General features: G+C 62.6%; 3 protein-coding genes across 4 annotated transcripts; 1 reads left to right on the top strand and 2 right to left on the bottom strand.

Moving 5' to 3' along the window:
• The first annotated feature begins 6,733 nt into the window (after positions 1-6,733).
• Positions 6,734-23,312, top strand: RNF121 (ring finger protein 121). 2 transcript variants are annotated; one of them, XM_068169671.1, is made up of 9 exons: positions 6,734-6,792; positions 12,085-12,122; positions 12,578-12,719; positions 14,285-14,439; positions 15,754-15,861; positions 16,914-17,034; positions 17,923-18,056; positions 20,608-20,709; positions 22,710-23,312. In XM_068169671.1, exons 1-9 carry the CDS (start codon positions 6,736-6,738, stop codon positions 22,828-22,830), a joined length of 978 nt encoding a protein of 325 aa, XP_068025772.1. In that variant the 5' UTR covers positions 6,734-6,735; the 3' UTR covers positions 22,831-23,312. The 2 variants fall into 2 exon arrangements, with proteins under 2 accessions (XP_068025772.1, XP_068025773.1); XM_068169672.1 differs by having other exon boundaries at positions 22,699-23,312.
• Positions 23,313-25,856: 2,544 nt separating this feature from the next.
• On the bottom strand, positions 25,857-29,247 carry LOC137457919 (erythroblast NAD(P)(+)--arginine ADP-ribosyltransferase-like). The gene is made up of 3 exons (XM_068169670.1): positions 28,205-29,247; positions 26,760-26,798; positions 25,857-26,646 (listed from the first exon to the last, which is right to left on the bottom strand). The coding sequence occupies exons 1-3, from the start codon at positions 29,211-29,213 to the stop codon at positions 26,561-26,563; spliced, it is 1,134 nt and encodes a 377-aa protein (XP_068025771.1). The 5' UTR covers positions 29,214-29,247; the 3' UTR covers positions 25,857-26,560.
• A 9,068-nt stretch (positions 29,248-38,315) lies between these two features.
• LOC137457916 (nuclear mitotic apparatus protein 1-like) lies at positions 38,316-65,126 on the bottom strand. Its single transcript, XM_068169666.1, has 25 exons — positions 65,020-65,126; positions 63,750-63,838; positions 60,300-60,382; positions 59,477-59,559; positions 58,481-58,561; positions 58,247-58,331; positions 57,151-57,280; positions 55,356-55,513; positions 54,032-54,149; positions 52,515-52,632; positions 52,062-52,202; positions 50,937-51,059; positions 48,575-50,770; positions 47,286-47,327; positions 46,969-47,037; positions 46,239-46,349; positions 45,911-46,108; positions 44,973-45,130; positions 43,788-44,022; positions 42,644-42,893; positions 41,289-41,425; positions 40,421-40,687; positions 39,576-39,659; positions 39,180-39,392; positions 38,316-38,554 (listed from the first exon to the last, which is right to left on the bottom strand). The coding sequence occupies exons 1-25, from the start codon at positions 65,059-65,061 to the stop codon at positions 38,519-38,521; spliced, it is 5,247 nt and encodes a 1,748-aa protein (XP_068025767.1). The 5' UTR covers positions 65,062-65,126; the 3' UTR covers positions 38,316-38,518.
• Positions 65,127-65,916: the final 790 nt, after the last annotated feature.

Here is a 65,916-nt window from a genome sequence, read left to right as displayed (position 1 = left end):
AGTGGCACCTGGGGAGGGGGGCACAAGGAATGCTCCTGCCCTCGGGCCAGAGCCTGCCAGGGGCAGGGGACAGCTGGCAGTGGCATGGGCAGCAGGACATCTGCCTGGCACCAAGCAACCAGCCCCAGCCCCAGCTGGGGGCAGCAGACTCCTGCAGCCAGGGGATGGCTCGCAAGAGACCCTGGAGATGCTGCTGGCCGACCCAGCACCCCCCCAGCACCACCAAGCTGTGGCCCTCAGCACCACAGCTCCAGGGCTTGGAGACCCCCCCAGGCCTGGAGCCTTCCCGGGCTGCTTCTGAGCCCAGGGCAGGTCCCAAGGCTTGAGCTGGCTGCCCCTTGGGGAGCAAACCTCACAGGAGGCTTGGTGGGGAGCAAACCTCACAGGAGGCTTGGTGGGGAGCCCTCCTTGCACCTCAGCATGGCCTCCAGCTGCCTCCCCTGCTTCTGTGGCACCTCCTGGCTCCTCAGCTGACTCACTCCAGGGGCCTGTGCCAGGCTGGGGCCTCCGTGCCCAGCTGCGTGCCGCCGGCAGCAGCAGCCGAGAAGGCCTCCAGCTGCCTGCTTCCAGCTGCTGCAGGAGGTTCTTCAGCTGCTCCTCCTCCAGGGAGCTCCTGCAGACAGGGATCCTCAGCTGCACATCAACCAAGCCCATGGGGATCAACCAAGCCCCTGGGGAGATGAGCCCGTGGGCACCTCAGCAGCCCCCCAGGGAAGCTCAAGCAGGCAGCCAGGGACTTGGGGACACCACCTGGAGCTGTCTGCAGGCCTGCAGACGGAGCCCAGCAGCCTACTCACCAGTGTGCTTCTGGAGCAGGCAGGGCTGGAGCTCCAGGGCTTCTCCATGGGCTTCACATCCTCCCGTGGGGCAGGGCAAGCTCAAGGAGAAGACAGCCCAGGACTCCGTGCCCCCAGCCACGGCCACGGCCCCCTGGGGGCTCTGCATGGGGCAGAGGAGAAGCCACAGCAGCTGTGGGGAGGAGAAGACAAAGAGTGGTGGGGAGAGGAACCTCCCAGGCTTGGCAGGGAGGGTGAGGACCTCCGGGGGGACCTCTGGGGGTCTGCAGGAGGTTCAAGCCCCCCTGGCTGTGCTGCTGGAAGGCTTGGCTGCAGCTCCCCCCCAGGCAGTCCCTCCTCTGCCCCACCCCCAGCGCTGGGAAGTCCTCTGTGGGGAGGGGACCTCGCTGCCCCCTCTGCTCTTCACCTGCCAAGCCCCTCCACGCCAGCTCTCCTCCAAGCCCCTCCATCCCAGCACCTCCACCCCAAGCCCATCTTTCCCTTCCTTGCCCACTCAGGAGCGGGGAAGGGGCGGCTGAGGCGCGGGGTTGGGCGGAGGGAGCGCTGGGGGCTCGGTGGGAGAGGGGAGCGGGGGGCAGCGGCAGGCCCTGGGGGGCGCTGGGACTGGGGGGGGGCACAGGAGTCGGGGTGGGCGCTGGGGGGGCTCCGGAGCTCCTGGAGCAAGGGAAGGCAGCGGCCGAGGCGCCGGCAGTTGGCGGACGTTTGGGCTCCGGGGAGCGTTAGGGCTGAGGCTCCCTGGGCTAGGAGGACTTCGGGGGGGTCCCTGTGGCAGGGGGGTCCTGGGAGCTGCCGAAGGCCTTTGGGGGAGAGGCAGAGAGGCGGCCCCGGGCCAGGAGGCTGCTGGCAGCTGGCGAAGGGGCCGGGGGCAGGGGGACGTGGGGGGTCCCTGGGGCGGGGGGAGCCTGCAGCTCCCTGGGGCTGGAGAGCTCTGGGGGCTTGCGAAGGGGCCGGGGGCAGGGGGACCTTGAGGGGCCCTGGCAGAAGGAGTGCTGGGGGGCTGGAGGGTCCCCGGGAGGGCTTGGGAGGCCCTGGGCAAGGGCAGGAGGAGCTGGGCTGTACCGGCAGGAGGGGTCCCGCAGAGCCTGCAGCGGTGGCCTGGCAGCTGCTGAGCACAGGGAGATGCTTTCGCTGCTTCCCCTCCCGACTCGCTGCCTTCGGCTTCCCAGCCGCTTGGCCTCGGAGCTTGCCTTGGAGCAAGTTGGCTGGCTGGAGCCGCTGGAGCTCCCTGCAGGCAGGGCTGAGGGAGAGGAGGGCAGCTGGGACGCTTGGCTGGCAGTTGCTAGGGGCCAGGGAGGTGACCTCACCAACCGCTGCCCCCTGCCCCCCGGCTGCCTGCCTGCCCCCGGCTGCTGCTTGCTCTCCAAGCTGCTCTCGCAGCTCTTCTCAGCTCTTGCACTTGCTGCTTTCCTCCCCAGCCTTGGCAGGACCCTCAGCAGCTGCTGGGGGACCTGCTTCCAGTCCCCCCTGAAGGAGAGCTTTAGCTTGAGGCTGGGGAGAGCCCAGCCCAGGTTTGCTCACAGAGGTGGAGCTGCTCCCATGCTGGGGGGCAGGGGCCGGCAGGGGCCAGGCAGCCCAGCCCCTTCCTCTCCAGCCTGATGCTCCTGGGGCTTGCTGGACACAGCTCAGAGCCCTCTGGCCACCAGCTGGAGGTTAGGCTCTAGCTTGCAATGGACATCTTCAGCTGCTCCTCCTCCTCCACCACCACCCCTGGCCAGGTTTTCCTCCTCCTCCTCCTCCTCTACCACCCATGTCCAGGTCCTCCTCCTCCTCCACCACCACCTTGGCAGCACCTTGGTGTCCTCCTCTTCCTCCACCACTCTGACCCCCCCTTGGTGTCCTCCTCCTCCTCCTCCACCACCCCTGGCCCCACTCTGGCCACCCTGGCCACCATCTCCAGGTGTTCCAGGCCAGGCCATGTTTGATGTCCTCCTAGCAGGGGATGCTTCCTCTTGGCCATGCCCCTGGTGGCCATCACTGGGCTGAGGTCAGGGTGGGGCTGGAAGATTGGAGAGCAATGCTGAGCAATGCTCCATCCCACCACCTCTCCTCCAACCACCTCCATCCCAACCCCATCTTTACCTTCCTTGACCACTCAGCCCCTGCAGGGGTTCTGCTCCAGCTTGGCCTCTGCTACTCTCCTCAAGGCCCCTCTGGGCAGCAGGGAAGCTAAGCTTGCTCCAGGGGCCGTGAGGAAGGTCCCAGCTCCAGCTGCCCAAAGGCACAGCCACAGCTCCCTGCAGGAAGAGCAAAGAAGGAGCAGGAGGCTGGGGCCAAGGCCAGCCAAGGGCTCTGCTCTCCTGGATGCCCACTCACCCATGGCCAAGGAGCTCATGGGGAAGCCCTCTCCAGCTGCAGCTCCACCCTCAGCTGCCTGCTGCACTCCCTGGGGGCAGCTGAGCCAGGGCCCAAGGTGCTCTGCATGCAGCAGCTTCTCCACTGGGGACTTGGGCTCCTGCAGGCCAGAGAAGCAGAGAATGGCTTGGGCTGGAGAAGCTCTCTGAGCTCATTGAGTCCAAGCACCAACCCAAGCCCACTGTGGCCATCAAAGCCTGGCCTGGAGGGAGACAAAATGCTCCTCAGCTGAGCAAGAGCCAGGGAACCATGAAGGGTGCAGAGGGATCTCTAAGGTCATCTACAAGTTCTCTAAGGTCACCAAGAAGACCTCCATGAGCATCAGGAAGATCTCTAAGGTCACCAAGGAGACCTCTAACATCACTAAGATCTCGAAGGTCCCCAGGAAGACCTGGAAGGTCATCCAGTCCAAGCATCAAGCCAGCAGCACCTTGGCCACCAAAGCCTGTCCCCAGGGGCCATGGCCACACACTTCTTGAAGACCTCCAGGGCTGGTGACTCCACCTCCTCCCTGGGCAGCCTGTTCCAGTGCTGGTGCTGTCACCTTCCTGCCCTGCTTCTCCCCCCTTGCTCCAGCTGCAGGGCAGATGTGGAAGGAGTCCTGAAGGCAGAGCCAGCAGGAGCAGGGCAGAGATTGTGCCCCTGGGCTGGGCACTGGGGAGCCCACAGCTGCAAGCCTGGGGGCAGGGTTGGGCTCTCCCTGCCGGGAGGAGCTTGAGGGCTGGGGCAGGGCCAGAGAAGGGCAAGGAAGCTGGGGAGGGGTCTGGGGAAGGAGGAGAAGGCTCTGGAGAAGTTGTGAGGAGCAGCTGAGGGCCCTGGGGAGGTTGAGGCTGCAGCAGAGGAGGCTGAGGGGAGACCTTGTGGCTCTCTGCAGCTCCCTGAGAGCAGCTTGCAGCCAGCTGGGGCTCAAGGGCTGCTCCTGAGGGCTGGGCCAAGAGGAGATGGTCACCTATGACCTGTCGAGGGCACAGAGGGCACTGCCAGCAGGTTTGCCGATGGCACCAAACTGGGGGGGAAGGGGAGAGCAGCTGGCACCCCTCAGGCTGTGCTGCCACTCAGGCAGACCTGGGCAGGGAGAAATTGAATGAAATGGAATGAAAGCCGCCAGGGGAGAGGCTGGCACCTGGCAAAGAACAACCCCAGGGAGCAGGAGAGGTTGGGCACTGAGCTGCTGGGGAGCAGGGAGGGGGAAAAGGACCTGGGGCAGGGGAGGTCCTGGTGGAGGGGAGGTCACCCAGGAACCAGGAATGTGCTCTGCTGGCCAAGAAGGCCAAGGGCAGCCTGGGCAGTAGGTCAGAGAGGTTCTCCACCCCCTGTGCTCTGCCCTGCTGAGGCTGCATCTGGAATCTTGTGTCCAGTTCTGGGCCCCTCAGGTCAGGAGGGGCAGGGAGCAGCTGGGCAGAGGCCAAGGGAGAGCCAGAATGATTTGGGCACTTGAGCATCTCCCCTGGGGAGAGGGGCTAAGAGCCCTGGGGCTGTTTGCTCCAGCTCTGGGGCCCTCAGGTCAGGAAGGACCTCAGGGAACTGCTGGCGAGAGTCCAGCACAGAGCCACAGAGACGATGAAGGCAGTGGAAGGTCTTCCTCAGGAGGAGAGCCTGAGGGAGCTGAGGCCTTGGAGCTTGGAGAGGAGCCTGAGAGGTGACCTCCTTCACACAGTGCTCCAGGTGTGGTCTCAGCAGAGTGGAGCATAGGGGCAGAATCTCCTCCCTGGCCCCACTGGCCACACTTCCCTGCTTGGCTCTCTGGGCTGCAAGTGCTGACTGCTGGTTCCTGGGGAGCTTCTCATCCCCCAGCACCCCCAAGGCCTTTTCTCCAGGGCTGCTCTCCAGCCAGTCCCTGCCCAGCCCCTGTCAGTGCCTGGCATTGCCCTGACCCAGCTGCAGGACCTTGTCCTTGGTCTGGCTGAGCCTCATGAGGTTGTCCTGGGCTCAGCTCTGCAGCCTCTCCAGGTGCCTCTGGATGGATCCCTTCCCTCCAGCCTCCCCAGGTGCCTCTGGATGGATCCCTTCCCTCCAGCCTCCCCAGGTGCCTCTGGATGGATCCCTTCCCTCCAGCCTCTCCAGGTGCCTCTGGATGGATCCCTTCCCTCCAGCCTCTCCAGGTGCCTCTGGATGGATCCCTTCCCTCCAGCGTGTCTGCTGCACTACACAGCTTGGTGTCATCAGCAAACCTGCTGAGGGTGCCCTCAGGGCCACTCTCCATGGCACCAACAAAGATCTTGAACAGGACTGGTCCCAGACCAAGCAAAGCAGCCAAGGCCAAGCAGAGGGCAGCAGGAGCACAAAGTTAGCATCCCCCAGGACCAAGAGGTGAGAAGAGAGAGAGATCATTCTGCACACTGAATCTTGAGGTAGATCTCTCTGCCATGGGATGGTTTAGAGCTGTCCTTATTGCCCTTTTGTGACACCCAGCACTGATTTATTTACCTTGTACTGCTTACTGCCCAAGAGCTGTGGAACTCTCTTTTAAAGGCATAGCCTAAAACTAACACCCAGGAGGAAATTGGGGTTGGATTCCCTGGGAGGGTGACAGAGGCCTGGGGCAGGCTGCCCAGGGAGGGGGTTGTGGAGTCTCCCCCTCTGGAGACACTCAAACCCTGCCTGGATGTGTTGCTGCGGCATCTGCTCGGCCAGGGGCTTGGACTTGGAGGAGCTCCGGAGGTCCCTTCCAGCCCCTAAGGTTCTGTGCTTCACCTCCCAGGACCCCCAGGCCTGCTCCACACCCGCCCCCACCCCCCCCAGCCCCATTCACCCCCTCAGCTCCCACAGCCCCTTCCACTCACCCTCCAGTGCCCCACAGCCGCCCCCACCCCATTACCCCCCCGGCCCCCCCAGCCCAGCCCCACAGCTGCTCTGCCCCCGCGGCGCTGCCGCCGCCGCCGCCTGAATCTCCCGCCCGAGCCTCGCAACCTTTGACCCTCGGCGCAGCCCCGCCTCTGCCTCCCCACTGCAGCCTCCCTCGGCTCCCGCTCCGGCCCCAGGCCCGCCTCTAGGCCCACTTGGACACACACCCCTCGCCGGGGCCGCTCTGAGCTCCCCCCGGGCCCTCTCTGAGCGCCCCCGGGCCCGCTCAGAGCCTCTCTAAGGCCACTCTCCAGCCCCAGGCCCGGGCCCCGGCCCAGGCCCCGCCGCGGTGCACGCTGGGATACGTAGTTCCCCCCAGCAGCGCCTCGGCACCGCCCGCCCTAAGGCACCGTTTGCCATGGGCGCTGCTGGAGCAGCAGCGTCAAGAGGCGGCGGGAACGGCCGATGGGGCGGGAGAAGGAGACCACCAGGGAATCCTGACGGTCACAACCCAAGGGCGCTAGGCGGCCGCTACGGCCGAGCCCTGCGGCAGCGATTGTGCGTCCCGCTCCGCGGCGGGAAATGGCAGAGGAGCCCTAGCCGTGACAGCTCGCCCCTGCCCTCCAGCCCTGAAGAGGCGCCTCTGCGGCTTGTCCCGCCCCTCCTCGCCCCTGATTGCTTGTCCAGGCACAGCGCGCGTAGCGATTGGTTGGCGCTGCGGCGGTCTGGACGGTGATTGGCGGAGGGCGGCGGAACGAGCTGGCCGCTAGGGCCGGCCTGGGGGGGGGGGGGGGGGGTGAAGATGGCGGCGGTGCTAGAAGTGGAGGTTGGAGGCCCCGGGGAGCGCGATGTGGAGGAGGTAGCGGGGGGTCGCGTCTGCTCCGGGGGCCGGGCCGGGCTGAGGGCCCACTCAGGAGCGGGGAAGGGGCGGCTGAGGCGCGGGGTTGGGCGGAGGGAGCGCTGGGGGCTCGGTGGGAGAGGGGAGCGGGGGGCAGCGGCAGGCCCTGGGGGGCGCTGGGACTGGGGGGGGGCACAGGAGTCGGGGTGGGCGCTGGGGGGGCTCCGGAGCTCCTGGAGCAAGGGAAGGCAGCGGCCGAGGCGCCGGCAGTTGGCGGACGTTTGGGCTCCGGGGAGCGTTAAGGCTGAGGCTCCCTGGGCTAGGAGGACTTCGGGGGGGTCCCTGTGGCAGGGGGGTCCTGGGAGCTGCCGAAGGCCTTTGGGGGAGAGGCAGAGAGGCGGCCCCGGGCCAGGAGGCTGCTGGCAGCTGGCGAAGGGGCCGGGGGCAGGGGGACGTGGGGGGTCCCTGGGGCGGGGGGAGCCTGCAGCTCCCTGGGGCTGGAGAGCTCTGGGGGCTTGCGAAGGGGCCGGGGGCAGGGGGACCTTGAGGGGCCCTGGCAGAAGGAGTGCTGGGGGGCTGGAGGGTCCCCGGGAGGGCTTGGGAGGCCCTGGGCAAGGGCAGGAGGAGCTGGGCTGTACCGGCAGGAGGGGTCCCGCAGAGCCTGCAGCGGTGGCCTGGCAGCTGCTGAGCACAGGGAGATGCTTTCGCTGCTTCCCCTCCCGACTCGCTGCCTTCGGCTTCCCAGCCGCTTGGCCTCGGAGCTTGCCTTGGAGCAAGTTGGCTGGCTGGAGCCGCTGGAGCTCCCTGCAGGCAGGGCTGAGGGAGAGGAGGGCAGCTGGGACGCTTGGCTGGCAGTTGCTAGGGGCCAGGGAGGTGACCTCACCAACCGCTGCCCCCTGCCCCCCGGCTGCCTGCCTGCCCCCGGCTGCTGCTTGCTCTCCAAGCTGCTCTCGCAGCTCTTCTCAGCTCTTGCACTTGCTGCTTTCCTCCCCAGCCTTGGCAGGACCCTCAGCAGCTGCTGGGGGACCTGCTTCCAGTCCCCCCTGAAGGAGAGCTTTAGCTTGAGGCTGGGGAGAGCCCAGCCCAGGTTTGCTCACAGAGGTGGAGCTGCTCCCATGCTGGGGGGCAGGGGCCGGCAGGGGCCAGGCAGCCCAGCCCCTTCCTCTCCAGCCTGATGCTCCTGGGGCTTGCTGGACACAGCTCAGAGCCCTCTGGCCACCAGCTGGAGGTTAGGCTCTAGCTTGCAATGGACATCTTCAGCTGCTTCTCCTCCTCCTCCACCACCACCCCTGGCCAGGTTGTCTTCCTCCTCTACCACATTGGCACCACACTGCTGTCTTCCTCCTCTTCTTCCATCACTCTGACCCCACCTTGGTGTCCTCCTCCACACCTCTGACAGAACTTTGGTGACTTCCTCCTCCTCCACCACCCCTGGCCCCACTCTGGCCACCCTGGCCATCCTCTCCAGGTGTTCCAGGCCAGGCCATGTTTGATGTCCTCCTAGCAGGGGATGCTTCCTCTTGGCCATGCCCCTGGTGGCCATCACTGGGCTGAGGTCAGGATGGGGCTGGAAGCTTGGAGAGCAATGCTGAGCTTCTTCCAGCAGGTGTCTGAGCAGGGAGCTGGACTTTGGTCCCAGCTAAAGCACTTTGTGCTGCCACTTCTCAGCTGGGAGGGGTTGGGAGTGATGGAGGGGTGTGAGGGCAGGAGCAGCTCTTGGGGTCCTCTTTTTGGGGGGATCTTGGGAGTTCTCTTCTGGGGAAGTCTTGGAGTCTTCTTCTGAGGGGGATCTGCTTGAGTCAAGCTGATGGCTCTGGGCTGTCCCTTGTGGTGTGTTAGAGGGAGGAGGAAGAGAGGATTGAAGTTGTTGGTCTGCATGGAATGGGTCAGGGTGGAGATCTTGGAAGTGATGGAGGCCAAACATGGCCTCAGCACTGCCCCAGCACCACCCCCCCATGGCCCTCCTCAGCACAGCTGCACAGCTTGCAAACACCTGCAGGGATCCCCCCAGAGGAGGAGTCCAAGACCTCCCCAAAGAGGAGTCCAGGAGCCCTGCAAAGGAGGACCCTGAGATCTGCAGAGAGAAGGAGTCAAAGCTCCTCCCAAAAGGAAGACCCCAAAGCTTTCCCAGAGGAGGAGCCCAAGCCTGGGGACTCCATCAGGGAGGCAATGTTGTTGTCTTTGGGAGGAGAAGGTGGAGGTGGGGGATGAGAAGGAGGAAAAGGGGAGAAGGATGAGGAGGAGAGGGAGGAGGAGGGGAGGAGGAGAGGGAGGAAGAGGGGAGGAGGAGAGGGCGGAAGAGGGGAGGAGGGGAGGGCGGAAGAGGGGAGGAGGGGAGGAGGAGAGGGAGGAGGGGAGGAGGAGAGGGAGGAGGGGAGGAGGAGAGGGAGGAAGAGAGGAGGAGAGGGAGGAAGAGAGGAGGAGAGGGAGGAAGAGAGGAGGAGAGGGAGGAAGAGGGGAGGAGGAGAGGGAGGAAGAGGGGAGGAGGAGAGGGAGGAAGAGGGGAGGAGGAGAGGGAGGAGGAGAGGGAGGAGGAGAGGGAGGAGGAGAGGGAGGAAGAGGGGAGGAGGAGAGGGAGGAAGAGGGGAGGAGGAGAGGGAGGAAGAGGGGAGGAGGAGAGGGAGGAAGAGGGGAGGAGGAGAGGGAGGAAGAGGGGAGGAGGAGAGGGAGGAAGAGGGGAGGAGGAGAGGGAGGAAGAGGGGAGGAGGAGAGGGAGGAGGAGAGGGAGGAAGAGGGGAGGAGGAGAGGGAGGAAGAGGGGAGGAGGAGAGGGAGGAAGAGGGGAGGAGGAGAGGGAGGAAGAGGGGAGGAGGAGAGGGAGGAAGAGGGGAGGAGGAGAGGGAGGAAGAGGGGAGGAGGAGAGGGAGGAGAAGGGGAGGAGGAGAGGGAGGAGAAGGGGAGGAGGAGAGGGAGGAAGAGGGGAGGAGGAGGGGAGGAGGAGGGAAGGAGGAGGAGGAGGGAAGGAGAAGGAGGAGGGAGGGAGGAGGAGGAGGGGAGGAGGAGGGAGGGAGGGGAAGGAGGAGGAGGAGGGAGGGAGGGGAAGGAGGAGGAGGAGGGAGGGAGGGGGAGGAGGAGGAGGGAGGGAGGGGAAGGAGGAGGAGGAGGGAGGGAGGGGAAGGAGGAGGGGGAGGGAGGGGAAAGAGGAGGAGGAGGAGGGAAGGAGGAGGAGGAGAGAAGGAGGAGGAGGGGAGAAGGAGGAGGAGGGGAGGAGGAGGAGGGGAGAAGAAGGAGTAGGGGAGGAGGAGGAGGGGAGGAGGAGGAGGAGGGGAGGAAGAGAAGGAGGAGGGGAGGAGGAGAAACAAGGTGGAGGAGGCAGAGAAGGAGAAGGTGGAAGAGGAGGAGAAGGCGGAGGAGGAGAAACAGGAGGCAGAGGAGCTGGAGGTGGAAGAGGAGGAGGAGAGGGAAGAGAAGGTGGAAGAGGAGGTGGAGGAGGAGAAACAGAAGGCAGAGGAGGAGGTGGAGGAGGAGGAGAGGGTGGAGGTGGTGGAGAAGGTGGTGGTGGAGGAGGATGAGGTGGAAGAGGATGAGGAGAAGGAGAAGGCGGCGGTGGAAGAGAAGGTGGAGGAGGAAGAGGAGAAAGCAGAGGAGGAGAAACAGAAGGTGGTGGAGGTGGAAGAGGAGGTGCAGGAGGAGGAGAGGGGGAGGAGGATGAGGTGGAGGAGGACATGGAGAAAGAGGAGGAGGGGGTGGAGGAGGAGAAACAAGGTGGAAGAGGGGGAGTTGGAGGAGGAGGAGCTGGAGGAGGAGGAGGAGAAGGCAGTGGAAGAGGAGTAGGGGATGGAGGCAGAGGAAGAGAAGGTGGAGGATGTGGAGGAAGAGAAGGTGGAGGAGAATGAGGTGGAGATGGAGGAGGTGAAGGTGGAGAAGAAGGAGAAGGAGGAGTGGGAGGATGAGGAGAGGGAGGATGTGGAGGAGGAGGAGAAACAGTGGAGGAGGAGGAGAAGGTGGAGAAGGAGAAGGCAGAGGAGGAGAAACAGTGGAGGAGGAGGAGAAGGTGGAGAAGGAGGAGGAGAAGAAGAAGGTGGAAGTGGGAAGGAGTTAAGGGCAATGCCCATGCTGAGGTGGTTGCTCTGCCAAGTGGGTCACAGGATCCCTCCTACCCTTCTGTCACCTCCTGGTGGCCTCAGCAGAGCTATTTTGGGAGCTGCCTGCTGCAGGGCCTCTCCTGCAGGCCCAGGAAGGAGGAATTGTCTCCTGGGAGGACACCTGAGGCTGGAGGAACAGGGCCAGCAGCAGCAGCTCCCCTTGGAGGATGAGGATGGCAGCCTAGAGGGATCCTAGGCAGGGCTGTGGTCCCAGCCCAGGGGTGAAGCTGGAGCTGCCTGCAGGCCTCCAGGCTCTGAGTGGTGCCAGTCAGTGAGGTTGGCATCAGAGATGGACACCAGGTGGTGGTGGAGTGGTGGCTTGGGGTGGGGTGGGAGAGAGCTTGGAGGTGATGGAGGCCAAGCATGGCCCCAGCACTGCCCCAGCACCACATCCCCCCCATGGCCCTCAGCTCCACACCTTCCAAACCTCTCCAGGGATCTCTCCCAAAGGACCCCAAGGCCTCCCCAAAGGACCCAAGATCCCTCCTCTGCTGCAGCCTCAACCCTCCCAGGGCTCTCAGCTGCTCCTCACAACTTCTCCACAGCCTTCTCCTCCTTCCCCAGACCCCTCCCCAGCTTCCTTGCCCTGCTCTGGCCCTGCCCCAGCCCTCGAGCTCCTCCTGGCAGGGAGTTGCCCAACCCTGCCCCCAGGCTTGCAGCTGTGGGCTCCCCAGTGCCCAGCCCAGGGGCACAATCCCAGCCCTGCTCCTGCTGCCCACCCCATTGCTGCTCCAGCCCAGGCTGCTGCTGCCCTCCTTGCCCACCCTGGGCCACTCTTTGCTCTCCAGGTTCCAAAGTCCGGGGAACTCTTTGGCTTTCTCTGTGTTTGTGTCTCCCTGGGCTGACCCCAGGGAGACCTCAGGACCTTCTGGGACCCCTCAGCCACTCAGAGCAGTTGGGTTTGGGGGTTCTTGATGTCCCTCAGGGAGCTCTGAGTGGGCAGAGGCTGCCCAAGGAGGTGGTGGAGTCCCCACCCGTGGAGGGGGTCAAGAAATGTGTGGCCATGGCCCCTGGGGACTTGGTATGGTGGCCCTGGTGGGGTTGGGTTGGTGATGTTGGAGGCCTTCTTGATGGTGGTGCTGAGGCTGGAGGACACCTGGGGGGTGGTGCTGAGGGTGGAGGTCCCCTGGGTGGGGGTGCTGAGGCTTGGAGGCCCTCCAGGAGATGGTGCTGAGGGATGGAGGCCTTCTCCCTGATCTCCAGCAGCTGCTTTCTTCTTCCTTGCCCAGGTTGACCTCTCCCACTTGTCCCCAGAGGAGCGCTGGAGGTGAGTCTGGGCTGGAGGAGGTCACCCAGTGCTTGAAGCTCCCCCCTGGAGAGGACAAACCCCCACCCCTGGGGGCTGCTGCCACAGGGGAGGCCTCAGCTGCCTTGGACTTGCTTTGACCTCCTCTGCTTGGAAATGTCCCAGGGAGGTTGGAGAAGAGGACCTCTGAGGGTCTCTTCCCTCTTTGCCAAGTGGATTCTCCAGGCTGGAGGAGGCTTCACCTCCCTGGGGCTCTGGAGGACCAGGAGGAGGCTTCACCTCCCTGGGGCTCTGGACCAGCTGCTGGGTGGCATAGGTTGAACCATGCTCTTCACCTTGGAAGTCCTCACAGCTCAAAGCCACCACTGGTGATGGTTGGGCCATGGCCAGGAGCTGTTTCTCTCCCCCCTGGCAGGGTGGAGCTGGCTGGTGGTGGTTGGGCCATGGTCAGGAGCTGTTTCTCTCCCCGCTGGCAGGGTGGAGCACGCCCGGATGCATGCCAAGCACCGAGGCCACGAGGCCATGCACGCAGAGATGGTTCTCATCCTCATTGCCACCTTGGTGGTGGCTCAGCTGCTCCTGGTGCAGTGGAAGCAGAGACATCCTCGCTCCTACAACGTGAGTGGCCTCCCAGGGCCTCCTCCTTGGTCCCTCTGGAGATGTCCTTTGGCTTCCCAGCAGGGTTTTGCTCCTCGCTGGGGGCGAAGCACCACAGCTCCACAGCTTCCCAACCCCTCCAGCCATGGGGACTCCACCACTGCCCTGGGCAGACTGCCACAGGCCTGGGCACCCCTCAAGGGGCACCAGTTGCTCCTCAGGGCCAAGCTCAACCTCCCCTGCCACAACCTGAGGCCATCTCCTCTTGGCCCAGCCCTCAGGAGCAGCCCTTGAGCCCCAGCTGGCTGCAAGCTGCTCTCAGGGAGCTGCAGAGAGCCACAAGGTCTCCCCTCAGCCTCCTCTGCTGCAGCCTCAACCTCCCCAGGGCCCTCAGCTGCTCCTCACAACTTCTCCACAGCCTTCTTCTCCTTCCCCAGACCCCTCCCCAACTTCCTTGCCCTGCTCTGGCCCTGCCCCAGCCCTTGAGGTCCTTCTGGAAGGGATTTGCCCAACCCTGCCCCCAGGCTTGCAGCTGTGGGCTCCCCAGTGCCCAGCCCAGGGGCACAATCCCTGCCCTGCTCTTGGCCATTGTGTTTCTGAGGGGCTCCAAAAGTTGCTCCATCTGTGGACACCTCAGCAGCAGCTTACCCAAGGCCACAATCAGTTTTGATGCTGAGGCTGGGGAGAGCCTGGTTGAGGTCAGGCAGAGAGCTGGGAGCTGCCCCCTGGCTGGCAGCAGCCCAGGGCAGGGGGTTTGGGGCTCTGAGCTCTGCTTGGGGCTGTCCCTGCTGGCTGCAGGGGGCTTGGGCTGGGTGAGCTTGGAAGGTGCCTTCAACCCAACCCCTTCTAGGCTTCCATGACCTTGAAACTGCCTTCACCCTAGCCCATTCCATGACCTTGAAGGTGCCTCCAACCTAACTCATTCCATGACCTTGAAGGTGCCTCCAACCCAACCCATTCCATGCTTCCATGACCTTGGAAGGTGCCTCCAGCCCATTCCATGATTCCTTCACCTTGGAAGGTGCCTCCAACCCATTCCATGACTCCATGACCTTGAAGGTGCCTTCAGCCCAACCCCTTCCACGATTCCCTCAGCACTGAGAGCTTCTTGTTGCCTGCAGCCTGAGTTTGAGGACCAGGCCCTTGCTGAGAAGCCTCCTGCTGGTGCCCCCTGAGCCAGCCTCACCCTTCCTTCCTTCCTTATCTTCCTTCCTGCTCCTTTCATCCTGCCTGACCTTCAACCTTCAGCCCCAGCTTCCACCACTTCCCCAGCAGAGCACCACAGGGGCTCAGCTCCACCACCCAAGGAGGTTGATGGGGCAGAGATGAGTCTGATGTGGGCCTCTGGCAAGACCAAAGCCACCTGAGGACAGCCTCAGGTGGATCATCTTCTCTGCCTTCCTCTGGAGGGGTCTCCTCTGTGTTCTCCTTCCAGCTCTTTGCTTCCTTGGCCAAGCTCTGAGGCTGTCACCACCCAAACCTTCTTGGGTGTCCTGGTGCTCTTCCCAAGCTGTTGGAGGGTGGCAGGAGAAGGTCCAGCAGGAGGTGTCTGGGGTCTCCCAAACCCTTTCCTTCTGTCCCTGCAGATGGTGACCCTCTTCCAGATGTGGGTGGTGCCCCTCTACTTCACCATCAAGCTCAACTGGTGGAGGTTCCTGGTCATCTGGGTCCTCTTCTCAGCTGTCACAGCTTTTGTCACCTTCAGGGCAACCAGGAAACCTCTGGTACAGACAACCCCCAGGTGGGTACAGGGCTCCTGAGCCTCTGGAGGAGGGCAGCTCCTCACCCTCAAGGTTAACCAGGCTGGAGGACCTCTCTCCCCCACCTCCTCTGCCTTGAACTGTGGGGGTGTTGGACCACCTGTTGGTGGCCAGCCTGAGACCTGAGGGACCTGGAGAGCTACCCTTGGGGGGCTGGTGGCATCACCAAGGGCATTCCTGGCATGGAATCCAGGTGCTTGGGGCATCTGGAGATGCCAAGGTTTGGGGCTGGGAAGTGAAGGCCATGAGCAGCCCCTGGCAGCTGCAGGCCTGGGGCTTGAATGAGGAGCATGAAGCTCTGATGGCCCTGGGAAGTGACCTGGCATGAGGGCACTGAGGCCAAGGGCTGAGACCTACCCCTGGGGCACAGCAAGCCCAGGAAGGCTCCAGGCTGGGGGCAGAGGGGCTGGGAAGTGCCTGGGGGGGAAAGGCCCTGGGGGGGTTGGTGTCAGAGGCTGGAGAGGAGCCAGGGGGTGCCCAGGTGGGCAAGGAGGGCAGCAGCAGCCTGGGCTGGAGCAGCAATGGGGTGGGCAGCAGGAGCAGGGCAGGGATTGTGCCCCTGGGCTGGGCACTGGGGAGCCCACAGCTGCAAGCCTGGGGGCAGGGTTGGAACCTCCCTGCCAGGAGGAGCTTGAGGGCTGGAGCAGGACCAGAGAAGGGCAAGGAAGCTGGGGAGGGGTCTGGGGAAGGAGGAGAAGGCTGTGGAGAAGTTGTGAGGAGCAGCAGAGCGCCCTGGGGGGGTTGAGGCTGCAGCAGAGGAGGCTGAGGGGAGACCTTGTGGCTCTCTGCAGCTCCCTGAGAGCAGCTTGAAGCCAGCTGGGGCTCAAGGGCTGCTCCTGAGGGCTGGGCCAAGAGGAGATGGCCTCAGGTTGTGGCAGGGGAGGTTGAGCTTGGCCCTGAGGAGCAATTGGTGCCCCTTGAGGGGTGCCCAGGCCTGTGGCAGCTGCCCAGGGCAGTGGTGGAGTCCCCATGGCTGGAGGGGTTGGGAAGCTGTGGTGCTGAGGGCCCTGTGGTGGTGGTGCTGGGACAGTGCTGGGGCCATGCTTGGCCTCCATCACCTTCAAGGTGTTCTCCAACCCAGACCATTCCATGACTGTATGAAGCCTGTGACCTTCAGCTTGTCCTCCCCTCACCTCCATCCTCTACCTCAGTTGTCCCTCCTGGCTCCTTCCAGGACCTTCTGGAGCTGGTCTCCTTCAGGAGAAGCAGAAGCAGTTCTACTCTAGGGGGTGGGTGGTGAAATGGATTGTCTTCATGCTGGCTCCTGACCTCCTTGGGTTCCTTCTCCTCCTCAGGTTGGTCTACAAATGGTTCCTCCTGATCTACAAGATCAGCTATGCCACAGGCATCGTGGGCTACATGGCTGTGATGTTCACCCTCTTTGGCCTCAACTTGTTGTTCAGGTGAGGACATCTCAGGTGGCTTCCAGCTCCTGGGAGGGGCTGGGAGGTGGAGGACCTCAAGCAGGAGAAGATAGTGGCCATGGCTTCATGGCAATAGCCCTTGGCTTGGACAGCTGCTGGAGGAGGTCATTCTGGGCATGGCCTCTCCTCCCTGGGAGGGCCAGGGGGGAGGTATTAGGTCCTCAAGGGATGGTCTTGTGGCTGGAGCTGCTGCTCCTCCAGGCTTGACCTTCTCCTGGCTGGAGCTGCTGCTCCTCCAGGCTTGATCTTCTCCTGGCTGGAGTTGCTGCTCCTCCAGGCTTGATCTTCTCCTGGCTGGAGCTGCTGCTCCTCAAGGCTTGATCTTCCCCTGGCTGGAGATGTTGGGGTCTCCAGGCTTGACCTTCTCCTGGCTGGAGATGTTGGGGCCTCAAGGGCCACAAGGAGGTTCCCAGGAGCTAGCAAGGTGACCTGGGGGAGGCCAAAGGTGCCCTGGGGGGCATGGAGCAGAGTGTGGGCAGCAGCAGGGGCAGGGAGGTTCTGCTGCCCCTCTGCTCTGCCCTGGGGAGGCCACAGCTGCAGGGCTGAGGCCAGTGCTGGGCTGCCCAGGGCAGAGCCTGGCAACTGCTGGAGAGAGTCCAGGGGAGGCTGAGGGCTAGGGGAGGACAACAAAGGTGGGGAAGGGTCTGGGGAAGGAGGGAAAGGGCCTGGAGAAGTTGTGAGGAGCAGCTGAGGGCCCTGGGGGCTGCTGCTGAGGCTGGAGCAGAGCAGCCCCAGAGGGGAGCTGAGCAATGCTCAGCAAGAGCTCAAGGAGCTGTGGGGGGCAAGAGCCTGGGGCTGGCATCTGCTGAGGGGTGCCCAGGGCTCAAGGGGCACCAAGGGGCAGGCAGGAGGTGCCAGCAGGAGCAACTTGGTTGGGGTGAGGCTGCTGGAGAGGCCTGGAGCAGGCTGCCCAGAGAGGCTGTGGAGCCTCCTCCTGTGGAGAGCTTCCAACCCCTCCCCTGGCTGTGGTGCTGCTTTGCCCCCACCTTACCCCCACCCTGGTGATGTTGTTTGGATGTCTTCTGCTGCAGGATCAAGCCAGAAGATGCAATGGACTTTGGCATCTCCCTCCTCTTCTATGGCCTCTACTATGGGGTGCTGGAGAGGGACTTTGCTGAGATGTGTGCAGACTATATGGCCTCCACCATTGGGGTGAGTCTCCACCAGCCAAGAGGCCACCACCACCGTGGGGAGGATCCGGAATGTGGCAAAGCCTCCTCTGAATGGGATGAGCCTTGAGGAGGCTGCTGTGCTTCTCCTGAGCTCTCCTGGACTTGATCCTGGGGGCAGGGTTGGGCCCTCCCTGCCAGGAGGACCTTGAGGGCTGGGGCAGGGCCAGAGCAGGGCAAGGAAGCTGGGGAGGGGTCTGGGGAAGGAGGAGAAGGCTCTGGAGAAGTTGTGAGGAGCAGCTGAGGGCCCTGGGGGGGTTGAGGCTGCAGCAGAGGAGGCTGAGGGGAGACCTTGTGGCTCTCTGCAGCTCCCTGAGAGCAGCTTGCAGCCAGCTGGGGCTCAAGGGCTGCTCCTGAGGGCTGGGCCAAGAGGAGATGGCCTCAGGCTGTGGCAGGGCAGGTTGAGCTTGGCCCTGAGGAGCAATTGGTGCCCCTTGAGGGGTGCCCAGGCCTGTGGCAGCTGCCCAGGGCAGTGGTGGAGTCCCCATGGCTGGAGGGGTTGGGGAGCTGTGGTGCTGAGGGCCCTGTGGTGGTGGTGCTGGGGCAGTGCTGGGGCCATGCTTGGCCTCCATCACCTTCAAGGTGTTCTCCAACCCATTCCATGACTATGAAGCCTGTGACCTTCAGCTTGTCCTCCCCTCACCTCCATCCCCTACCTCAGTTGCCCCTCTGGCTCCCTCCTTTCCCCCCTCCTCTCCTTCCCTCTCTCTGCCCTCTCCCCACCGCCAGGCCCCGTTTCAAGCTTGTTAACCCCAAAAGGGCTGTCCCAGCTTGGACTTGGGCTCCCTCAGCCCCTGCTTGAGGCTGAGGTGGCCCTGGGTGGGGGGTGGGGGAGGTGCCCTGTGGCCGTCCCCACCGTGGGCCTGCTCAGTTCTACAGTGCCTCTGGGATGCCGACCAAGCACCTCTCGGACAGCGTCTGCGCCGTCTGCGGCCAGCAGATCCTGGTGGACGTCAACGAGGAAGGCATCCTGGAGAACACCTACAGGCTCTCCTGCAACCACGTGTATCCTCCTGCCCCTGGGGGCCTGCCTCCAGGGGAAAGCCCTTCCTGAGGGCAGAGAGGGGAGCTGGGGAGCTGGGGAGCAGGAGGCTGGGGTTGGGGAGCAGGAGGCTGGGGTTGGGGAGCAGGAGGCTGAGTTAAGGAGCTCCTGAGCCAACCTTCTTCCTTTGGGCACAGGAAAAGCCCTTCCTGGTGGTAGGGTTGTGGCTGGGGAGCAGGAGGCTGGGGTTGGGGAGCAGGAGGCTGGGGTTGGGGAGCAGGAGGCTGGGGTTGGGGAGCAGGGGGTTGGAGTTAAGGACCTCCTGAGCCAACCTTCTTCCATTGGGCACAGGAAAATTCCTTCCTGGTGGTAGGGTTGGGGCTGGGGAGCAGGAGGCTGGAGTTAAAGAGCTTCTGAGCCAACCTTCTTCCTTTGGGCACAGGAAAAGCCCTTCCTGGTGGTGGGGTTGGGCAGCAGGAGGCTGGGGTTGGGGAGCTGGAGATTGGAGTTGGGGAGATGGAGATTGGAGTTAAGGACCTCCTCAGCCAACCTTCTTCCTCTGGGCACAGGAAAAGCCCTTCCTGGTGGTGGGACTGGGGAGCTGGAGGTTAGGGTTAAGGTCCTCCTGAGCCAACCACCTGCCCTTGGGACCAGGGAAAGCTCTTCCTGATGGTGGGCTGGAGTTACAGACCTGGAGGTTGGGGTTGGGGAGCTGGAGGTTGGAGTTAAGGACCTCCTGAGCCAACCTTCTTCCTTTGGTCACAGGAAAAGCCCTTCCTGGTGGTGGGGCTGGGGTTGGGGAGCAGGAGGCTGGAGCTGGGGAGCTGGAGGTTGGAGTTAAGGCCCTCCTGAGCCAACCTTCTCCCTCTGGGCACAGGAAAAGCCCTTCCTGGTGGTGGGGCTGGGCTTGGGGAGCAGGAGGCTGGGGTTGGGGAGCTGGAGGTTGGAGTTAAGGCCCTCCTGAGCCAACCACCTGCCCTTGGGACCAGAAAGAGCCCTTCCTGATGGGGGGGTTGGAGTTAAGGACCTCCTGAGCCAACCATCCCCCTAGTGATGGGGTGGAGTTGGGGGGCAGGAGGTTGGGGAGCAGGAGGTTGGGGTTGAGGACCTCCTGTTCCAGCCACCTGCCCCTGGCACCAGGAACTCCCTGTGCCTACCCCCCCAGCCTGACCCCAGCCACCAGAGCCCAGCGAGCTTCCTCCTTGCTCAGGAGCTCCTGTGGCTTCTCCAAGCTCCTGCCATGACCCAACCCAACCCTTCCCAGCAGCTTGAGCCATGCTGAAGGTCCTCTTTGATGTTCCTCAAGCCCTCCCCACCCTTCCTGGCACCTCAAGGGGGTTTTTATCTGGCAGTGACTCAGCTGTGGGATGTCCTCTGCTGCTGGGAGGTGGTTTCCAAGCTGGACCTGAGCATAGGTCACCTGAGGGACTCTAAATTTAACCACTCTAGGCTGGGCTGGAGAGCTGCCAACTGGCCTGGTCCCAGCAGCCTGCCCTTGGTGGCTTCCAGCCTTGGCATCACCTCCCCTGGGGCTGCTTGTGGAGGTCGGGGGGGAATGTGTGGCTGGGTGAGGAGTTGGTGGATCCCCATGGTGGTCCCTGGGGTGGTCCAAGGGGTGAGGAGGTGATAAATCCTCATGGTGTTCCCTGTGGTGGTGCCCTGGGACAGGGCCTCCATGGCTGCTCCTGGGAGGTGTTGCTCCTGGGACAGGGCCTCCATGGCTGCTCCTGGGACAGGGCCTCCATGGCTGCTCCTGGGAGGTGTTGCTCCTGGGACAGGGCCTCCATGGCTGCTCCTGGGACAGGGCCTCCATGGCTGCTCCTGGGACAGGGCCTCCATGGCTGCTCCTGGGAGGTGTTGCTCCTGGGGCAGGGCCTCCATGGCTGCTCCTGGGGGGTGTTGCTCCTGGGACAGGGCCTCCATGGCTGCTCCTGGGGGGTGTTGCTCCTGGGACAGGGCCTCCATGGCTGCTCCTGGGGGGTGTTGCTCCTGGGACAGGGCCTCCATGGCTGCTCCTGGGAGGTGTTGCTCCTGGGACAGGGCCTCCATGGCTGCTCCTGGGGGGTGTTGCTCCTGGAACAGGGCCTCCATGGCTGCTCCTGGGAGGTGTTGCTCCTGGGACAGGGCCTCCATGGCTGCTCCTGGGAGGTGTTGCTCCTGGGGCAGGACCTCCATGGCTGCTCCTGGGACAGGGCCTCCATGGCTGCTCCTGGGAGGTGTTGCTCCTGGAACAGGGCCTCCATGGCTGCTCCTGGGAGGTGTTGCTCCTGGAACAGGGCCTCCATGGCTGCTCCTGGGAGGTGTTGCTCCTGGAACAGGGCCTCCATGGCTGCTCCTGGGAGGTGTTGCTCCTGGGGCAGGACCTCCATGGCTGCTCCTGGGACAGGGCCTCCATGGCTGCTCCTGGGAGGTGTTGCTCCTGGGGCAGGACCTCCACAGTTGTTCAACCGCCGCTGGAGCTTGGGTGAGGAGGCCTTGGGGAGGCCTTGCTGAAGCTTGGTGGTGCCCTCCAGCCTGGTGGTGGTGTCCCCTTGGCTGTCCCTCTTCCAGTTGGCCTTAACCCTGCCCTCCCAGCTTCCATGAGTTCTGCATCCGGGGATGGTGCATCGTGGGCAAGAAGCAGACCTGTCCTTACTGCAAGGAGAAGGTTGACCTCAAGAGGATGTTCAGCAATCCGTATCCTTTCTCCTCCTGGAGGACAGCAAGCTGCCCTTGGGCCTCCTTGGCCTGGGCCTCCTGCTCTGCTCCCCTTGTCCTTGTAGTCCTCCTCTGGTTGTTGTCTTCCTCCTTGCCTTCCTCCTCTGGTCCCCTCATCCTCCTCTTCTGGTCCTCCTTGTGTTCTCATCTGGTCCCCTCCTCCTTGTCCTCTCATTCTCATCCTCCTCCTCCGCTCCTCCTTGTGTCCTCCTCCGCTCCTCCTTGTGTCCTCCTCCGCTCCTCCTTGTGTCCTCCTCCGCTCCTCCTTGTGTCCTCCTCCGCTCCTCCTTGTGTCCTCCTCCGCTCCTCCTTGTCCTCTCATTCTCATCCTCCTCCTCTGCTCCTCCTTTTGTCCTCCTCTGCTCCTCCTTTTGTCCTCCTCTGCTCCTCCTTTTGTCCTCCTCTGCTCCTCCTTTTGTCCTCCTCTGCTCCTCCTTTTGTCCTCCTCTGCTCCTCCTTTTGTCCTCCTCTGCTCCTCCTTTTGTCCTCCTCTGCTCCTCCTTTTGTCCTCCTCTGCTCCTCCTTTTGTCCTCCTCTGCTCCTCCTTTTGTCCTCATCCTCTGGGCCCCTCTTCCTTGTCCTTTCATTCTCATCCTCCTCTTCTGGTCCTTGTCTCTTCCTCCTCCTTCTCTGGTCTTCCTTGTCCTCCTCCTCTGGTCCCCTCATCCTTATCCTCTCTCCATCCTCATCCTCCTCCTCTGGTCCCCTCCTCCTTGTCCTCATCCTCTGGTCCCCTCCTCCTTGTCATCTCATTCTCATCCTCCTCTTCTGGTCCTTGTCTGGTCCTCCTCTGCTCCTCCTTTTGGTCCTCCTCTGCTCCTCCTTTTGGTCCTCCTCTGCTCCTCCTTTTGGTCCTCCTCTGCTCCTCCTTTTGGTCCTCCTCTGCTCCTCCTTTTGGTCCTCCTCTGCTCCTCCTTTTGGTCCTCCTCTGCTCCTCCTTTTGGTCCTCCTCTGCTCCTCCTTTTGTCCTCATCCTCTGGTCCCCTCCTCCTTGTCCTCTCCTTCTCATCCTCCTTTGGTCCTTGTTCTCCTCTACTCCTCCTTGTCCTCTCCTTCTCATCCTCCTTTGGTCCTTGTCCTCCTCTGCTCCTCCTTGTCCTCATCCTCTGGTCCCCTCCTCCTTGTCCTCTCCTTCTCATCCTCCTTTGGTCCCTGTCCTCCTCTGCTCCTCCTTGTCCTCATCCTCTGGTCCCCTCCTCCTTGTCCTCTCCTTCTCATCCTCCTTTGGTCCTTGTTCTCCTCTGCTCCTCCTTGTCCTCATCCTCTGGTCCCCTCCTCCTTGTCCTCTCCTTCTCATCCTCCTTTGGTCCCTGTCCTCTGCTCCTCCTTGTCCTCATCCTCTGGTCCCCTCCTCCTTGTCCTCTCCTTCTCATCCTCCTTTGGTCCCTGTCCTCCTCTGCTCCTCCTTGTCCTCATCCTCTGGTCCCCTCCTCCTTGTCCTCTCCTTCTCATCCTCCTTTGGTCCTTGTTCTCCTCTGCTCCTCCTTGTCCTCATCCTCTGGTCCCCTCCTCCTTGTCCTCTCCTTCTCATCCTCCTTTGGTCCCTGTCCTCTGCTCCTCCTTGTCCTCATCCTCTGGTCCCCTCCTCCTTGTCCTCTCCTTCTCATCCTCCTTTGGTCCCTGTCCTCCTCGGCTCCTCCTTGTCCTCATCCTCTGGTCCCCTCCTCCTTGTCCTCTCCTTCTCATCCTCCTTTGGTCCCTGTCCTCCTCTGCTCCTCCTTATCCTCATCCTCTGGTCCCCTCCTCCTTGTCCTCTCCTTCTCATCCTCCTTTGGTCCCTGTCCTCCTCTGCTCCTCCTTGTCCTCATCCTCTGGTCCCCTCCTCCTTGTCCTCTCCTTCTCATCCTCCTTTGGTCCTTGTCCTCCTCTGCTCCTCCCCTGGCCCTGCCTCCCGCTCGTCCCCGCCGCGGGGCTTGGTCGCGGCCGTCCCCTGCCCTCGGCGCTGCCCTCGGTGCCTTCCTTAGCCTGGGGGTGCCCAGCTGGGAGCGTCCCCACGTCCTCTACGGGCAGCTGCTGGACTGGCTGCGCTACCTGGTGGCCTGGCAGCCTGTGATCATCGGCCTGGTGCAGGCCATCAACTACGGCCTGGGGCTGGAGTAGGACCTGCCCGAGGGAAGAAGCCGCCCGGAGGACCTCTGTGCCCAAGAGCCCGCAGGGAGAGGGAACAGCGATCAGCTGCGCAGCAGGAGGAGGAGGAGGAGGGGAAGGGGAGAAGGAGGGGAGGGAGGGGGACGCCCCAGGTTGGCTCTCAGGACTTTCAGCCACCACCCCCCTGCCCTTCCCCCTCCCGAGCCGTGGAGCAGAGGTGGACTTGAGGGAGGTTGTTTTGGGGTTGTTTTTTTGGGGGGGAGGGGGGGATAGGGAGGGGGGAGGGCTGGAGGTGAACAAGGGAAGGAGGACTTCAAGCCATGGACCTTTGCCAGCACAGGGCTTGGGCTGAGATCTTCTTTTTGGTGTCCTTTTGGGGTTTGGGTTTTTTTTTTCCCATTTTTAATGAGGATTTTAACGAGGGTTGGAAACTTTCTATGGTGGACACCCGACAAGGAGAAGAAAAACAACCAACCAAGCAACCAACAACCAAACCCACAGCCCCCTGGGGTCCTCTTTGCCCTCCCCTCCCAACCTTCCATCACCACCCCCCCAGCCCCGGGGGATTGTGCCCACCGAGGAGAAGCTGCTCGAGTTCGCCTGGAGCAGGGCTCCGTGAGGAGGAGAGGAGAGGAGAGGGAGGAGGAGAAAGAGAGGTGGAGATGGAGAAGAGGTGGAGATGGAGGGGGAAAAGGAGGAGGAGGCAAAGGAGAAGGAGAGGAGGCAAAGGAGGGAAGGGGAGGAGGAGGAGGGAAGGGGAGGAGGAGGAGGGAAGGGGAGGAGGAGGAGGGAAGGGGAGGAGGAGGAGGGAAGGGGAGGAGGAGGAGGGAAGGGGAGGAGAGGAGGAGGAGGACGGGAGGAGGAGAAGAAGAGGAGGGGAGGAGATTTTGGGGTGGGTTGGTCAGGCTTTGCAGCCCCTCCCCCTCCTCGGGGCCCTTTTTCCCTGCGGGAAGCTGGAGCCCAGCAGGAGCTGGCAGCTGGGGACCCTGGGGGACACTCGGGTGCCACCCTTGGACTCCTGACTGCCACTCACCCCCTTTGGTGGTGCCAGCAGGGGGGAGGAAGCCCTCCTCCCGCGGCGTGGGGGGTGGGTGTCCCCAACTCTGTTCTGGGCTTCCCTCTTTGCCCCACCAGCACCCAACCAGGCCATGGGGGCAGGGAGGGGACAGCCAAGGGCGGCCCCGGGGTTGGTGAGCTCCAGCCAGGCCTTGGTGGCATCTCCGGCCCCACAACCCCTGGGTGGCACTGAGAGGACTGCCAGGAGCAGATCCAGGAAGAAAGAGGCTCTTGGGGGTGGCACTGAGCCAGCCTGGGGGCTCTTGGGGGTGCCACCCAAGCTAATGGGGGTCTGTTGGTGGCAGCACTGAGCCAGCCTGGGGGCTCTTGGGGGTGGCACCAAGCCAATGAAAGTCTCTTGGTGGCACTGAGCCACCTGGGGTCTCTTGGGGGTGGCACTGAGCCAGCTGTTGGGTCTTGGTGGTGCCACCCATGCCAGTTGGAGTCTGGTGGTGATGCCACCCATGCCAGCTGGGGTCTGGTGGTGATGCCACCCATGCCAGCTGGAGTCTGGTGGTGATGCCACCCATGCCAGCTGGGATCTGTTGGTGCCACTAAGCCAGCTGGGAGCTCTTGCTGGCACCACCCATGCCAATTTGGGTCTCTGGGTGGTGGCACCAAGCTGTCCCAGCCACCAGCACAGGGACCTGGAGCTGTGTCCCTGTCCCGAGGGGTCTCTGGCACCCAGGGCCTGGTGCCCACCTCATGGCCCCTGGGCCTGGGGCAGTGCCAGCCCCATGGGGCTGCCTCCTTTGCCTGGGCAGGAGGTGGCACAGGAGTGCCAGGGCCTGGTGTCTCTTTTGGTTGTGCTGCCCCCAGCCTCCACCTGCAGCCCTGGCACCAAGGCTTTGGTCTCCTGTGGTCTGCTTCCAGGCTTGGTCCTCTCCAAAGGACAGGAGGGGACAAGGGGACAGGAAGGGACATGGGAGAAGGAGGCAGGAGGGGATAAGGAGATGACAGGAGGGGACATGGGACAAGGGGGCAAGAGGGGACAGGAGGGGACAAGGGGAGAAGAGGGGATGTGGGAACAGGAAAGGACATGGGCAGAAGGAGACAGGAGGGGACATGGGGACACAGGGGGACAGGAGAGGGCATGGGGACAGGAAGGGACATGGGGAAGTGGGGGGAGAAGGGGACATGGGTCAAAAGGGGACAGGAAGGGACATAAGGGGACAAGGAGGGGCCATGAGGATACAGGGGGAAAGAGGGGACACAGGGACAGGAGAGGACAGAAGGGGACATGGGAGGACATGGGGGACAGGAGGGGACACAGGTGCCATGGGGTGAAGGACAAAAGGCTGTAGTGGGCACAGGGCTGTGGGGCAGGTCCTGAGGGCCTTGGGAACAAGGGAGAGGTGGCACAGAGCAGGGCTTGGGGACAAGGTCCCCTCCTGGCCATAGCCCTGTGCCACCCATTGTACCCCAGGGCAACCTGGGGACAGCCCTGGGGACCTTCTGGGGACACCTGAGAGTGGTTGGACACCATGGGGCACCTCCCAACCTCCTCGGGACTTGGTGCTGTGCCCACAGCCATAGACCCCAACTTGGTGGGACAGGATGGGAAGCTGTTGGGGTGAGGAGGTGCTGAGCTGGGACAGATGCTGATGGGTGCAGGAGATCCTCGGCTGGGATCCATCCTGACCCTCTCCTTAGCCTGCTGAGCGCTTGGGGAAGCCTGGAGCAGGAGATCCTCAGCCAGGATCCATCCTGACCCTCTCCTTAGCCTGCTGAGGGCTTGGAGAAGCCTGGAGCAGGAGATCCTCAGCTGGGATCCATCCTGACCCTCTCCTTAGCCTGCTGAGGGCTTGGGGAAGCCTGGAGCAGGAGATCCTCAGCTGGGATCCATCCTGACCCTCTCCTTAGCCTGCTGAGGGCTTGGGGAAGCCTGGAGCAGGAGATCCTCAGCTGGGATCCATCCTGACCCTCTCCTTAGCCTGCTGAGGGCTTGGGGAAGCCTGGAGCAGGAGATCCTTGGCCCCATGCTTGTCCCAGGTATTTATTCCTTTTGATCCAGGGCAAACTGTGAGCCAGAGCAGCTGGTTGGGCAGAGTCACCCCCAAAAGCAGCCCCCCCTGGGTCCCCATTCCTGGGGCAGCTCCTTCCCAACCCCAGGTTCAGCTGCATCCCAGATTCCCAGCCCTGGGAAAGGCCTCATCCAGCCTTGGCTGCTGTCCTGCTCTGTCCCAGTCTTGATAGCACCATGGCAGGGCTGAGCTGGGCCCTGTGGGGCTGTTCCCATGGCCCCAACCCCTTCTGCTGCCCTGTCCCAGCCCCACAGCTCTCTGAAGCTGGGGGTTCAATTCCCAACCCCTTTTCCTCTCTGCTTCCCTTTCCCTACCCCTTCTCTTTGCTGCTTCCCATTCCCAGTCCCTTTTCCTCACTGGTGATCCCCATTCCCAACCCCTTCTCCTTTCCACTTCCCATTCCCAACCCCTTCCCCTTACTGCTTCCCATTTCCAACCACTTCTCCTTTCCACTTCCCATTCCCAACCCCTTCCCCTTACTGCTTCCCATTTCCAACCACTTCTCCTTTCCAGTTCCCATTCTTGACCCCTTCTCCTCACTGCTTCCCACTCCCAACCCTTTTCCTCACTGGTGATCCCCCTTCCCACCCCCTTCCCCTTGCTGCTTCCCATTCCCGATGTCTTTTCCCGGCCGGGGTCGCTGTCCGCGGTGCTGCCTTGGATCAGGGTCCCTCCCAAGGTGCTGCCAGGACCACGGCTGCCAGGAGAAGCACCCAGAGGTGCGGGGGGACCCCAAGGCTGCTCCTGCCTGGGGGTGCCAGAGGAAAGAGGGGAGTCAGGGATGGCCAGGGGTGGGAAGGACACAGGGGGTACATGGGGGGACAGCCCAGCCATGGCTGCAGTGCTGGGCTCTAGGCTCACCTGAGCTTAAGGCACATGGTTGGCTCTTGCATCTCTTCTCTGCCAAGGAAACAAACTCTGTCTGCAGGGCCAGGCCAAGCCAAGCCAACCTCTCCCAACCCAGCCCAACTCAGCCCAAATTAACCCAACCTAACCCAACTCAACCCAACCCATCCAATCCCAACCCAACTCAACCCATCCCAACCAAATCCAACCCAATCCAACTCAACCCATCCCAATCCAACTCAACCCAATCCAGCTCACCCTATCCCAACCAACACAACCCACCCCAACTCAACCCAACCCAGCCCAACCCAACTCAACTCATCCCAACCCATTCAATTCAATTCAACCCAGCCCAATCCAACCCAACCTATCCCATCCCAAAACAGCCCAACCCACCCCACCTCATCCTATGCAACCCCTCCCACCCATCCCAACCAAACCCATCCCATCCAACCCAACTCAATCCACCCCAACCTAGACCAATCCAATTCAACCAAGCCCATCCCAACTCAACTCATCCTGTCCAACCCATCCCACCCCATCCTAATTCAACCCAACTTATCCCAACCCATCCCAACTCAACCCAACCTCTCTAATCCCAACGCAATCCAACTCAACCTATCCCAACCAACTCAATCAAACCCAACCCAACTCAACTCATCCCAACCAAGCTCATCCCAACCCAACTCAATTCAACCCAGCACAATCCAACCCAACCTATCCCATCCCAACCCACCCCACCTCATCCCATGCAACCCAAGTCAACCCATCCCAACCAAACCCATCCCTCCCATCCCATCCAACCCAACTCAATCCACCCCAACCTAGACCAATCCAATTCAACCAAGCCCAGCCTAATCCAACCCAACCCAGCTCATACCAACCCAGTTCAACTCAATTCAACCCAGCCCAATCCAACCTATCCCATCCCAACACAGCCCAACCCACCCCACCTCATCCCACGCAGCCCAAGTCAACCCATCCCAACCAAACCCATCCCATCCAATCCAACTCAATCCACCCCAACCCATCCCAACTCAACTCATCCCAACCCATCCCATCCCAACACATCCCACCCCAACCTAGACCAACTCAACTCATCCCATCCCACCCCAACCCATCCCAATCCAACCAAGCCCAGCCCAATCCAACCCATCCCAACCCAACTCAATCCACCCCAACCCATCCCAATCCAATTCAACCAAGCCCATCCCAATCCAACCCATCCCACCCCATCCCAATCCAATTCGACCCATCCCACCCCACCCCAACCCCTCCCACATCTCCGTGCCACACTTGGCTGCCCCATTACAAACCCCAGGAGGAGATGCCTGAACCTCCTCCAAGGCTACCAGCAAGCCAAGCTCCCTCCTCACCACCGATCCCCCCCTCTCCCTGCCGCCCTGGTGGCATCAAGGCCACCTCCAGGCCCCGAAGAAGTCATCCTGGGGAGCCTTCACCTTTCACAAACTCGCAGTTGTAGTTGCTGAGCCCTGCCTGGGAGCGGAGCCGGATCAGGGCTTGGTCCCCATGCTGGGTGACATTGACGACCTCAAAGCTCTCAAAGGGTGGGATGAGGACCTCCTTCTCGTCAGGGTAGATGGAGTAGTCGCTGATGAGGACACCATAGCAGGTCTCCAGGTAGAAGAAGGTGTCCTGGCCGAAGGTCAAGGCCTTCTCCATGCTCAGGGAGGTGGAGGTGAAGTGGCCGAAGCGGATGGAGCGCCCGGGCTGGGTGGTGAACCTGATGCCTTCCACCCCTCTGTAGACCTGGAGGCAAGGTGGTGTTGATCTTTGGGTGGCCTTCAGGGTGGCCAGAGCTTGGGTAAGGAGGAAGTGGAGGACTTTGAAGTGGAAGGACTCCAGGTAGACCCGGAGGGAGCTGCCGGCCTGGCTCACGTTGCGGTTGAAGGTGCGATAGAGGTCGCTGTGTCTGGTGTAGACCAAGAGGGCCACTTCCTGCTGTGGGCTCAGGACCCTGGGGACACCAGCACCATGCTGGCTGAGCCATTGCTGGGTGGCCAAGGTCCACTCCTTGGAGTAGAGGCTGTTGGTGGTGAACTCGGTGTGGTTGAGCTCCTCCAGCTCCTTCTCCATCATCTTGGTGCAGCCTTTGTATTGGTCGTCAAAGGAGGTGGGGGCCATGTCCAGCTCCACCTCCATGATGCTCTTGAGGGCCTGAGGGTGCAGAGAAGCCACATCCAGCCCCAGCTTTGTAATGGTGCTGAGGTCCTGCTGGTGCAGAGGGGCCACATCCAGCCCCAGCTTTGTAATGGTGTTGAGGTCCCGCTGGTGCAGAGGGGCCACATCCAGCCCCAGCTTTGTAATGGTGTTGAGGTTCTGCTGGTGCAGAGAGGCCACATCCAGCCCCAGCTCCTCCATGGTGCTGAGGTCTTGCTGGGGCAGAGGGCTGCAGGTGGTGGCCAAGGTCTGGAGCAGCAGCAGCCAGCCCAGCAGGAGCCACTTCATGGTGGGGCTGAGGTCCCCCTGGGTGGCTGCTAGTGGCTGCGGAAGGCAGGAGCCACCCCCTGGGGCTTTTTATAGCTCCCAGCTGAGGTCACTCAGGCTGAGTTCCAGCCCCCTCCCCCCTCCTTCTTCCATCATTCTTGGTTATTTTTATCGTCCCCCACCACAAGCAGCACCCAGAGCAGCTGCTGCCATCTCCTGCCAGCTTTGGTCAGGGACTTTCCCCTCTCTGAGATAAGTTCCCCAGCTTGGATTGGCTTGAAGGGTCCCTCCAATGTCCTCTTGCCCATGCACAAGGTGGCCTTGGAGCTGGAACTTGGATTGGCTTGGAAGGGTTCCTCCAAGGTCCTCTTGGCCAACCACAAGGTAGTCTTGGGGCTGGAACATGGATTGGCTTGGGAAAGTCCCTCCAAGTTCTCCAGACCTGATGTCTCCATCAGGCTGCTGAGGACAGGGGGAGGTCCTGACAAGGGTAGCCAAGGACATAGTGAGGATGGAGAGGAGGTGGTGAGGATGGTGTAGAGGAGGTGGTGAGGATGGAGAGGAGATGAGGAGGATGGAGAGGTGTTGAGGAGGATGGAGAGGAGGTGTTGAGGAGGTGGTGAGGATGGTGAGGAGATGGTGAGGATGGTGGAGAGGAGGTGATGAGGAGGATGGAGAGGAGATGGTGAGGATGGTGGAGCAGAGATGGTGAGGAGGATAGAGAGGAGGTGGTAAGGAGGATGGAGAGGAGGTGGTGAGGAGGATGGAGAGGAGATGATGGGTTCACAAGGGTAAGGAACAAGGATGGCTAGGGAGATCTACACAGCCAGCAGTCCTTTGGGAAAGGTGGATGCAGCAGGGAGAAGCCCAGGCCTGACCAGGTGGCAGAGAAGCAGGAAGCCAGCAGTGACCCTTGGACCTCTCACCCAGGAGAGGCAGGAGCAAAAGAGAGGGGAAATGGTCCTCACTCCCTCCCCTTTATAGTTCTGCTGGACAGGAAGTGGGAGTGGAACAGACTCACTCAGTTTCCCAGGGGGGAAGGAAGGAACTAAGTCCACCTGGATCAGGTTTCCTTAGTGCCTGGGGGGGGAGAGCAGGGCTCTCACCATCCCACCCCCACCTCTCAGGATGGGTGCAGCTCACCACAGGGCAGTGCCTTTAGAAAAGAGGAACTGGCTGAGAGGGAACTGAAATCACAAAGAACCAAGGGGGGGGTTGGGTTGGGGAGGTCCTGGTGGTGAAACAGGTGGGGAAGTACCAGAGACCCCAACTTGGGTGTTGGATTGAATCAGCGAATCAATAAGGCTGGAAAAGACCTCAGAGATCATCAAGTCCAAACTGTCGCCCAACACCTCCTGACTGCTAAACCATGGCTCCGAGGGCCACATCCAGTCCCCTCTTGAACACCTCCAGGGATGGGGACTCCACCACCTCCCTGGGCAGCACATCCCAATGGCTAACAACTCTCTCTGTGAAGAACATTCTCCTCACCCTGAGCCTAAACCTCCCCTGGCACAGCTTGAGACTGTGTCCTCTTGTTCTGGTGCTGCGTGCCTGGGAGAAGAGACCAACCCCCAGCTGGCTACAGCCTCCCTTCAGGGAGTTGCAGAGAGCAATAAGGTCTCCCCTGAGCCTCCTCTTCTCCAGATTGAGGAGGTCCTGGTGGTGGGACAGGGGGGGAAGAACCAGGGACCCCCAAGTGGGTGTTGGGTTGAGGAGGTCCTGGTGGAGAAGAAGCAAAGACCTCACCTTGGGTGTTGGGTTGGGGAGGTCCTGCTGGTGGAATAGGTGTGGAAGAACCAGAGACCCACAAGTGGGTGTTGGGTTAAGGAGGTCCTGGTGGTGGGCCAAGAGTCTGGGGCAGGTAGAGAAGAGCCAGAGGCCCCAACTTGGGTGTTGGGTTGGGGAGGTTGCCGGTGGGGTTGTGGAGTCTCCCTCTCTGGAGATACTCCAAAGCCACCTGGATGTGGCCCTGGGTGATCTGCCCTGGGTGATGCTGCTCTGCCTAGGGGGAGATGGGCTGGGTGAGCTTTGGAGGTCCCTTCCAGCCCCTTGGAGGTCACTTCCAGCCCCTAACCTTCTCTGATTGATTCTCTGAACTGGTTTATTTCTCTAAAAATCTCTTTTTAGTTCTATAAAGTCCAGGTCTGGAGCCCCTGCTACAGGAGAGGATCAGGATGGAGAGGAGGAGGGGGAGGAGGTGGTGAGGATGGAGAGGAGGAGGAGGAGATGAGGATGGAGAGGAGGAGGAGGAGATGAGGATGGAGAGGAGGAGGAGGAGATGAGGATGGAGAGGAGGAGGAGGAGGTGAGGATGGAGAGGAGGAGGAGGCGAGGATGGAGAGGAGGAGGAGATGAGGATGGAGAGGAGGAGGAGGAGATGAGGATGAAGAGGAGGAGGCAATGAGGATGGAGAGGAGGAGGAGGCGAGGATGGAGAGGAGGAGGCAATGAGGATGGAGAGGAGGAGGAGGCAATGAGGATGGAGAGGAGGAGGAGGAGGAGGTGAAGATGGAGAGGAGGAGGCGATGAGGATGGAGAGGAGGAAGCGATGAGGATGGAGAGGAGGAGGAGGCGATGAGGATGGAGAGGAGGAGGAGGAGATGAGGATGGAGAGGAGGAGGAGGAGATGAGGATGGAGAGGAGGAAGCGATGAGGATGGAGAGGAGGAGGAGGAGATGAGGATGGAGAGGAGGAAGCGATGAGGATGGAGAGGAGGAGGTGATGATGCAGAGGAGGAGGTGATGAGGATGGAGAGGAGGAGGTGATGAGGATGCAGAAGAGGAGGTGATGAGGATGCAGAGGAGGAGGAGATGAGGATAGAGAGGAGGAGGTGATGAGGATGGAGAGGAGATAGATGATGAAGAGTGGGGCTGGTAGGGAAGAGCCGGAGACCCCAACTTGGGGGCTGGGTTAGGGAGGTCGTGGGGGTGGGGCAGGTGGAGAAGAACCAGGGACTCCAAGTTGGATGTTGGGTTGGGGAGGTTCTGGTGGTGGAATAGGTGGGGAAAAGAGGGGAAAAAAAGCCAACACAAACTCCTCCTCCTCCTCCTCCAGGTGCTGCAGGCTGCTGGGGTGAAGGTGGGGGCAATGGCTTTAGAAATGAGGAACTGGCTGAGAGGGAACTGAAATCACAAAGAACCAAGTGTGTGTGGGGAGGTCCTGGTGGGGAAACAGGTGGGGAAGTACCAGGGACCCCAAAGTGGGTGTTGGGCTGGGTGAGCTTTGGAGGTCCCCTCCAGCCCCTAACCTCTTCGTAGTTCTACAAAGTCCAGGTCTGGAGCCCCTGCTACAGGGGATGACCAGGATGGTGGAGAGGAAGTGGTGATGATGGAGAGGAGGAGGAGGACGTGATGATGATGGAGAGGAGGTGGTGATGATGGAGAGATGATGATGGAGAGGAGATAGATGAGCATGGAGATGATGATGATGATGGAGAGATGATGATCACAGTATCACAGTATAACTAAGGTTGGAAGAGACCTCGAGGATCATTGAGTCCAACCTGTCACCACAGACCCCATGACTAGACCATGGCACCAAGTGCCACATCCAATCCCCTCTTGAACACCTCCAGGGATGGTGACTCCACCACCTCCCTGGGCAGCACATTCCAATGATGAACAACTCAGTGAAGAACTTTCTCCTCACCTCCAGCCTAAACCTCCCCTGGCGCAGCTTGAGACTGTGTCCCCTTGTTCTGGTGATGGTTGCCTGGGAGAAGAGACCAACCCCTTCCTGGCTACAACCACCCCTCAGGTAGTTGTAGAGGGCAGTGAGGTCACCCCTGAGCCTCCTCTTCTCCAGGCTAAGCAATCCCAGCTCCCTCAGCCTCTCCTCCTAGGGCTGTGCTCAAGGCCTCTCCCCAGCCTTGTTGCCCTTCTCTGGACACGCTCAAGTGTCTCAATGTCCTTCTTAAACTGAGGAGCCCAGAACTGGACACAGTACTCAAGGTGCGGCCTAACCAGAGCAGAGTACAGGGGCACAATGACCTCCCTGCTCCTGCTGGCCACACTATTCCTAATGCAGGCCAGGATGCCATTGGCCCTCCTGGCCACCTGAGCACACTGCTGGCTCATATTCAGGTGGCTGTCGATCAGCACCCCCAGGTCCCTCTCTGTTTGGCAGCTCTCCAGCCACTCCGACCCCAGCCTGTAGCTCTGCATGGGGTTGCCGTAGCCAAAGTGCAGCACTCGGCACTTGGACTTGTTGAATGCCATCCCATTGGACTCTGCCCATCTGTCCAGTCGGTTGAGGTCCCTCTGCAGAGCCTTTCCACCCTCTAACTGACTAACATCTGCCCCTAACTTGGTGTCATCTGCAAACTTGCTGATGACTGACTCGACCCCCTCATCCAGATCATCGATGAAGATGTTGAAGAGGACAGGGCCCAGCACTGATCCCTGGGGCACACCACTGGTGACTGGCCGCCAGCTGGATGTGGCACCATTCACCACCACTCTCTGGGCTCAGCCTCCAGCCAGTTCCTCAGCCAGCACAGAGTGCTGCTGTCCAAGCCAGGGGCTGACAGCTTGGCCAGGAGTTTGCTGTGGGGGACGGTGGCAAAGGCCTTGCTGAAGTCCAGGCAGACCACAGCCACAGCCTGCCCCACATCCCTCAGGCAGTCACCTGAGCAGAGCAGGAGATCAGGTTGGTCAGGCAGGAGCTGCCCTTCCTGAATCCATGTTGGCTGGACCTGAGCCCTTGGCCATCCTTCAGGTGCGCAGTTATTGCCGCCAGGATAATCTGCTCCATCACTTTCCCTGGCACTGAGGTCAGGCTGATGATAGAAAGCAGATGATTGATGGGGGAGAGGAGGTGATGACCTCCCTGGGTGCCTCTCTCACTGAATCCCAGCATGGTGGTGGTGGGAATGGACCTCTGGGGCTCACCCAGTCCAAGCCTCCTGCTCCAGTGCTGCATCCAGTTCTGGAGTGGCTAGTGCAAGAAGGCTCTGGAGGTGCTGGAAGGTGTCCAGAGCAGGGCCACGAGGAGGAGCAGAGGGCTGGAGCTGCTCTGCTATGGAGACAGACTGAGGGAGTTGGGGCTGTGCAGTCTGGAGAGGAGAAGGCTCCCAGGAGACCTCCTTGTGGCCTTCCAGGGTCTGCAGGGGGCTGCAGGAAAGCTGGGGAGGGACTCTTGAGGGTATCAGGGAGGGATAGGACTGGGGGGGATGAAGCAGAACTAGAAGTGGGGAGATTCAGATTGGATGTGAGGAAGAAGTTGTTCCCCATGAGGGTGGTGAGAGCCTGGCACAGGTTGCCCAGGGAGGTGGTGGAAGCCTCATGCCTGGAGGTGCTCCAGGCCAGTCTTGGAGGTGGCTGTGAGCAGCCTGCTCTGATGTGAGGTGTCCCTGCCCATAGCAGGGGTCTTGGGGCTGGCTGAGCCTTGAGGTCCCTTCCAAGCCTGCCCAGTCCATGATTCTAAGTTCTACCTTCTCTGCTCCTTCCTCTTGTCCCTTCTGTGTACAAGGGGGAGAAGGGAGGAGGGGGAGGCAGGGAGGGAGAAGCTCTCAGCCCTGCTCTTGGGCCGGGGGGGTCCTTATGCTGCTCACTGATTGTAAATCCCTGCAAATGTTGTGGATGCTGTAGCTGTTCCTTGTCTTCCAGTGGAGGCTGGGGTCTGCCTTGTAGAGAACAGCTTCCATCTGCTTCCAGCTGAGCTGCTCTGCAGAAGTTAATGTTGGGGGTGGGGGAAAGTTTCAACCCCCCCCTCTTGTTCCCATGGACCTTCCTCTGCCTCAGCTTCCCCCCCTGCCCCTTGGGCTGGCATTGGGCAGCACTGAGCAGAGCCTGGCTGCAGCCTCTGGGCACTGCCCCTGCCCATCTTCATCATCATGAAGGAGGTCACCTCTCAGGCTCCTCCTCTCCAAGCTCCAAGGCCTCAGCTCCCTCAGGCTCTCCTCCTGAGGAAGATCTTCCACTGCCTTCATCATCTCTGTGCCTCTGTGCTGGACTCTCTCCAGCAGTTCCCTGAGGTCCTTCCTGACCTGAGGGCCCCAGAGCTGGAGCAAACAGCCCCAGGGCTCTCAGCCTCTCTCCCCAGGGGAGATGCTCAAGTGCCCAAATCATTCTCCTGGCTCTCCCTTGGCCTCTGCCCAGCTGCTCCCTGCCCCTCCTGACCTGAGGGGCCCAGAACTGGACACAAGATTCCAGATGCAGCCTCAGCAGGGTAGAGCACAGGGGGTGGAGAACCTCTACTGACATAGTCCCCACAGCTGGGCTTGGTTGATGTGCAGCTGAGGATCCCTGTCTGCAGGAGCTCCCTGGAGGAGGAGCAGCTGAAGAACCTCCTGCAGCAGCTGGAAGCAGGCAGCTGGAGGCCTTCTCAGCTGCTGCTGCCGGCGGCACGCAGCTGGGCACGGAGGCCCCAGCCTGGCACAGGCCCCTGGAGTGAGGCAGCTGAGGAGCCAGGAGGTGCCACAGAAGCAGGGGAGGCAGCTGGAGGCCATGCTGAGGTGCAAGGAGGGCTCCCCACCAAGCCTCCTGTGAGGTTTGCTCCCCACCAAGCCTCCTGTGAGGTTTGCTCCCCAAGGGGCAGCCAGCTCAAGCCTTGGGACCTGCCCTGGGCTCAGAAGCAGCCCGGGAAGGCTCCAGGCCTGGGGGGGTCTCCAAGCCCTGGAGCTGTGGTGCTGAGGGCCACAGCTTGGGGGTGCTGGGGGGGTGCTGGGTCGGCCAGCAGCATCTCCAGGGTCTCTTGCAAGCCATCCCCTGGCTGCAGGAGTCTGCTGCCCCCAGCTGGGGCTGGGGCTGGTTGCTTGGTGCCAGGCAGATGTCCTGCTGCCCATGCCACTGCCAGCTGTCCCCTGCCCCTGGCAGGCTCTGGCCCGAGGGCAGGAGCATTCCTTGTGCCCCCCTCCCCAGGTGCCACTGGAGATGTCCCCCCCAGCCCCAGGAGGCTGCCAGCAGCTGGGCAGCAGGCAGAGAGCCTCCAGCTCCCCCAGCAGGCATCTCCCTCAGCTTGCCAACCTCCTCCCACCTGATGCCCAGGGCTCTGCCTGCCCCGTGCCAAGCCCAGTCCTCACCTGGGGCTTGCTCCTTCTGCCTAGTGGCTGAGAAGAAGAACCAGCAGAGCCTCCCCCGAGCTGCAGCAGCCCTGCTGCAGGGCCCTGCCAGCTCCCTCCAGGGCAGGAAGGAGAGGCAGAAGAACCTTCATCCCCCAAAGCAAAGAGGCCAGGAGAGAGGCCAGCAGAGGGGCCAGCAGGGACATGAGGCTGTGTGCCAGCTGCTCAGGTAGGTCCTTCTGGCTGGCACCCCAGCACCAGGCAAGCTCCTGGAGCTCAGCTCTGGAGATGTGTCTGTCCAGCCAAGCATCAAGCCAGGCCACCACAGCTGCAAGGTGGCCCCAAGCTGGGGTCATGGTTGGGGCTGGAGGCCAGGGAGGGACAGCATGGGGTGGCAGCAGGACATGAAGCCACCACAGCTGCAAGGTGGCCTCCAGCTGGGGTCATGGTTGGGGCTGGAGGCCAGGGAGGGACAGCATGGGGTGGCAGCAGGACATGAAGCCGCCACAGCTGCAAGGTGGCCTCCAGCTGGGGTCATGGTTGCGGCTGGAGCCAGGGAGGTGCCCTCCTGAGGTGCCAGCCTGCCATGGGGACCTCGAGGGAGGCCACAGCCTGGCACCTCTCCTTCCCACAGGCACCTTCAGCCCGGAGCTGCTGCCCAGCCACGCTTCCAGCCGTGGGGAAGAAGCCCTTGGGCCAGCCTTGGTGCCCTGTGCCAGCTGCCAGCTGCCCTTCGGCGGGGACGGAGCTGCAGGGCCCTGCCGGCTGCCAGCGGACACCCCCTGAGGCCCCCCAGAGCAGGGGGCAAGGACAGAGAGCTGGGCTGGGGGCAGGCAGGGAATGGGCAGGGGGGAGGGCAGCTGCTGGAAAGGGCTGGGGATGGTCTGGGAATGCAGCTGGATTGGGGTGGGATTGGGAGAGGATTGGGGTGGGATTGGGACAGGATTGGGGTGGGATTGGAGCAGGATTTGGGCTGGAATTGGAGCAGCACTGGGGCTGGAATTGGGTGGGATTAGGGTGGGGTTTGGGCAGAATTGGGAAGTTTTGGTGGAGTTTGGGCAGAATTGAGAGGTTTTGGTGGGGTTTGGGCAGAATTGGGAAGTTTTGGTGGGGTTTGGGCAGGATTCTGCCAGACTGTGCCCAGTTTTGGTCAGGACTTGTTCTGGCTTGTGCCAGGATTTGGCCAAATTGTGGCCAGGATCTGGGAGGTTTGGGGCAGGATTTGGGAGGATTTGGTCTCTGGATTGAAGCAGGCTTGGGCCAAATCCTGCCCAGAATCTGGGAGGTTTTGGTCAGGCTGTGGGTGCTGGGGCAGGATTGGGGTGGTTTTGGGGGGAGTTTGTGTGGATTTGGCCAAGTTCTTCCCTAGGATTTTGGGAGGGTTTGGTCAGGATTTGGGGGGTGGGTTGGGAAAGGATTTGGGAGGGGTGGAACAGGATTTGGATGATTTTGGTCTGGATTGGGCCAGGATTTGGCTAAGGTCACAAAGTGACCCCAAAGGTGCCCCCAGAGGACTGTGAAGGTGACCCCAAATGTGACCCCAAAGGACCCCCAAATGTGCCCCCAGAGGACCCCAAAGCTGACCCCAAAGGTGCCCCCAGAGGACTGTAAAGGTGCCCCCAAAGATGCCCCCAGAGGAAAGGTGCCCCTACAGTACCCCAATGGGGCCCTCAGAGGACTGCAAAGGTGCCCCCAAAGATGCCCCCAAAGGTGCCCCCAGAGGACTCCCAGAGATGCCCCCAGAGATGCCCCCAGAGGAGCCCCCAGAGGAGCCCCCAGAGGTGCTCCCAGAGGAGCCCAGAGGTGCCCCCAAAGGTGACCCCAATGGTGCCCCCAGAGGACCCCCAAAGCTGATCCCAAAGGTGCCCCCAGAGGACCCCAAAGATGCCCCCAGAGGACTATAAAGGTGCCCCAGAGGTGCCCCCAGAGGACCCCAGAGATGCCCCCAGAGGACCCCAGAGATGCCCCCAGAGGCCTGCATCCTGAGGAGCAAAAATAAGGATTTATTTACAAAGTCCACCTTAAAAATGCCTTTGTTTCTGGTGCCCCCCCCACGTGACCCACAGGGACCCCCCTCCCCCCTTCATGCCCCCCCCCCACCCCCCCCACCCCCCACCCCTTTGAGCCCCCCCTCCCCCCACCCCATTGCCAGGTTGGGTGCCCAGGGAGGGGAGGGAGATGCAAAGGGGACTCCCCCCCCCCCCTCCCCCAAAGTGCCCAGAGGGGGGGTGGGGGGCACACAATCCCTTCCCCCCCCCCCAACTAAAACTCCCCCGGGGGTGGGGGAGGGGCAGCAGAAAGAGGAGAGGCTGGGGGGGGAGGGGCTCAGACTTTGGTGTCCTTCAGCGAGCGGCAACCGGCCTGGGGGGGGCAGGGGGGGAGAAAAGAGACAGAGGGGGGTCAGGGGGGGCTGCTCTGGGGGCTGGGGGTCGGGGGGACTGCTTTGGAGGCTGGGGGGTCGGGGGGGGCTGCTTTGGGGGCTGGGGGTGTCAGGAAAGGTTGCTTGGGGGGGGTCAGGAGGCTCTGTTTTGGGGGCTGGGGGATCGGGGGGGGCTGCTTTGGGGGCTGGGGGGGTCAGGGGGCTCTGTTTTGGGGGCTGGGGGAGGTCAGGGAAGGTTGTTTTGGGGGCTGGGGGGGTCAGGAGGCTCTGTTGTGGATGCTGGTGGGGTCAGGAAAGGTTGCTTTGGGGGCTGGGGGGGTCAGGGGGCTCTGTTTTGGGGGCTGGGGGGTGAGGGGGGTCAGTTTGGGGGGCTGGGGGGGTCAGTGGGCTCTATTTTGGGGGCTGGGGGAGTCAGGGGGGTCAGTTTGGGGTGCTGGGGGGGTCAGTGGGCTCTATTTTGGGGGCTGGGGGAGTCAGGGGGGTCAGTTTGGGGGGCTGGGGGGGTCAGTGGGCTCTGTTTTGGGGGCTGGGGGGGTGAGGGGGATCAGTTTGGGGTGCTGAGGGCTGGGGGGGTGGGGGTTGGCAGCGGGGGTGTCAGGTCCCTACCTTTGCCCGAGGTGACCTGGAGGGGGCGCTGGCGCGGGGGGAGGAGCGCCGAGCCCGGGGGGAGGAGCCCCTGGCAGAGGTGCCCCTGGAGGGGGTGCCCCTGGTGGAGCTCCTGGTGGGGTTCCTGGCCCTGGTTGCCCTCCTCAGGAGGCTGCCCCCCAGCTTCTTGGGGGTGTTGAGGATGCTGAAGGCCAGGGACTGGCGCCGGGCAGCCTGGCACGGGGCACAGACACATCGGGGGGGGGCCTGGAGGTGCCCCCCAGACCCCTCCCCACACAACACACACACCCCCCACTGCACCCACCCCTCCTCCAAGGGGTTTGGGGTTCCCCCCACCCACCCCTGCTGCAGGGGCTTTTGGGGTCCTGCCCCCCAGCCCCCCAGGGGGGTCCTCACCTGCTTGCTGGGGGTCTGCTGCTGGCTCCTGCGGCGCTCCCGAGGGGTCTGGGGCCGGGGGAAGCAGCTGGAGGCCTTCTTGGCCTGGGGGCAGAGAGAGGGCACAGGGCTGAGGGGCTGAAGGGGAGGGACAGCAGCCCCCTGGCCACCGGCCACCAGGGCCTCCCTCGGCCACCAGGGCCTCCCTCAGCCACCCCCTTCCACCTCCCCTCAGCCACCGCCTCCCAAGCCCCTTCCCAGCCCAACCTCCACCTCTGGAGACCACCTCCAGCAGGCCACCACTGGCCATCTCCCCTCCAGTGTCTCCTCCACCTCTGGAGACCATCTCCAGCAGGCCACCACTGGCCATCTCCCCTCCAGTGTCTCCTCCAACATCTGGAGACCACCCCCAGCAGGCCACCATTGGCCATCTCCCCTCCAGTGTCTCCTCCAACATCTGGAGACCACCCCCAGCAGGCCACCACTGGCCATCTCCCCTCCAGTGTCTCCTCCAACATCTGGAGACCATCTCCAGCAGGCCACCACTGGCCATCTCCCCTCCAGTGTCTCCTCCACCTCTGGAGACCACCTCCAGCTGGTCACCAACCATCAAGTCCCCTCTCAGCCACCACTTTCCATCTCCCCTCCAGTGTCTCCCCCACAGCTGGAGACCACCTCCAGCAGGTCACCACTGTCCATCTCCCCTCCAGTGTCTCCTCCAGCATCTGGAGACCACCTTCAGCAGGCCACCAGCCTCCATCTCCCCTCAGCCACCACTTTCCAAGCCCCCTTCCCAGCCCAACCACCACATCTGGAGCACATCTGCAGCCAGGCCAGCAGCAGCAGTAGCAGCAGCTGGGGCTCACCTCGGGGGTCTCAGGTCCCTGGTGGGACTCATTCGAGAGCCGCTTGCGCTGCTGGCGGGTGGTGATGCCAGCAGCCAGAGCAGGGCCCCCAGCCCCAGCAGGGCCCCCAGGGCCAGCAGCAGCTGCCCAGGTGGTGGCCAAGGTGCTGTGCCTGGTGCTGAGGGCAGGGCCGAGCTGGGAGGGTTGGATGCTGGCCCTGCGCAGGGTCTCCAGGGGGTCCCCAAGCTTCACGTCCTCGTCGGTGATGGTCCCCAGGGAGTTGCTGGGCTGCAAGGGGAGGGAGAGGGACACACAGAGGGGTTGGCATCTCCCCCCCTGGCCCCTTGGCACCTCCCTTTGTCCTCTTTCCACCCCAGCCCCTCCCCCTTTGTCCCCTTCTGCTCTCCTCCACCTCCTAGCACCACCCAACAGCCTTTGTCCCCTCCCTTTCTCCTCTTCCCCTGCTCCCCACCACCTCCTGCAGCCACCCAAGGCCCTCTCTGTCCCCTGCCCTGTCCCCTCCTGCTCCCCACCACCTCCTGCAGCCACCCAAGGCCCTCTCTGTCCCCTGCCCTGTCCCCTCCTGCTCCCCACCACCTCCTGCAGCCACCCAAGGCCCTCTCTGTCCCCTGCCCTGTCCCCTCCTGCTCCCCACCACCTCCTGCAGCCACCCAAGGCCCTCTCTGTCCCCTGCCCTGTCCCCTCCTGCTCCCCACCACCTCCTGCAGCCACCCAAGGCCCTCTCTGTCCCCTGCCCTGTCCCCTTCTGCTCTCCACCACCCCCTGGAGCCCCCCAAGGCCCTCTCTGTCCCCTGCCCTGTCCCCTTCTGCTGTCCACCTCCTGCAGCCACCCAAAACCCTCTCTGTCCCCTGTCCCTTGTCCCCTCACCCTGCTCTCCAGGGGGTAGCAGGTCTTGAGGTGTGGGGGGCAGGCTCTGTTCCTCTGCTGGAGCTCAGCAATGCGGCTCCAGTCCTCCAGCTGCTCAGGCTCGTCCTGGCAGCTCCCCAGGAAGAGGCTGCTGCGGCCTGGGGACACCAAGGGCACAGGGCTGCAGAGGCTCCCACACAGCACTCAGGGTCCCCAGGGGCTGAGGGACTGCAGGGAGGGATGAAGCAAGCCAGAGAGATGCAGCCAGCAGGGGCCGGGGACAGCAGAGAGGGAGCAATGGAGCCAGGGAGGGATGGGGACACCAGGGAGAGATGGAGCGAGGGAGGGATGGGGACACCAGGGAGGGATGGAGCCAGGAAGGGATGGGGACAGCAGGGAGGGAGGGAGGGAGCCAGGAAGGGATGGGGACACCAGGGAGGGAGGGAGGGAGCCAGGAAGGGATGGGGACAGCAGGGAGGGATGGAGCCAGGAAGGGATGGGGACAGCAGGGAGGGAGGGAGCCAGGAAGGGATGGGGACAGCAGGGAGGGAGAGAGGGAGCCAGGAAGGGATGGGGACAGCAGGGAGGGATGGAGCCAGGAAGGGATGGGGACACCAGGGGGGGAGGGAGGGAGCCAGGAAGGGATGGGGACAGCAGGGAGGGAGGGAGGGAGCCAGGAAGGGATGGGGACAGCAGGGAGGGAGGGAGGGAGGGAGCCAGGAAGGGATGGGGACAGCAGGAAGGGAGGGAGGGAGCCAGGAAGGGATGGGGACAGCAGGGAGGGAGGGAGGGATGGAGCCAGGAAGGGATGGGGACAGCAGGGAGGGAGGGAGGGAGGGAGCCAGGAAGGGATGGGGACAGCAGGAAGGGAGGGAGGGAGCCAGGAAGGGATGGGGACAGCAGGGAGGGAGGGAGGGATGGGGCCAGGAAGGGATGGGGACAGCAGGGAGGGAGGGAGGGATGGGGCCAGGAAGGGATGGGGACAGCAGGGAGGGAGGGAGGGAGGGAGCCAGGAAGGGATGGGAACAGCAGGGAGGGAGGGAGGGAGGGAGCCAGGAAGGGATGGGGACAGCAGGGAGGGAGGGAGCCAGGAAGGGATGGGGACAGCAGGGAGGGAGGGAGGGAGCCAGGAAGGGATGGGGACAGCAGGGAGGGAGGGAGGGATGGAGCCAGGAAGGGATGGGGACAGCAGGGAGGGAGGGAGCCAGGAAGGGATGGGGACAGCAGGGAGGGAGGGAGCCAGGAAGGGATGGGGACAGCAGGGAGGGAGGGAGGGAGTCAGGAAGGGATGGGGACAGCAGGGAGGGAGAGATGGAGCCAGGGAGGGAGGGCTGGAGGCAGCAGGGGTCAGGGCCCAGCAGCTGCCCCACACCTACCCAAGCTGGAGCTGCTGCCCCCTGCCTGCAGGTGCCTGAGGGAGCTCCTGGTGACAGGACGGTAGCCAGGGAGCCCCAGCAGGGCAGAGCTGCCAGAGGGCTCCTGAGGGGAGGAGGTCTCCATCGTGAGGGACTCCTGGGAGGGGAAGGTGTTGAGGGACCTGGTGCTGGAGTGCAGCCTGGGCTTGGCTCCAGCTGCTGGCAGGGTGGAGGCCTTGGAGCTCTCTGCTTCCTCCTTCTTGGGCTGCTTCTGGAAGGAGAAGGGAAGAGAGAGATGGGATGGGGATAGGAAGGGGGATGGGGGAAAGGGATGAGGTTGGACCATCCAAGGTCATCCAGGACATCCTCAAGCAGAGCTCAGAGCCCCAAACCCCCTGCCCTGGGCTGCTGCCAGCCAGGGGGCAGCTCCCAGCTCTTTGCCTGACCTCAACCAGGCTCTCCCCAGCCTCCTGCTCAAGAACTTCTCCCTTCCCTCTGCTCTGAGGCTCCCTCTGGGAGCTCCAAACCATCTCCCCCCGGCCTGGCCCCACAGCTCCTGCTCCAAACTCTGTCCCCAGCTTGCTCCTGGGCCCCTTCCAGCCCTGCCAGGCCACCAGAAGGTCTCCCTGGAGCCTTCTGCAGGCTGGGCCCCCCAGCTCTGCCAGCCTGGAGACCCAGCAGAGCCCTTCCAGCCTTTGGATCAGTTTGGTTGAGGGAGAGCTTGAAGATGATGGAGGCCAAGCACTGCCCCAGCACCACCACCCCAAGGCCCTCAGCTCCACAGCTCCACAACCCCTCCAGCCATGGGAACTCCACCACTGCCCTGGGCAGCCTGCCACAGGCCTGGGCACCCCTCAAGGGGCACAAATTGCTCCTCAGGGCCAAGCTCAACCTCCCCTGCCACAACCTGAGGCCATCTCCTCTTGGCCCAGCCCTCAGGAGCAGCCCTTGAGCCCCAGCTGGCTGCAAGCTGCTCTCAGGGAGCTGCAGAGAGCCACAAGGTCTCCCCTCAGCCTCCTCTGCTGCAGCCTCAACCCCCCAGGGCCCTCAGCTGCTCCTCACAACTTCTTCAGAGCCTTCTCCTCCTTTCTCCAGGCCCCTCCCCAGCTTCCTTGCCCTCCTCCAGCCCTCAATGCCCTCCTAGGGTCCTCCATTCGGTGCCCACCTTGATCATGGTGATGTCTATGGTGGTTCTCCTCCGGCCAGACCTGGTCTTGCAGCCAGACTCCAGCGAGAGGTCAGCCAGGGAGTCCCCAGCAGTGGTGTCCAGCTGGGACCTGGTCCTGCTGGGGATGGGGGTGAAGTAGAGGCTCTCCAGGGACTCCACCTTGCGGGGAAGCCTCCGGGGGGTCTTTGGGGTCAGCGGAGAGGTCACCGAGCGCGAGCGACGTCCCTTCCGGCTGCGGGGGGACACACAGCAGGGTCAGGCGGCACACAGCATGCAGAAGGCTGCCTAAGCTCGCCCAGCAGGCCCCCAAGGTCACCCACAGACCTTTAAGGTCACCCAGAAGACCTCCAGGGTCACCCAGAGACCTTTAAGGTCACCCAGAAGACCTCCAAGGTCACCCAGAAGACCCCCAAGGTCATCCAGAGACATTTAACGTCACCCAAAAGACCTCCAAGGTCATCCAGAGACCTTTAAGGTCACCCAGAAGACCTCCAAGGTCACCCAGAGACCTTTAATGTCACCCAGAAGACCTCCAGGGTCACCTAGAAGGCCCTCCAAGGTCATCCAGTGACCTTTAAGGTCACCCAGAAGATCTCCAAGGTTACCCAGAAGACCTCCAAAGTCACCCAGAAGACCCCCCAAGGTCATCCAGAGACCTTTAAAGTCACCCAGTAGACCCCCAAGGTCATCCAGAAGACCACCAAGATCACCCAGAGACCTTTAAGGTCACCCAGAAGACCCCCAAGGTCATCCAGAGACCTTTAAGCTCACCCAGAAGACCCTCAAGGTCACCCAGAGACCTTTAAGGTCACCCAGAAGACCCTCAAGGTCACCCAGAGACCTTTGAAGTCATCCAGAAGACCCCCCAAGGTCATCCAGAGACCTTTAAGGTTACCCAGAAGACCTCCAAGATCGCCCAGTGACCTTTAAGGTCACCCAGAAAACCCCCAAGGTTGCCCAGAAGACCTTTAAGGTCACCCAGAGGACCTCAAGTGCTATCAGTAAAGGCCTCCATGGCCCCCAACGAGAGCCCCAAGGCCACCATGCCCTGACCCCAGGGGCCAGGCCCAGCCCTTTCCTGAGCACGTCCCTGGCTGGGGCCTCCAAAGAAGCTGCAAGGCCAGGAGGCCCCAAGGCTGGAGGCAGCAGGAGGCAGCAGGGCAGGGGGTGGGCAGAAGGTACCTGGGGGAGGTGAGGGCTGGATCCTGGCTGAGGCTGAGCTCCAGGCTGTCAGAGCTGAGCTGGGCAGGGTCCTGCTGGAAGGAGTCGAAGCTCTTCAGCACCTCCCTGGGCAGCTGGACCTGGTTGAGCTCCTGCAGCTGCCTGTTGGCCAACTCCACCTGCAGGAGGAGGCAGGCAGGGAGGGAGAGGTTAGGCTGGGAGAGTGCCATGGGACAGCTCTCACCCCTCTGAGTGACCTCAGCCAGGGTCTCACCACCCTCCTGCTGCAGGAGTTCAGCAAGAGGGGATGGGGAGGGGGAGGGGGAAGGAGGGAGGGGGAAGGAGGGAGGGGGAAGGAGGGAGGGGGAAGGAGGGAGGGGGAAGGAGGGAGGGGGAAGGAGGGGAGGGGGAAGGAGGGAGGGGGAAGGAGGGAGGGGGAAGGAGGGAGGGGGAAGGAGGGAGGGGGAAGGAGGGAGGGGGAAGGAGGGAGGGGGAAGGAGGGAGGGGGAAGGAGGGAGGGGGAAGGAGGGAGGGGGAAGGAGGGAGGGGGAAGGAGGGAGGGGGAAGGAGGGAGGGGGAAGGAGGGAGGGGGAAGGAGGGAGGGGGAAGGAGGGAGGGGGAAGGAGGGAGGGGGAAGGAGGGAGGGGGAAGGAGGGAGGGGGAAGGAGGGAGGGGGAAGGAGGGAGGGGGAAGGAGGGAGGGGGAAGGAGGGAGGGGGAAGGAGGGAGGGGGAAGGAGGGAGGGGGAAGGAGGGAGGGGGAAGGAGGGAGGGGGAAGGAGGGAGGGGGAAGGAGGGAGGGGGAAGGAGGGAGGGGGAAGGAGGGAGGGGGAAGGAGGGAGGGGGAAGGAGGGAGGGGGAAGGAGGGAGGGGGAAGGAGGGAGAGAGGAATAGAGAGAGATGGAGGGAGGGAAGGACAGAGGGAGGGAAGACAAGACCTGGAGCCCCCCCAGAAGCCCACCTGAGCCTCAAGGCTGTGGACCTGGCTGCTGAGGTCCTTGGCCTGCAGGAGGCTCTGCTGCAGCTCCTTGTCCAACCTCTGGGTCTCGCTCTTGAGCTCCAGGTTCTCCTTCTGCAGCTCCTCCATCCCCTGCAGCTTGGCAGCCAGCTCCTGGTTCTGCTGCTTCTTGGCATCGTAATGAGCCTTGGCCTTCTCCATCTGGGGAGACAGAGACCCTCAGAGGAGACACCAAGCCCACCACAGCTTCTCCCTGCTGGGATGAGGACCTTGCTGTGGTCCCTGGGGCCCTGCTGCCCCCGTGGGTGGTTGCCCCCCGCCAAACAGCTACCTGCCCCTTGTAGTGCTCTGCTGCTTGCTCCTTCTGGGCCAGCAGGGCCTGGAGCTCCTCCACCTTCTGCTGCTGCCTGCTGGCCTCTGCCTGCAGCTCTCCCTCCAGAGCCTGGGGGGAAGGGACTGGGGGTCAGGGCCAGACTGGGCAGCTCCCAGTGCCCTCTCAGTAGCTCCCAGTGCCTCCTGGTGTACTCCCAGGGCCATCCCAGAACCTCACAGTGTACTCCCAGGGCTCCCCAGCCCTCCCAGTGCCCTCCCAGTATCTCCCAGTGCCCCCCAGCCCTTTCAGTATCTTCCAGTGCCTCCCAGTCCTCCCCAGACCTCCCAGTATCTCCCAGTGACCCCAGACCTCCCAGTCTGTCCCAGTACCCTCCCACTGCACTCCCAGTATCTCCCAGTAGCCCCCCAGCCCTTCCAGCATTTTCCAGTGCCTCCCAGTGCTCCCCAGACCTCCCAGTATCTCACAGTGACCCCAGGCCTCCCAATGTGTCCCAGTACCCTCCCACTGCACTCCCAGTATCTCCCAATAGCCCCCCAGCCCTTTCAGTATCTTCCAGCACCTCCCAGTGCTCCCCAGACCACCCAGTGCCTCCCAGTCCTCCCCAGACCTCCCAGTATCTCCCAGTGACCCCCAGCCCTTCCAGTGCCCCCCAGCCCTTCCAGTATCTTCCAGTATCTCCCAGTGCCCCCCAGACCTCCGAGCATCTCCCAGCACCCTCCCAGTTTACCTTCACTCTCTGCTGCTGAGTCCTAGAGGCCTTCTCCTGCTGGCTCAGCTTCTTCTGCAGCTCCTCCACCTGAGCAGCAACCCAGTCAGACCAGTAGAGCCCTCCCAGGCAGACCAGTAAGGGGACACAACCCACCCGGTCTGACCAGCAGGGGGCACCACCCTCCCAGCCTGACCAGTAAGGGGACATGACTTGCCCAGGCTGACCACTAGGGGGCACAAGCCTCCCAGTCAGACTAGGAAGAGGTCACAGCCCTCCCAGTCTGACCAGTAGGGGGCACCACCGTCCCCTTCTGTCCATCCCCTGGTGCCTCTTACCTGCTTGGCTTGGTCCTGCTTGGTCACTGTGAGCTGCTCCACCTGTGAAGAGCAGCAGCAGCAGCACAGGAGGTCATGGTGGTCTCCTTCCTGACCCCAAAACCGTCCCAGACCCCTCCCCCCCACTGCCAAAGAGCTCCTGGACTGAGCAAGGAGATGACATCTGGAGTCCCACCATGGTTGGAGGTCAGAAAGGACCTCTGGAGCCCACCCAGGCCAACCCAACCCTCACCCTCTGCTCCAGCAGGGCACCCCCAGGAGCTTGCCTCAGGGGCACCATGGCCAGGGAGGAAGCTCTCCACAGGAGAAGGCTCCACAACCTCAACCCCCCCAGGGCCCTCAGCTGCTCCTCACAACTTCTCCACAGCCTTCTCCTCCTTCCCCAGACCCCTCCCCAGCTTCCTTGCCCTGCTCTGGCCCTGCCCCAGCCCTCAAGCTCCTCCTGGCAGGGAGGGCCCAACCCTGCCCCCAGGCTTGCAGCTGTGGGCTCCCCAGTGCCCAGCCCAGGGGCACAATCCCTGCCCTGCTCCTGCTGCCCACACCATTGCTGCTCCAGCCCAGGCTGCTGCTGCCCTCCTTGCCCACCCCCCGGCTCCCCTCCAGCCTCTGCCACCACCCCCCCCAAGGCCTTTCCCACCAGGGACTTCCCAGCCCCTCTGTCCATCTCCTCTTGTCCCATCACTTCTTCTTTGGGAGAAGCAGAACCAGAGTGGGTTGAGTGGGAAAGGACCTCCCAAGGTCATGGAGTCATGGAAGGGGCTGGGCTGAAGGCTCCTTCCAAGGGCACCCAGTGCCAGTCCTGCAGCCAGCAGGGACAGCTCCAAGCAGAGCTCAGGGCCCCAAACCCCCTGCCCTGGGCTGCTGCCAGCCAGGGGGCAGCTCCCAGCTCTCTGCCTGACCTCAACCAGGGCCTCACTACCCTCAAGTGAAGAACTTCTCCCTTCCTCTACTTAACCTCCTCTGAGAGCTCCAAACCATCTCCCCTTGGCCTGGCCCCACAGCTCCTGCTCCAAACTCTGTCCCCAGCTTGCTCCTGGGCCCCTTCCAGCCCTGCCAGGCCACCAGGAGGTGTCCCTGGAGCCTTCTCCAGACTGGGCCCCCCCAGCTCTGCCAGCCTGAGGACCCAGCAGAGCCTCCCAGCACGGCTGTGGCCTCCATCTGCTGCTCTGCCTCACCAGAAGCTCTCAGGACCATCCTGGAGCTTCTTCTCTACAACCCCAAGCCCTCAAGACCTCAACCCTCAGCCCAGCCCACCCTGGAGAGGAGAGAAGCCCCCTCAGGAGCCCTACCTGAGCCACCAGCTTCTGTCTCTCCTCCTGCAGCCTCTTCTTCTCCTCCAGCACCGCCGCCCTGCCGCCCTCCTGCTCCTTCCTGGCCTCCTCCAGCTTCCTCCTGGCCTCCTCCGCCTCCTCCAAGGCCACCTTCAGCCTCTCCACCTCCTTCTTGTGCCTCTCCAGGGCCTGGCCCAGCTCTGCCTCCAGCTTCTGCTGCCCTCTGCTGCCCTCCTCCAGCAGCCTGGCGTTGGTTTGCTGCAGCCCCAGCAGCTCGGCCTGGAGCCCCTGGAGGGCTCTGTCCTGCTCCGCCGACCTCTCCCTCAGGGAGGCCACCTCGGCAGCTTCCAGCTTGACCCTGGCCAGCTCTGCCTGCAGGGCAGCCAAGCCCTTGGCCCTCTGCTCCAGCTCCTGGCGGTGCTGCCCCTCCAGGGCGGCCCTCTCTGCCCGCAGCTCCTGGCAGAGGCGCTTCAGGGCCTCCAGCTCCCCGGCGGCCGCCTTGGCGGCGCCCAGCTCCTGCTGCAGGCCGGCCAGGAGCTGCTCCTTCTGCAGGTACTTCTCCTGGCAGGCCTTGGCCTCCTGCCTCAGCTCCTCCTCCCGCTCGCCCTGGCAGTGCCGGTCCCTTTTGAGGGCCTCGATGGTCAGCCTCTGCTTGTCCAGCTCCTCCTGCTGGCGCTGCACCTCCACCTTCATCAGGGAGCACCTCTCGGCGGCGCGGGAGGCGGCGGTGGCCATCTCGGCCTGGAGGACTCGCAGCCTCTCCTCCACCTTCTTGCTCTTCTCGGCCTCGGCCAGGGCCAGGCGCTTCAGCTCCTTGCTCTCCCCTTCCTTCTCGGCCGCCTGCCGGCGGGCGGCGGAGGCTTCGTGCTCCAGGCTGGAGACCAAGGCTCCCTTCCTCTCCAGCTCCTGCAGGCACTGGGCCAGCTGCTCCTTCAGGTTCTCCTCCAGCCGAAGCCTCTCCTGGGCGTCGGAGCGCAGGGCCCCCAGCTCCTTCTCGGCGCTGGCCCTGCTCTGCAGCAGCTCCCTGTCCTTCTCCTGCAGCTCCTTCCTCAGCGCCTCCACCGTGCCCTCGTGGAGAGACTGCACCGACCTGGAGGCCTCCAGCAGCTTCTGCAGCTCCAAGGCCTTCTCCTTCAGCAGCGTCACCTCCCTCCTGGAGGCCTCGGCCTCCGCCCGCTCCGCCCTGGCCGCCTCGGCGGCCGCTCGCTCCAGCCCGGCCCTGGCCTCCTGCTGCTCCCTCAGCTTCTGCTCCAGCTCCTCCTGCAAGCCGGCCACGCGCTGGGCCGCCGCTTGCTCCACGGCCAGCAGCTTCTCCCGCAGGGAGCAGAGCTCGCCCTTCAGCTTCTGCTCCTCGCCCTCCTTCTCCTTGGCCCGCGCCCAGGCGGCGGCAGAGTCGGCCTGGGAGGCGGCCAGCTCCTGCCGGCGCTCGGCAAGCAGGGCCTCCAGCCTGGCCACCTTCTCCTGCTCGGCCTGCAGCTGCTTGCCCGCCTCCTGGGCTTGCTGCTGGGGAGCTTGGAGCAGCCGCTGCCTCTCGGCCTCCAGCTCGGCGATCTTGGCCGAGCTGCTCTCCAGGCTCTCCGCCGCCCTCCTCTTCTCATCCTCCAGGATGCCCTCGGTGTTCCTCAAGGACTCCTCCAGGAAGACCAAACGTTCCTGCAGCCTCCCGTTCTCCTTGGCCAGCTTCTCCTTCTCCACCAGCTTCTGCTGGGTCTCCTTCAGCCTGCCCTCCACCTCCCTCAGCTCCGAGGCGCTGGCCTCCAACTCGCCGACCTTCCGGCTCAGCTCGGCCTTCTCCGCCGCCGCCGCGTCTCGGGCCTGGGCCAGGGCCTGCAGCTGGTTGCCCAGGGAGATGTTGGCCTCCTGGAGGTGCTGGAGCTGCTGAAGGGCCGAGTCCCTCTCCCTCAGGGCCTTCTCGTGCTGGGCGTTGAGGGCGGCCAAGCGCCCGGCGTCCTCCTCGCTTCGGGCTTTGGCTTTGGCCTCCTGGGCCTGCAGGTCTTGCTCCAGCTTCTCCCTGGCTTGGTGGCTCTCTGAGAGGGAGCTCTGAAGGCCGCTGAGGAGGCCCCCCAGCTGCTGCTTCTCCTCCTCGAAGCGAGCTCTGTCTGCTTGCAGAGCTGCTTCCCGCAGCTGCTTCTCCTCCTCCAGCTGCAGGATGGTGGCCTGGAGCTGGGCGCCGTGAGCGGTGAGGTTGGACACCTCCTGCTTCAGCTCTTCCATCTAAGGAGGAGACACCACAGGGAGAAGCACAAAGACCTCCAAGGTGGTAAAAGCCCAGCTCCCACCCAAGCCTTCCCAAGCCCAGCAGTCCCCATCCCTCCCATCCCTCCCCCAGTTTGCCACCCGAGCAGGACACCGAAGCTTTGCCCCAGCACCGAACCAATACCTTCAGGACATCTCCCATGACTTCTCCTTTCTCCTGGGTGCTGCTGTCTCCCAGTTTGGCCAACTGGTCCTCCAGGAGGGAAATCTTCCCCTGGAGGATCTCAATCTTCTCCTCTGAGCATTGCTGGGGGGGCAGAAGATGTAGGACTGAAGTGAGGGGAGGTGCCACCATCCAAGCTTCCATCAGCACCAAGCTGGGGGGCGACCACCAGCCAGGGGGGCACCCTGTGTGTCCTCAAGCTCTTCAGCCATGAGCTGGGTGAGAGCTGGAGGCTCCCTCAGGCAGCTGGGAGATGGCACCGAGTTGGGTGGGAGTTGAGCTGCTGAAGGGGCAGGAGGGAGCTACAGAGGGGTTTGGAACCATGGGAAAGGCCAATGGGATGAGGGCACCAAGGGCAAGGGCTGGGACCTGACCCTGGGGCACAACAAGCCCAGGAAGGCTCCAGGCTGGGAAGTGCCTGGTGGGGAAGAGGCTGGAGAGGAGGCAGGGGGTGCCCAGGTGGGCAAGGAGGGCAGCAGCAGCCTGGGCTGGAGCAGCAATGGGGTGGGCAGCAGGAGCAGGGCAGGGATTGTGCCCCTGGGCTGGGCACTGGGGAGCCCACAGCTGCAAGCCTGGGGGCAGGGTTGGGCCCTCCCTGCCACGAGGGCCTTGAGGGCTGGGGCAGGGCCAGAGCAGGGCAAGGAAGCTGGGGAGGGGTCTGGGGAAGGAGGAGAAGGCTGTGGAGAAGCTGTGAGGAGCAGCTGAGGGCCCTGGGGGGGTTGAGGCTGCAGCAGAGGAGGCTGAGGGGAGACCTTGTGGCTCTCTGCAGCTCCCTGAGAGCAGCTTGCAGCCAGCTGGGGCTGAAGGGCTGCTCCTGAGGGCTGGGCCAAGAGGAGATGGCCTCAGGTTGTGGCAGGGCAGGCTGAGCTTGGCCCTGAGGAGCAATTGGTGCCCCTTGAGGGGTGCCCAGGCCTGTGGCAGGCTGCCCAGGGCAGTGGTGGAGTCCCCATGGCTGGAGGGGCTGGGAAGCTGTGGAGCTGTGGTGCTGAGGGCCATGGGGTGGTGGTGCTGGGGCAGTGCTGGGGCCATGCTTGGCCTCCATCACCTTCAAGCTCTCTTCCACCCCATTCCATGACCCCAGCTCACCTTGTCCTGCAGGGCCACCCTCAGCTCACTCTCCAGCTGGCTCTGCTTCTCCTGGGCCTGTGCCAGGGCCGCGTTGTGCTCCTCCGAGAGCTCGTTGAGAGCCTCCTGCAGCTGCACCATGTGGCTGCCGATCTCCCGCAGCTGCAAGAGACCAAACCCCAGCCCAGCAGAACCTCAGAGACCACCCAGCACCACCCCCAAGCCCAACCCAGCTCCCCTGTCCCATGCAGCATCCATGGACACCCCTGGGGGGGGGCCATCAAACCCAACCCCACTGGATCCCACTGCAAAGGAGCAAGATCTCAGCGCCTCTGAGGACCTCCCAGCACCTCTCAAGACCCTCTGAGGACCTCTCCTCAGCACTCCCCCCCCCCAAGGATCTCTCCTCAGCCCCTCCCTGAGGACCTCTCCAGCCCCTCTGAGGACCTCCCAGGCCCTGAGAGGTGTCCCTACCTTGAAGGAGAGGTCTCCATTCTCCTCAGAGAGCTGATCGATCTTCCTGTCCATTTGGCCTTTCTCAGTCTTCAGGTCCTGGCACTGCCTGATGGCCTCATGCAGGCGAACCATGAGGCTGTGGGACAGGAGAAGCAGACCAAGGGGTGAGCTGGAAGGCTCTTCCAAAGCTCAGCAGAGGACTGGTTGGCTTGGAAAAGCTCTCCAAGACCAGCCCATGGCCCTCAGCTCCACAGCTCCCCAACCCCTCCAGCCATGGGGACTCCACCACTGCCCTGGGCAGCCTGCCACAGGCCTGGGCACCCCTCAAGGGGCACAAATTGCTCCTCAGGGCCAAGCTCAACCTCCCCTGCCACAACCTGAGGCCATCTCCTCTTGGCCCAGCCCTCAGGAGCAGCCCTTGAGCCCCAGCTGGCTGCAAGCTGCTCTCAGGAAGCTGCAGAGAGCCACAAGCTCTCCCCTCAGCCTCCTCTGCTGCAGCCTCAACCCCCCCAGGGCCCTCAGCTGCTCCTCACAACTTCTCCACAGCCTTCTCCTCCTTCCCCAGACCCCTCCCCAGCTTCCTTGCCCTTCTCTGGTCCTGCCCCAGCCCTCAAGCTCCTCCTGGCAGGGAGAGGCCCAAAACTCAGAGCCTGGTTGAGGTCAGGCAGAGAGCTGGGAGCTGCCCCCTGGCTGGCAGCAGCCCAGGGCAGGGGGTTTGGGGCTCTGAGCTCTGCTTGGGGCTGTCCCTGCTGGCTGCAGGGGGGTTGGGCTGGGTGAGCTTGCAAAGTGCCTTCAACCCAACCCATTCCATGATTCTATGACTGCCAAGGCCCTCTCCTCCCTGCTATGCAGCTGCAGAGGAGGTAGCAGAGAAGTTTTGGGGTCTTCTCAATGCTCAGCAAGAGCTCAAGGAGCTGTGGAGGGCAAGAGCCTGGGGCTGGCATCTGCTGAGTGGTGCCCAGGGCTCAAGGGACAGCAAGTGGCACCCAGGAGGTGCCAGCAGGAGCAATTTGTTTGGGGTGAGGCTGCTGGAGAGGCCTGGAGCAGGCTGCCCAGAGAGGTTGTGGAGTCTCCTCCTGGGGAGAGCTTCCAACCTCCCTGGCCATGGTGCCCTTGGGCCAAACTGCTGGGGGTGCCCTGCTGGAGCAGAGGGTGTTGGGTTGGCCTGGGGGAGCTCCAAAGGTCCCTTCTGATCTCCATCCATGGTGGGACTCCAGAAGTCCTCACCTTGTTCAGTCCAGGAGCTCTGGGGGCTTGGGGGGGGTGGATCTGGGACACTTTGGGATCAGGAAGGAGACCACCAGGACCTAATCTGCTGCTGCTGCTCTTCACAGGTGGAGCAGCTCAAGGTGGCCAAGAAGGACCAGGATCTCCAGAGGTCCCTTCCCACCACCCCTCCATGGCAGGCTTTGGGGTTCCTGTGATTTCCCCTCCCTCCCCTTCCCCTTATTTTGTGCACTGCTGGAGAAGAGACAGAAGAAAGAAGAGAGAAAGAAGCTGAGGAGCATCCAGAGAGGACCTCTGCAGAGCTTTACCTCTCATTCTTCTCCCTCAGCTCCTCCATCTCCTTGGGCTCCAGCTGGTCAGCTGCTTGCCTCTCGTTGAGCAGGGCCAGGCGCTCGATCTTCTGCTGCATCATGGTCATCTGAGCCTCTGCAGGGGGAGGAGAGGGGGGAGAGAAGGTCCACCAAGACCTCTGACACCACCTGGAGGACCTCCTGGGCCTCCTCTCAAAGTTGGAGAGATGCCACCGTGGCAGCAAAGCCTTGGCAGGAGGAGGAGGTGGAAGATCCCAAGGTGTGGGCATGGAGCCTTCACCACCCAGCCCCACCTCTGGGGCCACCAACTCGGAGCAAGGTCTCCCTATGCTCACCTGAGGTCCTCCTTTCCTCACCTGGGGGCCACCTATGCTCACCTGAGGTCCTCCTTTCCTCACCTGGGGTCCACCTATGCTCACCTGAGGTCCTCCTTTCCTCACCTGGGGTCCACCTATGCTCACCTGAGGTCCTCCTTTCCTCACCTGGGATCCATCTATGCTCACCTGAGGTCCTCCTTTCCTCACCTGAGGTCCACCTATGCTCACCTTGGGTCCTCTTTTCCTCACCTGAGGTCCACCTATGCTCACCTGAGGTCCTTCTTTCCTAACCTGAGGTCCTCTTTTCCTCACCTGGGGTCCACCTATGCTCACCTGAGGTCCTCTTTTCCTCACCTGAAGTCCTTCTTTCCTCACCTGAGGTCCACCTATGCTCACCTGAGATCCACCTATGCTCACCTGAGGTCCTCTTTTCCTCACCTGGGGTCCACCTATGCTCACCTGAGGTCCTCTTTTCCTCACCTGAAGTCCTTCTTTCCTCACCTGAGGTCCACCTATGCTCACCTGAGATCCACCTATGCTCACCTGAGGTCCTCTTTTCCTCACCTGGGGTCCACCTATGCTCACCTGAGGTCCTCTTTTCCTCACCTGAAGTCCTTCTTTCCTCACTTGAGGTCCACCTATGCTCACCTGAGGTCCACCTATGCTCACCTGAGGTCCTCTTTTCCTCACTTGAAGTCCTTCTTTCCTCACCTGAGGTCCACCTATGCTTACCTGAGGTCCTCCTTTCCTCACCTGAGGTCCACCTATGCTCACCTGAGGTCCTCTTTTCCTCACCTGAGGTCCTCCATTCCTCACCTGAGGTCCTCCATTCCTCACCTGAGGTCCTCTTTTCCACACCTGAGGTCCTCTTTTCCACACCTGAGGTCCTCCTTTCCTCACCTGAGGTCCACCAGGATGGTGGTGGAGGGCTTCCACCTCCTCCCAGAATCCTGAGCTCTGAAGCCCCAGAGGCCTCCCCCCCAGGGGTAGCAGGAGGCACTGACCCTTCTCTGTGATCAGCTTGCGGTGCTCTGCCAGCTCCACCTCCAGCTCCTCTCGGTTCTCCCTCTCCGCTGCCAGCTGCTTCTTCAGCCTCCTCATCTGGAACTGGGGAGTCTGCATGATGTCCCCCATGGGTGAGGATGGGGGTCCAGGGAACACACTGTGGAGTAGCACAACAAAAAAGGTGCAGTCAGGGCCGTAGGAAGCCAAAGATGTGGGCACAGAGCCTTCACCACCCAGCCAGAGCCACCCAGCCTCCTCTGCTGCAGCCTCAACCCCCCCAGGGCCCTCAGCTGCTCCTCACAACTTCTCCACAGCCTTCTCCTCCTTCCCCAGACCCCTCCCCAGCTTCCTTGCCCTGCCCCAGCCCTCATTTTGCTTCTGGCAGGGAGGGTTTCAGATGTTGGGGGGCCAGGAGACACCAGGCACCATACCCAAAGGGACCTCCAGGGGCACCTGAGGAGGTCCTCAGGGGGGAAAGGGTTTTTAGATGGGGATGGGACAGGGTTGGGGCCCTCATTCCAAGAAGGACATTGAGGAGCTGGAGAAGAGGCTGGAGGAGGAGAGGGGCCTGGAGGAGAAGGAGGAGGAGGGCAGGGAGGAAGAGGAGGAGTTTGGGTGCTGAGCAGGAAGATTGCTCCTCCTCATCTGGAAGATCTCAGCACCAACCTCAAAAGGTCCTCAAACACCTTTCAGGGCACAGTGGTCCTCTCCTTCCACCCCACAGCCCTGCCACAGAGAACTCAGCTGGCTGGAGAGAAGCTCCTGCAGCTCATCCAGCAGGGCCAGGAGCCTGAGGCTGTCAAACCAGGGATGAGGGCACCAAGGGCCGGGAGCTGCCCCTGGGGCACAGCAAGCCCAGGAAGGCTCCAGGCTGGGGCTAGAGAGGCTGGGAAGTGCCTGGGGGGGAAAGGCCCTGGGAGGTTTGGTGGCAGAGGCTGGAGAGGAGCCAGGGGGTGCCCAGGTGGGCAAGGAGGGCAGCAGCAGCCTGGGCTGGAGCAGCAATGGTGTGGGCAGCAGGAGCAGGGCAGGGATTGTGCCCCTGGGCTGGGCACTGGGGAGCCCACAGCTGCAAGCCTGGGGGCAGGGTTGGGCAACTCCCTGCCAGGAGGTCATTGAGGGCTGGGGCAGGGCCAGAGCAGGGCAAGGAAGCTGGGGAGGGGTCTGGGGAAGGAGAAGAAGGCTGTGGAGAAGTTGTGAGGAGCAGCTGAGGGCCCTGGGGGGGTTGAGGCTGCAGCAGAGGAGGCTGAGGGGAGACCTTGTGGCTCTCTGCAGCTCCCTGAGAGCAGCTTGCAGCCAGCTGGGGCTCAAGGGCTGCTCCTGAGGGCTGGGCCAAGAGGAGATGGCCTCAGGTTGTGGCAGGGGAGGTTGAGCTTGGCCCTGAGGAGCAATTTGTGCCCCTTGAGGGATGCCCAGGCCTGTGGCAGGCTGCCCAGGGCAGTGGTGGAGTCCCCATGGCTGGAGGGGTTGGGAAGCTGTGGTGCTGAGGGCCATGGGGTGGTGGTGCTGGGGCAGTGCCAGGCTCATGCTTGGCCTCCATCACCTTCAAGCTCTCTCCCAACTAAGAATGTTCTGCAGGAGACTCCTGCAGCTGCTCTGGGAAGCCCTTGTGCACTTTGGGCTGGCACAAGGTGGGCTTCCAGGAGGCAGCTCCTCACCCTCACCCCACCACCACATCTCACCCCCAGGCCAAGCCTACACCACAGCACCCAGAAGGTCTCTCTGGAGTCATCTCCAGGTCCTAGAAGCCACCTGGAACATTCCCTCCACCCAAGAGCCCATGGTTTGGAGACCTACTTGTTAGTTCCAGAGGAGGAGGCAATCCTCTGGAGCTCCAGAAACCGCACCTCACGCTTCTGGGGATGGGAGAGGAGTGGAGAGTGCTCCTCAGAGCTGCTGCTGCTGCTGCTGGATGAGGGCAAGGAGGCTGCAGAAGACAAGAAGGAGGCTGTGAGCTCCACCTGAAGACCAGAAGGCTCTCAAAAGAGACCCCAAGAAATTCCAACAGGGACGGAGGACCCCAGCCAGAGAAAACTCCAGAGGTTGACTTCCAACCCTTCTCCTTCAAGCTCCTCAAGCTCCTGCCACCAACATTCCACAGCCAACTCGACCCTGGGAGCAGCCAGCCCGGCCCTGGGAGCAGCCAGCCCGGCCCTGGGAGCAGCCAGCCCGGCCCTGGGAGCAGCCAGCCCGGCCCTGGGAGCAGCCAGCCCGGCCCTGGGAGCAGCCAGCCCGGCCCTGGGAGCAGCCAGCCCGGCCCTGGGAGCAGCCAGCCCGGCCCTGGGAGCAGCCAGCCCATCAAGGTCCTCTGGGAATCCTGGCTGGGATGGTGACAAGTGGGAAGAGCCTGAGCTCCTCCCTGCCAGGAGGAGCTTGAGGACTGGGGCAGGGCCAGAGCAGGGCAAGAAAGCTGGGGAGGGGTCTGGGGAAGGAGGAGAAGGCTGTGGAGAAGTTGTGAGGAGCAGCTGAGGGCCCTGGGGGGGTTGAGGCTGCAGCAGAGGAGGCTGAGGGGAGACCTTGTGGCTCTCTGCAGCTCCCTGAGAGCAGCTTGCAGCCAGCTGGGGCTCAAGGGCTGCTCCTGAGGGCTGGGCCAAGAGGAGATGGCCTCAGATTGTGGCAGGGGAGGTTGAGCTTGGCCCTGAGGAGCAATTGGTGCCCCTTGAGGGGTGCCCAGGGCAGGGGTGGAGTCCCCATGGCTGGAGGGGTTGGGAAGGTGTGGAGCTGTGGTGCTGGGGGCCATGGGGGGGTGGTGCTGGGGCCACACTTGGCTTCCACCATCTCCAATCTCTCCTCCAACCCACCCCATTCCACGCTTCCAGGACCTGCTCCACCTCCACTGGGCCTCACCCCTTGGGGACTCCATCTGGCCCCAGAAGCAGAGCTTGGTCCTCACCTTTCTTCTGCAGGAATGTCTCCAGGTTCTCGTTGAGGTTCTCCTCATTGTCCAGCACGAACCTGAGGATGGCTGCCAGCTCCACCTGCAGCACACCAGGAGCAAGCAGAGGACCTTTCATTGCCCACCCCCCACCCCACCTTCCAAGGCAGGCCCCCCTGCCCCACCCAGGGGTCACCACTGCTTCCCACCACAACCCCTCCAACCCCCAGGTGGAACCCCAGAAGGCATCACCTGGGTCTTGTAGTCGAACTCATTCCAGTCCCCGGGGTTCTTGCAGCTCATGGAGGTGTGGTAGAGGAGCAGCACAGCCACCTGCAAGGAGCTTAAGGGTCACTCAACCCCAGGAGGGCCACCAGGGATGGGTGGGGACAAAGCCAAGGTGGCCAAGAAGATCAAAGGTCTCCAGTGGGGGGCATGAAGAGTGACCAGCAGCAGGTCAAGGGAGCTTCTGCTGCCCCTCTGCTCTGAGCAGCAGCTGATTTGTGTCCCTGAGCTGCTCCTCCTGGGGACCTCTTTGGGGCAGGTTGCAGAGGTGCTGAGGGGAAACTGCTGCAGGTTTGCAGCCCAGAACCCCCCTGAGCAGCACAGCTGAGGGGAGAGCAGCTGTCAGGAGAAGGAGCTGGGGGTGCTGGGAGGGGGCACAAGGAGCTGCCCAGCAGCCAGCAAGCTACCCTAGGGGAGGCCAAAGGTGCCCTGGGGGGCATGGAGCAGAGTGTGGGCAGCAGCAGGGGCAGGGAGGTTCTGCTGCCCCTCTGGGAAGGCACAGCTGCAGGGCTGGGGCCAGGGCTAGGCTGCCCAGGGCAGAGCCTGGGAAGTGCTGGAGAGAGTCCAGGGGAGGCTGGGGAGAGGCTGAGGGGCAGAGGAGGACAACAAAGGTGGGGAAGGGTCTGGAGAAGTTGTGAGGAGCAGCTGAGGGCCCTGGGGGCTGCTGAGGCTGGAGCAGAGTAGCCCCAGAGGGGAGCTGAGCAATGCTCAGCAAGAGCTCAAGGAGCTGTGTGGGGCAAGAGCCTGGGGCTGGCATCTGCTGAGTGCTGCCCAGGGCTCAAGGGGCAGGCAGGAGGTGCCAGCAGGAGCAACTTGTTTGGGGTGAGGCTGCTGGAGAGGCCTGGAGCAGGCTGCCCAGAGAGGTTGTGAAGAGCTTCCAACCCCCCCTGGCCATGGTGCACCTGGGACAAGCTGCTGGGGGTGCCCAGAGCTCCCTTCCCACCAGCCCATCCCCAGGCTTACCTTAGCCAGCTCCAGCTCCTCCCCCTCCAGCAGTCTCTGTGGTGCCACCAGGTCCTCTGCAGCCACTTTGTGCTTGCAGTGCTCTGCCAAGATGAAGCTGGAGTCACCTCCAGGTCTGGTGGCCAAGCCTGGAGGGGACCTTCTTGGGGCCTGGGGTCACCAGGGAGAGGTAAACCCCAAGAAGAAAGGGGCAGAGAAGAGCTTGAGCTCTGCCATTGGAGCTTCTCTTCCCTTCCCTTGGCTCCCAACCTCTCCAACCTTCACCCCCAGCATCTACTTCGCCTCTCAGCTCCTCCTCCACCACCCCCCCAAACCTCCTCCCACCTCCAGCAGCTGGGATCAGAGGTGGGATCTGATGTCCCTCCCCTTCCAGTGAAACCCACACAGGAACCTTCCTTGCCCACCCCATTCCCAGGATCCCTGATGGGCTTTGAGCCTTCTCCTCCAGGCCCTTCCTCTTCTCCTTCTCTAGACCCTTTCCCTCCCTCTTCAGTCTCTTCCCTTCCTCCTCCATCTCCTCCTCCAGACCCTTCCCCATCTTTGTTGTCCTCCTCTGGCCAAGACCAAACCGACTTCACCACAGCAAAAAGGCAGGAACCAGGTGAGGAAGGTCCCTGATGGTGCCAACCACCCAGGACCTCCTGGGTCCACCTCCTGGACCTCCTCTGCACCAGGCTTGGGCTCCAGTCAGGACTTCCATCAGGAATCTTTCCTATCCCACATCCCTGACTGCCCCTCCCCAAGCTGAGGAGGGAAGGAGAGGCCTGAAGCCCCCCAGGGCAGAGCCTCCACTGCTGGAGGGGCACCAAGGAGCAGCTCTTACTCTGCAGGAAGCCACAGATGAAGGAGATCCTCTCTGGAAGCTGCTGCTGCTCCAAGGTGGCCTCCTCTTCCTCGCTCCTGTGGCTGGAAGAAGAGCAGGGAAGGTGAGGATGATGATGGTGAGCATCAAAGCTTCATTAAGGGAAAACAGAGCAGGGACAACACAGCTTGGTGAGGGAGAGCTTGGCTTGGGACAACCAAAGTCTGCCCCATGGCACCATGCCAGGCTGGGTGGCAAGGCAAAAGCCAACCAGAGCATGGCCAAGTCCCAACCAGACCATGGCCAAGTCCCAACCAGACCATGGCTAAAACCCAACCAGGCCATGGCCAAGTCCCAACCAGACCATGGCCAAGTCCCAACCAGACCATGGCCAAGACCCAACCAGACCATGGCCAAGTCCCAACCAGACCATGGCTAAAACCCAACCAGGCCATGGCCAAGTCCCAACCAGACCATGGCCAAGTCCCAACCAGACCATGGCCAAGTCCCAACCAGACCATGGCTAAAACCCAACCAGGCCATGGCCAAGTCCCAACCAGACCATGGCCAAGACCCAACCAGACCATGGCTAAAACCCAACCAGGCCATGGCCAAGTCCCAACCAGACCATGGCCAAGACCCAACAAGACCATGGCTAAAACCCAACCAGGCCATGGCCAAGTCCCAACCAGACCATGGCCAAGTCCCAACCAGACCATGGCCAAGTCCCAACCAGACCATGGCTAAAACCCAACCAGGCCATGGCCAAGTCCCAACCAGACCATGGCCAAGTCCCAACCAGACCATGGCTAAAACCCAACCAGACCATGGCCAAGACCCAACCAGACCATGGCCAAGACCCAACCAGAGCATGGCCAAGACCCAACCAGACCATGGCCAAGTCCCAACCAGACCATGGCTAAAACCCAACCAGACCATGGCCAAGACCCAACCAGACCATGGCCAAGACCCAACCAGAGCATGGCCAAGACCCACCCAACCCAACCCTCAAGTCCGTGCTCCTTCCAGACCTTGCCCTTCCTCAACACTGTTCCTCAGGTCCTTGCTCTTCCTCAACACCTTGCTCCTCCTAGACCATTCCTCTTCCTCAAGTCCTTACCCTCCCTCAACCCTGCTCTTCAACCTCTTCCTCCTCCTCCTCCCTCCCTCCAACCCCTTCCTCCTCCACCTCCCTCCCTCCAACCCCTTCCTCCTCCTCCCTCCCTCCCCCCCAACCCCTTCCTCCTCCTCCCTCCCCCCCAACCCCTTCCTCCTCCTCCTCCCTCCCTCCAACCCCTTCCTCCTCCTCCTCCCTCCCTCCAACCCCTTCCTGCTCCTCCTCCCTCCCTCCAACCCCTTCCTCCTCCTCCTCCCTCCCTCCAACCCCTTCCTCCTCCTCCTCCCCCCCTCCAACCCCTTCCTCCTCCTCCTCCCCCCCTCCCTCCAACCCCTTCCTCCTCCTCCTCCCTCCCTCCAACCCCTTCCTCCTCCTCCTCCCTCCCTCCAACCCCTTCCTCCTCCTCCTCCCTCTCCCCCAACCCCTTCCTCCTCCTCCTCCCTCTCCCCCAACCCCTTCCTCCTCCTCCTCCCTCTCCCCCAACCCCTTCCTCCTCCTCCTCCCTCTCCCCCAACCCCTTCCTCCTCCCTCTCCCCCAACCCCTTCCTCCTCCCTCCCCCCCAACCCCTTCCTCCTCCTCCTCCCTCCCTCCAACCCTTCCTCCTCCTCCTCCCTCCCTCCAACCCTTCCTCCTCCCTCTCCCCCCCTCCAACCCTTCCTCCTCCCTCTCCCCCCCTCCAACCCTTCCTCCTCCCTCTCCCCCAACCCCTTCCTCCTCCCTCTCCCCCAACCCCTTCCTCCTCCTCCTCCCTCTCCCCCAACCCCTTCCTCCTCCTCCTCCCTCTCCCCCAACCCCTTCCTCCTAGACCTTCCTCCCCCCCAACCCCTTCTTCCTCCTCGACTTCCCTCTCCCCCAACCCCTTCCTCCTCCTTCTCCCTCTCCCCCAACCCCTTCCTGCTCCTCCTCCCTCTCCCCCAACCCCTTCCTCCTAGACCTTCCTCCCCCCCAAGCCCTTCTTCCTCCTCAACTTCCCTCCCCCCCAACCCCTTCCTCCCCCTCCTCAGCCCCCAAGCTCAATCCCTTCCCAGCCCCACTACACTTTTGGTTATCCCCAGTGTGCCAAACTTGGGGGGAGGGGGGCTTGGGGGGGCTTCCAAGCAGGAATCCTTAGGGATTTGCCAGCCTGCTGTTGGGAGCTGCCCCCCTGCCCCAGCACCACTTGATCCCACTTTATCCCAGTTAATCCCAGCTTCAGTGCTGGGAGAAGATTAAGCAGCTCCTGATTAAATATAGCCCTGGGGAGAGGGAGGGAGGGGAGAGGCAGCTCCTTCCTCCCCACTCTCCTTCATCCTCATCCTCCTCCTCATCAGGGGTTAATTGGAGCAGAAAGGCTCCCACAGAGCTCCTACCAGAAAGGTTTGGAGGCCACAGCCCAGTAACAGCCCTCACAACTTCCCAGTTTGCCTCCCCCCCCCTCCCAGTTTGCTCCACCCCCCTCCAACTCTCCCTCACCTCACCCCCTTTCCACTTTGCCTCCCCCCTCCCAGTCTGCCCCATCCCCCTCCCTTCCCAGAGCCTCCTATTGGAGTCATTGCTCCCAGTTCAGCTCCTGGATCACACTGGGAAGCAGGATGAGAGCTTCCAGAGGCTGGGATCCTAAAGCTGATTCCCAGACCTGAGCTTCCCTCAGGATCCCAAGGCTGCAGCTCAGGAAAACTGGGAATTGCCTCTCAATATTTATGGATCCAAGCCCCAGTTCAGCTCCTGGATCACACTGGGAAGCAGGATGAGAGCTTCCAGGGGCTGGGATCTTAAAGCTGCTTCCAGAACTGATTTTTCCACAGGATCCTGAGATGGTAGCTCAGGAAAACTGGGAATTTCTTCCATATTTATGGCATTCAAGCACCTCTCAGTTCAGCTCTGCTGCTTCCAGCACCAAGAGCAAGTTCTGGAGCCCCAAAAGCCAGAAACTCAACACCCCCCCTCCCACCAAACACCAAACAAAGTCTTCCCTGGGTGGGTCCAGAGCTCAAATCTCCTCCCAAGAAGCTGAAGAGAGCTTCCTTGTGAGCCTGAGCTGCTTGGATCCCATCCTCTGCTGATGGATGGAGATGTCCAAGAGGTTCCTCCACCCATCTCAGGTGGATTCTGCTTGTAGACACAGCTTCATTTGCTCCTAACTGAGCTGGCCTGGCAAAAGTTAATGCTGGGGGGAATCTTCAACCCACCACAGGGGGAAGTGGTTTGGAGCTGAAGCATCAAAGCATCAGAGGAGGAGGGTTTTAAGATCTGCTTTCCCAGCCCTGCCTGGAGAAGGCCTCTTGGAGGGGTTGGTGGAGGCAGCCCAGAGGATCTTCAGCTTCCTCACCCCAGGTTGGGTGGTTTGGAGGGCTCCCAACTTGCCCACACTCACATTTTGTTGATGATCCTGATGAAGACTTTGCAGTCTTGGAGCTGGGAGAGGTCATGGAGAGCATCAGGACAAACATTGGTGCTGTTCACCTAGAAAGGATGAGCCAAGAGAGGTCACCACAGCTGGCTGGGCCACCACCTCCCCCCCCAGGCCTGACAAAGGGGACAGAGGAGGCCATCTCTAGGGGTGAGAGCAAAGCCAACCCTCCCAGGCCCCCACCTGCAGCAAAGATCCCTACAGCTCCACAGGCTTTGGCCACACACAGAACAGCTTGGGAAGGTGAATCCAACACCTCCCTGCTCCCCTCTCCTGCCTGCTTCCCAGCCCTGCCCCAGCTCCTCTCCATCTCCAGCCTGAGCTGCTCCAGCATCTCTGGTGGCTCAAGAGAAAGGATGGGCAAAGCAAAGCCCCAACCCAGCTCTGATGGCTCCACCAACCTGTCCCAACCACCAATCCCTCCCCTTGCTCCTGTCTGCTTCCCAGCCCTGCTCCCCTCTCCTGTCTGCTTCCCAGCCCTGCTCCCCTCTCCTGTCTGCTTCCCAGCCCTGCTCCCCTCTCCTGTCTGCTTCCCAACCCTGCTCCCCTCTCCTGTCTGCTTCCCAGCCCTGCTCCCCTCTCCTGTCTGCTTCCCAGCCCTGCTCCCCTCTCCTGTCTGCTTCCCAACCCTGCTCCCCTCTCCTGTCTGCTTCCCAACCCTGCTCCCCTCTCCTGTCTGCTTCCCAGCCCTGCTCCCCTCTCCTGTCTGCTTCCCAGCCCTGCTCCCCTCTCCTGTCTGCTTCCCAGCCCTGCTCCCCTCTCCTGTCTGCTTCCCAGTCCTGCTCCCCTCTCCTGCCTGCTTCCCAGCCCTGCTCCCCTCTCCTGTCTGCTTCCCAGCCCTGCTCCCCTCTCCTGTCTGCTTCCCAGCTCTGCTCCCCTCTCCTGTCTGCTTCCCAGCCCTGCTCCCCTCTCCTGTCTGCTTCCCAGCCCTGCTCCCCTCTCCTGTCTGCTTCCCAGCCCTGCTCCCCTCTCTTGTCTGCTTCCCAGCCCTGCTCCAGGCTCAGCCCCAGCTCCTTTCTTTCTCCATCCTGAGCTGCTCCACCATCTCTGGTGGCTTGAGAGGAAGGATGAGCAAAACAAAGCCCCAAACTAGCCCTGATGACTCCATAAACCTGTCCCAACCACCAACCCCTCCCCCTCTGCCCATCCCCAAGGTGCTGGTGGCACCTCCTGGAGCAGAAGATCCCCAAGGTGGAGCAAAGTGTGGTGGAGGAGGAGGACAAAGAGGCTTTACCCAAGCGAGGAGAGCAGAGGCCCTGGCGCCGTGGAGAGGCATCGTGGGGGTGAGGCTGCCCGGACCTGGAGAGGTCAACAAGAGGGGGAGGAGAACAAAACTCAATTAAGGCCAAGCCTTAATTACATTAATTACACCTCTTAGATGTCCAGCCAGGCAGGATCTACCCTTCCTGTGCTGCTGAGCAGCACCCAGGATCCTGCTTCTCAATGCTGGAACCACCCCAGGGCTCCCCAACCACCACCCTTGGGAGTCGGGCTGAAGGGTCAACATCTGCTGAGGTTCCTCAGCACCTCCTCCTCAGCCCCAAACTTCTCTGAAGGTCCTCTGAAGACCTTGCAGGGCCAGCAGAGCCCTTGGCCAAGCTTGGTTTCAGCTCCCCCCAGCCCAAGGAGCAGGGCAATGTGCCATCAAGTGCTGTCAGCAATGGCACCACTGAGGATCTTGCCCTGCTGGGGGTCACCAGGCCCAAGGGCTTCTTCTCCAGGGGGTTTAGCTGTCTGGCACAGGCTGGAGGGCAAAAGTGCCCTGATTTGGGCACCCAGCAGACTGCTGGCACCTAGGAGTGGTGGGAGGGCTGGGACTGGTGGTGGCACCACCACCAGCAGCTTAAGAGAGGGGCTCCAAGGGCCAAAACCCAGCATGCCCAGGGCTGCCATGGTGGTCCCATGGGATGGGCAAGAGATTCCCCCTCCAACTCCCTTCCCCAGTGCCAAGGGGAAACTGGGAGCAATGGTAACCAAGCACCCAAACTGGGCAGCCCCAACTGGTTCCTGCTGAGAGCCTGCTGGGAGCCCTGCAGACCACCAGCTGGCAGAGCTTGGCATGGGGGTGGATCAGCCAGGGGCACCCCCCAGACTGGCAGGATGGGAGTTGGGGCTCCCAAAGTGCCACCAG

This window comes from Melanerpes formicivorus, unplaced genomic scaffold, assembly GCF_026170545.1.
Source record: "Melanerpes formicivorus ecotype bairdi unplaced genomic scaffold, bMelFor1.0.p_v2 SCAF_209, whole genome shotgun sequence".
NCBI classification, from domain to species: domain Eukaryota; kingdom Metazoa; phylum Chordata; class Aves; order Piciformes; family Picidae; genus Melanerpes; species Melanerpes formicivorus.
The sequence above is the reverse complement of the archived record's forward strand: the minus strand, read 5'-3'. Positions and strand labels throughout refer to the sequence as shown.

Bases quoted from the DNA above. Each gene is read 5' to 3' on its own strand.
- LOC137457916 (XM_068169666.1), bottom strand. From the start codon at position 65,061: ATGCCTCTCCACGGCGCCAGGGCCTCTGCTCTCCTCGCTTGG. The intron at 63,839-65,019 runs GTAAAGCCTCTT...CATCCTTTCTAG, and splicing joins CCTCTGCTCTCCTCGCTTGG to GTGAACAGCACCAATGTTTG. The intron at 50,771-50,936 runs GTATTGGTTCGG...TCTCCTCCTTAG, and splicing joins TCATGGGAGATGTCCTGAAG to ATGGAAGAGCTGAAGCAGGA.
- LOC137457919 (XM_068169670.1), bottom strand. From the start codon at position 29,213: ATGAAGTGGCTCCTGCTGGGCTGGCTGCTGCTGCTCCAGACCTTGGCC. The intron at 26,799-28,204 runs GTGAAGGCTCCC...TTTCCTTGGCAG, and splicing joins CAACTGCGAGTTTGTGAAAG to AGAAGAGATGCAAGAGCCAA. The intron at 26,647-26,759 runs GTGAGCCTAGAG...TGGCACCCCCAG, and splicing joins ACCATGTGCCTTAAGCTCAG to GCAGGAGCAGCCTTGGGGTC.
- RNF121 (XM_068169671.1), top strand. From the start codon at position 6,736: ATGGCGGCGGTGCTAGAAGTGGAGGTTGGAGGCCCCGGGGAGCGCGAT. The intron at 15,862-16,913 runs GTGAGGACATCT...CTTCTGCTGCAG, and splicing joins GGCCTCAACTTGTTGTTCAG to GATCAAGCCAGAAGATGCAA. The intron at 20,710-22,709 runs GTATCCTTTCTC...GGGGGTGCCCAG, and splicing joins AAGAGGATGTTCAGCAATCC to CTGGGAGCGTCCCCACGTCC.